Raw genomic sequence first — 72089 nt, forward strand, 5'->3', positions numbered from 1 at the left:
TTATCATTCCCCCGCGGAAGAATTTGGGGGAATAGAGATTCATCACATGAGCTAAAGATAGCTCCTCTCCCGTCTCTTGGCACAAACGCCGGAGACAAGCAATCATCCTCCACACAGAAGGACTTACTTGTGCCAAACACACCTGGTAGCGGAGGCAGAACTCCACAATAACAGAGTCAAGTTCTACACTCAAAGAGAACGCACCCAAAGTAAATAGATACGTGTAAAAATATGTAAAACCCTCCCTGGGTAGGGTTACTCTCTCTGTTTAGATCATGAGCAACAATATCCAAATCATGATAGCGACAATCTTCCTTCACAACAGAAATACTGGAAGGACGGATGGAAGAAGGGTATCTGCCAATGGCCCACATGCGAGGGATAGTCGAAGGAAATTTCTCTTCGAAGTCTTTTGTTGTAACAAAACTTCTAGGGATGATAAAATCCACTGTTGGAGGAGCAGCGTCCTCGGGTTTGGTCTTGCTCTTTAAAGAGCTGGTGTTCTTTGAAGAAGAATCCATTTGGATGAAAGAAAAGCTTTTTCATTTGAAAGGAGTTAAATAAAGGTTGAAGAACAATAAAGAAGATTTTAGAAAGCTTGGAAAGTTATGGAGTATGGCCATGATTACCTCGACAACCGGCAAAAGCTATGCTGAATCGTGGAATGACGCGCATTCGGGCCATTAAATGCAGAGAGACGTGCATCTAATCAACCGTCAGAAGCCTTTCAAAAGGAATAATAGTAATTCCTGCCAAAAGAATATTTCTACCAACTTTCCGGTGACACAAAACTATGTCACCGGAAAGCAGAGGGACTATCTGTATAGGGTAAAATATGCTATGCCATGTGGACGCTTAAGAATGACACGTGAAACCGAAGGCAATTATCCCGTTTGGTACCGGAAGGAATGACACTCATAAAGAGGCAATAAATACCTTACGCCCGGTGGCATTAATGAAGAATATTCCACAACATTGAGTGCACTGCCCATTACAAAGAATTTGTCATTTATGCTCACTATTACACCTTCATCAATGGCCCTCATAATTGACATTAAAGAAGGGCACGATCCTAGGACCTTGTTCCCTAAACGTAGCTATAAATAGCGAGTTCTGTTATCATTGTAAAGGGGATGAATTTTCTGGCAAACCTATACTATAATCTATTCAAAGCTCTATACAATTATATCTTCTTACTTTTTGTTCTTATTACTGTTGCGCCCGGAGGCCTCGCTACATGAATCATTATTTCTGCTATTTCATCTTAATATCAAGGCTAAGTGTTACATATTTCTTCAATTATTTCATTATTTCAGGATCCAATTAATTCACTTGTCTAGAAAACACGTATAAATTTAACTGTACCATTTTACGAGTAAACAATTGTGCCAAACATCTAACTGTATTTTCCAATTGAAACGAAATACTAATAATTAGATTTTCTTGTCATATTGCGTATAACAGGAATTAGACCAATTTGCTACATCTTATAGCAATACGGGTGTAGGGGAAGTCACATTCGGGCCCACCTACAAATGAAAAGGTATTGTCTTTCTAACACTGTTATCACGCTCAACTCTAGTCCTAAAAAGGATAAGTGGTCGCTCCAAATATAATATTGGGTCTAAGAGTTCGGGTCGAATCCCACATAAAACTAAGGCTTAGCTATAACTATTTAATATTACAAAGAAAATAAGTTCAAATAATTTTTGAGTTATGGAGATTAAGATTTTTGTTTTAAACTACTTAACTAAAAAAATGCTAAAGAAATAAGATTATCAACTAAATAGATATATGTGAATTGAAGAGAAAAAAAATCCTAGGATTATGATTTCCTCAATTATCAAGATGAATGCTTAATGTATTCACTATAATCACGCCGAGTTATTCTCTATTGGTCGTGAGTTCTCATGTTACCATAATTATCTCTTGATCAAAAGCAGTAATTTTCTAGAATTATTCTCTCGAACTAACCCTAGTTAGCAATTCAAGCGACTCGCAAAGATCGTACCAAAGTTTCGTCATCTCTAATCCCAATTTTAAATCCAAGTAATCAATCTCTTAATTTACTCAGAAGTGACACTATTCAGCAACAACCTAATCAAGTATTCTTTTTCAAGCAACATATGATAAATAGGCACAGTTAATCAATGGTCATTCAATTAACAACAAACAAAACGTAGTTGAACAAATAGATTATAAAAAGAGCTCAATTATAAATAAGCATGGTCAATAAGTCACCCATTAATTGATTCTATCAAAACCCTAAAAGAAAGGTTTAGCTACTCATACTAATACTAAAAAACATATAAATCATTGTCAAACCAATATCCATAGAAATAAAGATAGAAAAGCAGAGAAAAACACTTCGATTCGTCTTGTGAAATGGACATGAGGATCTTCCGGGCTCAATTTTGCTTCAACAATGGTGTTCCTTGCCTTCTTAGGCCAAGAATGCGGCTGAAATAAGGGTTAGAAGCTTTTATATCACGTCCATGAGCCAAATGACTAAGTTTCCCTTCAAGATAAAACGCATGCGATGATGCTATAATTATGCTTCGCACAGGATCTGGTTGAAATTCGAGATTGTTTTGTGCTTTTCCTGTGCTATGGAAAGTTACTTCACTGTCTGGGGGTCACGATTTTCATGTACTTTTCCTGTGCTATGGGCAGATACTTCATTGCATGGGTCACGATATTCCTTTTATTTCTTCAGAAATTACCTTTTAGCTTCATTATTGCTCAAATCATCTCTATTATTCTCTCTTGGCTTCCTACATAAGAAACTTAAAGCATCAAGCTCAATTGGTCATATTTCAACCTTCAAATCACCTAAAAACTCTCCAAAGTAAGGGTAAAATATGTCAGATTATATGTAAATGTAGCATATTATCACCACCCTACACTTAGACTTTTGCTCGTCATCGAGCAAACACAAAATATCACAGACAAATCACAAAGAAGCAGTCAAGCTCATTCAAACTCCCTCTCAAGCAATTATTCATAGACATCAACCATAATAGAAGAATACCTTTCCTTTGCTCATATTCATATATTGAAGCTCGAAACTTTGCTCCTCACAAATTCTGGTGCACCTCACAATCAAAGAAATTCTCCCAAAACACACATCTATAGTAGCAAATCACAAACACTAGGGCATACAAAACAAAACACTTACACTCATCAAGGACTTTTACATGCAGCACATACAGTACCATAAGCTTTCTCATTCTGTCACTATCCACTAATGTAGGAAACTCAATCCACAGTCAAGTAGGACTTTTCAAAGCTTGCAATGTTGGCATGGGGTAAGGTATGGATACTTTTGGTTATATAGTGACTAAATCTTCCCCTAAACACTTTAAGCACTACTAACTTTTATTTTTTCCACTTTTTTCTTTTGTAAACACTTCTCACGTTATTTTTATTTTTCCACAGCTCAATCACAGAAGTCCCTATATATTATTTTTGTGAAGTATTGTCTTTCTAACACTGTGATCACGCCCAACTCTAGTCCTAAAAAGGATAAGCGGTCGCTCCAAATATAATATCTGGTCTAAGAGCCCGGGTCAAATCTCACAGAGAACTAAGGCTTAGCTATAACTATTTAATATCACTAAGAAAACAAGTTCAAACAATTTTCTAGTTATGAAGATTAAGAATTTTATTTTAAACTACTTAACTAAAAGAAATACTAAAGCAATAAGATTATCAACTAAAGAGAAATATGTGAATTGAAGAGAAAAAAATCCTAGAATTATGATTTCCTCAATTATCAGGATGAATGCTTAACATGTTCACTATAATCGCGCCGAGTTATTCTCCATTGATCGTAAGTTCTCCTGTTACCATAATTATCTCTCGATCAAAAGCAGTAAATTTCCAGAATTATTCTCTCGAACTAACCCTAGTTAGCAATTCAAGCGACTCACAAAGATCATGCTAAAGTTTCGTTATCTCTAATCCCATTTTTAAATCTAAGTAATCAATCTCTTAATTTACTCAGAAGTGCCACTGTTCAGCAACAACCTAATCAAGTATTCTTTTTCAAGAAACACATGATAAATAGGAATAATTAATCAACGGTCATTCAATTAACAACAAACAAAATATAGTTTAACAAATAGATTATAAATATGGCTCAATTATAAATAATTTGTCAATAATTCACCTAATAATTAATTCCATCAAAACCCTAGAAGAAAGGTTTAGATACTCATACTAATACTAAAAACATATAAACCATTGTCAAACCAATATGTATAGAAATAAAGATAGAAAAGTAGAGAAAAACTCTTTAATTCGTCTTGTGGAATGCACTTGAGGATCTTCAGGACTCAATTTTACTTCAAAAATGGTGTTCCTTGCCTTATCAAGCCAAAAGCTTTTATATCACGTCCATGAGCCAAATGACTAAGTTGCCCCTCATGATAAAACGCAGACGAATTTGTACTGGTGCTATAGCTGTGCTTCACACAGGATCTGGTTGAAATTTCAGATTTTTCTGTGCTTTTCCTATGCTATGGGAAGTTACTTCACTACCTGGGGGTCACAATGTTTATGTACCTTTCCAGTACTATGGGCAGTCATTTCATTGCCTGGGTCACGATTTTCCTTTTATTTCTTCAAAAATTGCCTTTTAGCTTCATTATTGCTCAAATCATCTTTATTTTTCTCTCTTGGCTTCCTACATAACAAACTTCAACCATTAAGCTCAATTTGTCATATTTCAACCTTTAAATCACGTAAAAATACATTAAAGTAGGAGCAAAACGTATCAGATTATATGTAAATCTAGCATAATATTACACTACTATCCAGATTAAGGGGAAACGAATAGATGGTGGAATCAAACTTTATACTGATGCATGTAAGGTAGTAACACTATCTTGAACTAACAATCAATTTCTTCTTTGAATTTTCTCAAATACTAATATGTTCTTTCTAAAAACTTTGAATCTTTATCTATAATTTCTTTTCAAGCATGAACAATAAGCAAGTATCCTTACAAACCAGCTAAGATCTCTATGAATGGGAGATGGCCCATTACTTAGTTATTACTTTCGACTTGGTATTAAAGTTTCCAAAGCATAGCTAGCTGACAAGACTTCTTTATTAGTTGATCTACTTGACTGTAACGACCTGACCGGTCATTTTGCCTATTAGATTCTCATTCCCCTAATTAAGACTTTTCGTATGTGCCTTTACTATTTTATGACTTGCGGGTATGGTTGACTTGGGTTTAGAAGGGTTCGGGTTGAAATCGAAACACTTGGTTCCTTAATAGAGGCCTAAGATTTCCAAGTTTGACTTAAGTCAAATATTTTAGTAAACGACATCGGAATCGGGATTTCATGGTTCCAATAGGTTCATATGATGATTTTGGACTAGAGCGTGTGTTCGGATCGGGTTTCGGATGATCCGGAAACGTTTCGGCGCTTAATGTTTAAAATTGGCGCATTGAAGGTTTTCAAGTTCTTTAAATTTGGTTTGGAATAGACTTTGGTGTTATCGAGGTCCATTTGGGATTTCGAGCCTAGGAATAGTTCCTTATGGTGATTTATGACTTGTAGGCAAAATTTGGTGTCATTTCGAGTAGTCTAAGTATGATTCAGCGCGTTCGGAGTAAGTTGAAAAGCTTGAAGTTCATAAGTTGATTCAATTTAGTTTTTGGGTGCGATTCTTAGTGTCAATGTTGTTTTACGTGTTCCGAGGATTTAAGCAAGTCCCTATTATGTTTATGGACTTATTTGTGTAATTGGATGGGGTTGTGAGTGGCTCAGGTGAGTTTCGGACTACCCGGAGCTAAATATAAAAATCTGTTATTGCTGGTTCTGGTTTCCTTCTTCGCGATCGTGAAGGTTGTGTCACTTTCGCGGAGAAGGAATTGGGGGACTGGGTATTTTTTCTTCACGTTCGCGATCCCCAGTCCACGTTTGTGAAGGTCTAGGACCTATGGCCTTCGTGTTCGCGTGAAAGGGCCCGCGTTCGCGTAGGGGAAAGGGGCATGGGAGGGGTCAGCTTTATAACTCTTCGCGTTCGCGAAGGGACCACCGCTTCGCGAAGCTCAGGTGAGTAAAGCCTTCGTGACCACGAGAGAGACCTCGCGTTCGCGATGAAAGATCTCAGGGCCTGGGCCATGTTTTCCTTCGCGATCGCGAGGCTTCTTCCGCGATCGCGAAATAGGTTTAGCTGGGTAGCGACTTGTTTTAAATCGAGGATTGGGTTCATTTTCTCTCATTTCACTTTGGGATAGCCGATTTTGGAGCTCTTGGAGAGGGAATGTTTCATCTATAGTTGTAAGGTAAGTAATTACTACTTAATGTGAGTTTAATACACGAATTGTGGGTAGATTTTAACATATAAATTGTGAAAATTATTGGATTTAGTTGAAAAACCTAGGTTTTGATAAAAATGGGATTAAACCACGAAAATAATTATGGAATTGAGTAAAAATTATATATTTGTGTTCGTGAGGTTATGGGTAACTTTTATTTACAAATTTTGCGGAATCCAGGCACGTGGGCCCAAGGGTAAATTTTAGAAATCTTCCAATTTGGGCTGGAAAATTACTCTAATAGTTAAATTATAAACTTTTGAGCATATATTGATTATTTTATATAATATTTGGCTAGTTTCGTATTGTGTGGCATCGATTTGAGGCTTTAGTGTGAATTGTGGACCGGGAAGAGGACTTGGAAACGAGATAAGTCTCTTGCCTAACCTTGTAAGAGAGAACTTTTCCCGTAGGTGCTATAAATGATTGTTTACTAATAATTGTGGGTGCTACATACGCACGATGTGACGAGAGTCCGCATGTAGCTAAAAATCTTGCTTATGTCTGGGTAGTTTTAGGACTCTACCATGTATTACTTATTTTATTTATATCCAACTTGTTAGTTTAATTACTTAAATTATATTTGAAATAGGATAAAGGATTTGCAAAGACTGAGCTTCACTACTTGAGTTTTGGCGGGTTACATGACTGTTGGTGAAAATTATACCTTCCTTGAGTGTTATTCTTCTGTAGTTGCCGTTAATCAGAGTTCGTAGAGTATTCTCTCTTCCTATGGATCGGGCCGAATGCCTCGGCAGTATAATAGATGCATATATGGTTCGGCAGTATAATAGATGCATATATGGTTCGCGCCGGTCGACTCTCGACAATGTACACACTATTCTGGATCGGGCCGTATGACCTCAACATAAATCGTACGTGATATTGCTCGGAGTCCGATTATACTTGATATTTCTTCCATGACTTGAGAATTTATAATTACTTGATAGCTCTTATTTGTTGAAATTAGTATGTGATAGTTGGAGATTTTTTAATTGATATTTAGTTAAAGATCCACTTACTTATATTTCATTATTTCGTTATTACCGATGTATTCCATGCCTATTTATAATTTTTACACTTTATTTATTGACCCTTAGTAAGTGTCGATGTCGACCCCTCGTCACTACTTCTTTGAGGTTAGACTAGATACTTACTGGGTACATGTTGTTTATGTACTCACGCTACACTTCTGCACTAATCGTGCAGGATCTGGGGCAGGTGCATCTGGCGACCATACAGGCGCGTACCCTCGCTACTCGGAGACTTAGTGGTGAGCTGCTCTCTATGCCTGTTCTGCAGCGCCCAGAGTCAGTCCTAAACGGTCCCGGGCTTCGCGGGCTTCTTGTTGGAACCGGCCCGGGACCGGGACCACGAACTAACGGTCCCAGGTTAAGTGGGCCGGTCCCGGGCCCAACTGATACTTTTTATTTTTTAAATTTTTTTTATACAAGTTAGAGAAAAAAATAGTAATAAAAATATCTAAGGCAATTCCTTGTAAATTATATTATAGAATTGTCACTTAAATTTTTTAATTTAAATTTAAAGATAAAAATATTGTAAAGAGATATTCAAAGCAATGCGTTATTATATATATATATATATATTCGATTTACTATATATACATCTTAATATATATAAGCTATATTCGATTTATATATATATATATATATAGAGTATAGTATAGTATATAATATATTATACTATATATAGAGCTTAAGATATATAAAAAGACAAAAATATTTTAAAGAGATATTCAAAGCAATGCGTTATAATTTTATTATAGCATTAAAACATTATGGCAATATCTTTCTTAGTCTTCCTCCCCCCTATGGAATGAGCACAACAAGGTGCTAATACCACCATTAAGAAGAAAAAGAAACTAATCAAGATGTGCCAAAATATAAGTTGCATATTAATTTACATGGTATCTCTTACAAATTTCATAAATCCTTCAAGGTCCGGAGGAATTTTCGTTGGTGGTGGCGGAAAAGAAACTTGGTCATCACCACTTCCAGGCGAAGCATCATCCTCCGCAAGTTCAGCTAGTATTTCTTCGTAAGCTTCGTCTACCTCTAGTTGTGATTCAGCAAATCCAAAATTTCTTCTTTCCGAACGGATCCAATCTCTGAAAAGTACTGATTTTTCTAAGCTCTCCCTCATAGTCGCTCTATAATCACCGAGTTGAAGTCTTGCTTGACTGAAAGCGCTCTTTGATGCCACTGTTGAAGCTTGAATAGTTAAAATGTCTCGGGCCATCATTGAAAGAATCGGAAAGTATTTTTCTTTGTCCTTCCACCATTCCAAAATATTAAAGGAGCCGTTGGGATTCACTTCCTCAATTCCATGTGACAAATAAACTTCAAGCTCATTTAGTTGTTAAAAATCACTAGTACTAGAACCTTGAGAACCCCTGAACCCTGCCCAAGCACTAAGTGCTCTTACTTCCGTAATTCTTTTAGATGATTGAGAACTAGAAGAAGGAGTTGGAACATTTGGTCTAGCATGATCTAATGCGACTTGATAAGCATTATAAATTGTTTGAACATTTATTTTATTTGAGGCTATTGCGTCCGGAAGTAGACAACTCCTCATTTTCAAGTGCTAAACCATTATAAACAGTTTCATACCAAAATTGAGGACCTCCTAATTTCATAGTAGGATTTAACAATGCAGCAACACCGTAAATAGGGGGAATAGGGAAAAAATATTGTTTAACTTTTTTTTCATAGAATCAATAGCAAGTTGATAAATTTCCCCACCCTCTGAAAAATGATCAAATAAATTTGCAAGTTCTTCAATATAAACTAAACAGTTAGAAATAGTAGGATAATATTGCCCACAAAATTTATTTGTAGCAATATAAAATTTTTCTAAAAAATCTACAAGCATTTTAACATTAGCCCAATCCGCATTTGTAAGGTGCCCATCATCATCACTTACATGAGCATTAAACGTTGAGTTTATGAGGTTTCTATATTCATATGCAATAACTAAATTTTTATACATGTAATTCCATCTAGTCGGACAAGGTTTAGGAACCTTTCTTTCTCTTAGGCCAAATTCATTGCATCTTTTAAAATATTCTCTAAATCTACTTCTACGGTTTGAATAAAAAAGCCAATTAAGAGCCATTTTAACCTTTTCAATTTCAACATTTAAAATTCACATACCATCGCCCACAATTAAATGGTAAATATGACAAATACATCTAACATGAAAAATGTCACTAAATGCAGGACTTAGTGTAGTGGTAAGCAAGGCTACAACATTTGTGTTACTAGTAGCATTATCCATTGAAACTGATATTATTTTATCATTAATGCAAATATATCTACAAATATCTGTAATCGTGCTAGAAATAAACTGCCCTGTGTGACGTGAATTAATTATTCTATAAGCAATAATGCGCTTTTGCATTATCCAATCCTCATCAATCCAATGACTGGTAACAGTAAGGTAATCACAGTCATTACCACCTCTACCAATATCAGTTGTAATAGCAACACGATAATTTATATGAGTAAATAAATAGCGCAAATATTGTTCATATTCATGTTTATATTTATAAATATCGCTCTTTATGGTTGTGCGAGGAAAATCTTTATAAGTAGGATTATAAACTTTTCTAATATAATGCACAAAGTGAGGGTTAGAAGGAAAACTATAGGGTAAGCACATAACAGTAACCATTTTTGCCAATTCTTCCCGATCGTTTTTTGGATCATAATATAAAATACCACCGGTAACAATATTAATTCCCGGTTGAAATTGATTTGACCCGGTACTAAGGTCAGCCTGACTAGGTGCACTTGTCCCCTCGGCCAAAGCTTTCATACGAAAATATCTAGCTTTATCTTGAGGGTGTAGCAATATGTGTTTAGTCAAACTTCCCGTCCTCCCCGACTTTCAACATATTTAAAAACTAACTCTTTTCCATAAATTTTACACTTAGCCCTATTTTTTTCTCTTAGTTGAGTAAAAAATGGCCAAACAAGAGATGTTTCTACTCGTTTAGAAGGTTGTCTAGAAAAAGTAGGGGCAGTAACAGGAGGGTCAGACGAGGCATCATTTAGATTATTATTAGTTGGGTTAACTTCAGGAATCGTCATATGGTTGCGTTTCATCAAAATCTATTTCTTCATCATCATTTTCATCAATAGTTGGATTACCATAAAGAGCATTCATATATTCATGGTTTAATTATTCACCGGATGCAATATTATGGTAAAATTGACTCTCGATAAATTATAATAAACTATTATCGCTATCAAGAATAGGAGGTGTAGGACGAGTAACAGGTTTGGGTCGGGGAGCCGGGGGAAGTGGAGGAGGAATAGATTGGCCACTAGATTCACCACTATTAGATTTTTTCTTATTTTTACTAAATATTTTTTTAATGAATAAGCCATCTTAATTAATCAAGCAAAGTAAATAAAACAAACAAAACTATAATATTAAAACTTAAGAGTTGGAACGAGTTTAACGAATTGACGAACAACTTGTTGAAAATTAATTATCGTTGAAGATTTGAATACTTCAATTCATCAACTTCACAATTTTGCACAAAATGTAACAATTAAGTAAGCAATTATAGAAGAATATTAGAGAGAGATTGATGATTTTGTGAGAAAAATGAAAGAATGAGGGGGTATTTATAGTTGAAAATAGGGAAAAAGTGTAATTATAAAAAGTTTGAGGTTAAAACAAAGTTTGGGGGGTTAAATGGCTATTTTGCAAATAGCCAACGACTATTTTGGCAGATCAAACGGCTAGTTTTTAAATGGCCAAACGGTCAAAAAAATTTAAAATTATCCGTTGGGCCCGGATAGGCCCGTTTAGGACCGCTTGAACCGGCCTACTTCTCAGTCGGTCCTGGTCCCAAACGGTCCCGGTCTCGCGGGCCTCGCCTATAGAACCGGCCCACTACCCAGCCCACCTCCCCACGGTCCCGGTCTTATCCGGTTAGGACCGTTTAGGCCCACCGCCCATTTGGATTTGCGGTCCTCAGCCGGTCCCGATCCTAACCGGCCCACATGCCACCCTTACGCTCATATTTAAACATGCCCCAACTTAGCCTCCTTGTGGCTTGTTCCAAAATGAAAACAATTCCTCCGCGTAATGGCCTGTGGGATTCCAAATCACATGGTTTGCGCTGTGCTACACCTTTCTTTTCGATCATTTTCTATGGAATTTCTAAGATACTATTTACTGCACTTTAAGACGTGATACATACTTGTAACACATGCCATAAAAGAACTATTAAATAAATAATAAATAAAGTAATAGCAAAGGAAGAAAAAAGAGGAAAACAGAAAGTGGGCAAAAGCAAACAACAACAAACACCAATTATAATTTCATTAGTGGGGTCTGGAGAGGGTAGTGTGTACGTAGACCTTACCCCTACCCTGGGGTAGAGAGGTTGTTTACGATAGACCCTCGGCTTCTTCCCTCCAAGAACTCTCCACCTTACTTTCGGGGTGACTCGAACTCACCAACTCTTGGTTGGATGTGGGGTGTTTACCACTAGAGCAACCCACAATTGAGCAAAAGCGTAAATATAATAACAACCGAAAGCGTGATAGACAACTGTTTTTTACGGGAAATCAAACTATGATAAAAGATCTTTCTTGAAAGTTATACGTGATAACCTTAGGAATTCATTTGCTATATGGAGTTAAACTGCACCATAATGCTGTCAGTATATACCTTAAATCTTGTTACATCCATTAATGCTCGAGCTTTGCTCTCTGACCCACCGCCTGGGCTGTTGTGCCGTACTACTATTACATAGTGGGGAAGTCCAAGAAAAAAGCAAACCCCACAAAAGTAAAAGAAAAGAAAGAACATCTTAGCGGTTGTTGGCATTGCTCAGAGGGGGATCCATTATTTAAGAGGACGAAGAAATGGATTTAAAATTTATACTTGACGGGTTTAACTTTAGTATTTTATTATAAATTTACTATACTTTTAAAATTACGGATTCAAAATTATATTCTTTTTAAAATTTTAATAAGTTTTACATATATATCTATAATCCGTACCGAAAATAAAATCGTTTGGAGTGGAATTTGAACTGTCAATATTACTTGTAGAGTTGCACCCAATAATAATTGTATCATAGGAGTCTATGAGTATGAGTGCACACACATATATTTAAATAATTTTAAAGAAATATTACATTGTTATACGTGGTCCAAGAATCATACTCCTTTGACATAGATACGCCATTGCAGTTACACAAACACATACTATATGTACGGTCCCATCTTCTTATATACACTTAAGCTTTTCTTTTCTGTTCCTCAACTACCCATTCTACATTCTCTCTCCCTCAGCAGTTCATGGTCAACATGTCTGCCTGGCATAAGGATATTTCTGGAATTTCATAGTTTACATGCTTTCAAAATATTGTATTTCTCAGCTTTATTGTTTGTACACATTGATAAGTTTTCTGGAATTATGGGGTCCACCTAAACTTTCCATGCCACGTGGCACTGCAGCACTTTAAGACCGCCACTTACAGATTAAGTGGGGCCCTCTTCTGTTGTTTCAATGTCATTTAATTAGAGATAACATTGTAAAACAATCCTTTTTCTTCTCTTCTTATTTTCTTTCTCTTTCATAAAATTAATTTTGAATAATTAAATAATAAATGAGCAATCCTAATTCTACATAAAGGTCAAGTTTTGTAGCTTATTGCCCGTGACCTTTGAATAAGGCAAATGCATTGTACAATTATTATACTTTTTTTGTATAATTAAAATTTTCTAATTAAATTTGAAATATACTAAAATTATTTCATAAATATTACATGTATATTGATTTATATCTTATGTATGTTTTACTTATTCTGTGAATATACTAGGAATATTTTATAAAATAAAATGCATAAATAAATATATACACATATACATTGTATTATTATTCTATTTGTATAATTAAATAATTTAGTTAAATTTTGTAATATACTAGAATTATTTCAGACCAGAATTATATAGAATGATATATTTATGATAATAGAAAATCTAGAGATTGATATAATTAATGGAGTGTTGTATGGAAAAAGGGAGTTTCGGTTGCAATGTGATTGGGATCAATTGGGATTTTATTATGGAATATAAAATATTTGCTACCATGTTTTGTTAATTGATAATTGATGCTAGGGTTATGCTTTTTTTTTTTTAAATATCTTGTACAATTATATTTTTCTCTCTTAATTTGATCCGTATTAACTTAAATTATATAGTTAACATTTGTATAAATAATTAGTTGGACATATGTTCTCTCAAAAGTTCTTTTTTTAAACGTAAATTTCTTCCCATCATTCAAATTTTAAGAGTTTTTGTTTCCTATAAAGTAATAGTAGTATAAATTTTCATAATCAATAATTGAAGCTAAAATCATCTAACTTTATTATATGCATCTCTATAATCTTATAAAAATAACATTAAAATATTTCTTTGAGTAAACAATTTTTCTAAGTAAAATAGAGTCTAATTTGACGTAAAATTGAAAAACAAGAGTCCCTTTCTTCTACTTATTTCACATGTAAATAGTTTAAATTAGGTTATATTCCCTCCCCTAAAAAATAAATGTCAATTTATTTAGCTAAATATATTTGGCCAAAATAAATGTTGCTTTGGAAAATTAAAACGACATTAGTTATATTTTCTAAATCTATTTTCCATCTAATAATTACCCACATAGTATAATGAGTGAGTTGACTATGATATAAAGCATAATTTAAATCAAATAAATCTTATATTTTTTGTTTTATATGATATTTTTAGTGAGCATATAAAAAATTTAAACGATATTTATTTTAGACATAAAATAATATTAAATGTGAATCTAATTATAGTTGCGTTACATAACTTGACATTGCAATAAAAGAAGATTGTCAATGTTTATAACTTAAACATAAATTTTATAACTCCTGCTAATTCGAACAATATGATCATGAAATCAAGCTCCTTAAATTTTAATTTTAAGTAACAGTTGAGACCAATAAAATTGTGATTTTAATGACTTTAGGTGATTTAAGAATAACTTTAGTATCATTTGAAGATGAACTATGTCTAACTCTAGCATACACATCTTTTTTACTTTAATATTTAGGTAATAGTGTTATTGGGCCCCTGCATAGCATGGGTTATCCTTACTAGTATATATATATATATATATATATATATATATATATATATATATATATATATATATATATATATATTTGGGAATAACTATTAACTACCTTTCATTCTGTCTTCTTGGCTTTGCCTTAAACTTCCTCCCCACTTGTGTGAAGATTTCAGCTAACTGTTTTCCAACTCACTAGCCAAGAACACATTTTCTTTCCCTTTGACTCTGTTTTCTTCTTCTATTGTTAAAGATTTTCAATGGAAGCTGCTTGTGTAGAGGATTGTTGTGTCAAAGTGGCAGTTCATGTTAGGCCACTTATTGGAGATAAGAAGCTTCATGGTTGCAAAGATTGTGTCTTTCTAGTCCCTGGAAAACCTCAGTTACCGTTTTTTTTTTTTTTTTTTAACCCATAATGTGATTATTGGCTTAGCATTGTGGACTCTTATGGCTGGAGAATTTAACATATGCTCCTGCTGTGATGTTATTGGGCAAGCTTACTTTTTGCCTTTTATTTTCAAATTGATGATGATATTATGCCTTTATCAAGAAAATTATGGATCACATTATGATTTTAAAGCTTTCAAAGACCATGTTTTCTGGAATCTTCATGTCCCACTTCAAGCAATTATGGTGATGTGATCCGAGTTTTACTCTGATTTTATTAATAGCCTAGTACTACTACTACTATAGTTAGCTTCTATAATAGGGAATATTCAATGTACGCTTCTGCTTAATTGCAGATTACTAATCCAATTTCTTGCACAACAATGATTTCTTCAATTGACTGATTGATTGGTCCGAGTGCGACTCTGATGGGGTTTAACACATGTTCTGAACTTAGTTTGCTTCCTTGAAATATCCAGCTTCATTTAAATTCTTTCTTTCTTGGTTTGTAATTTTCTATTACACGGCAACTCGAGTACAATTCATCTAGTGAAGATTAAGGCCAACAACAGGACCAATCAAGTAGACAACTAGTGCTATTCGACAGTACCAACGTCTCTTTTGCCGGGGGCGCTGCATCTTTAATCGATGCAGGTGATTCTACAGCAGGTGTCATTGATCAGTGATAGCAGTACACTCCTTTCAGCCGATTTGGTGAGCCCCACTTCATTTCGGGGTCATGTATCTTTTGTTTCTCATGTACTTTATGGTTAAGGTATAGCCGGGATCTTGTTGCCGGCATTTTCATATTACTCTTCAGTTGTACTTAGAGGCTCCGTATACAGATTGTGGGTGGTATTTAATGTTGGGAATTGGATTAGAACTGTTGGTATTTGGTAACATATTTTTCATTAAATCTATAAACTCGTACTATTTTAGAAATATTGAATGATGCTGTTAATGGGAATGAAATGGAAGCGGTTAATAAAATCTCTTCAGTATTTGATTAACGGAGTACATCTCCTCTTTTTTCACGAAAGAATTTGGGAAGAAGGAATCTAACAGGCTTGCTCGGCCGGGTTCACTCGGTTGAGCGTCGGTCGCGCTCCTCGGTTTTGGGGCGTGACAAGGTTGATCGGCATAAGGCTCGTCTTGTTACAAAAGGATATACTCAGATTTTTGGGTTTGATTATAGTGATACTTTCTCTCTCGTGACTAAAGTAGCATATGTTCGTCTCTTTTTGTCCATGACTGTTGTACGTCATTGGCCTCTTCTTTATCAGTTAGACATTAAGAATGATTTTCTCCACGGTGATCTTGAGGAGGAAGTTTATATGGAACAACTACCTGATTTTGTTGCTCACTGGGAGTTTAGTGGTTGTGTATGCAAATTGCGAAGGTCACTATATGGTTTGAAACAGTCCCCTCGAGCTTGGTTAGGTAAGTTCAGCACAATTATTCAGGAGTTCGGCATGACTCGTAGTGAGACTGATCACTCTGTATTTTATCAGCATTCTACTCTTAATCTGTGTATTTATCTGGTGGTTTATGTTGATGATATTATTATTACTGGTAATGATCAGGATGGTATTACTAATCTGAAGCAGCATCTCTTTCAGCACTTCCAGACTAAGGATCTGTGCAAATTGAAGTATTTTCTAGGTATTGAGGTCGCTTAGTCTAGCCCAGGTATTGTTATTTCACAGCGGAAGTATGCCTTAGACATTCTTGAGGAGACTGGAATGATGGGTTGCAGACCTATTGACTCTCCTATGGATCCGAATGCTAAGCTTCTGCCTGGACAGGGGAGCCTCTTAGAGACTCTACGAGATATAGGAGGTTGGTTGGCAAATTGAATTACCTCACAGTGACTAGACCTGGCATTTCTTTTCCGGTGAGTGTTATAAGTCAGTTTATGGATTCTCCCTGTGATAGTCACTGGGATGCAGTTGTTCGCATTCTTCGGTATATAAAGTCAGCTCCATGCAAAGGATTACTATTCGAGGATCGAGGCCACGAGCAGATTGTTAGGTACACAGATGCTGATTGGGCAGGATCATCTTCTGATAGACGTTCTACTTCTGGATATTGTATTCTAGTAGGAGGTAATTTGGTCTCGTGGAAGAGCAAGAAACAGAATGTAGTTGCTCGATCTAGCGCCGAAACCGAATATCGGACCATGGCTATGGCAATGTGTGAGTTAGTTTGGGTCAAGCAGTTGCTCAAGGAGTTAAAGTTCGGAGAAATCAGCAAGATGGAACTGGTGTGTGATAACCAAGCTGCTCTTCATATTGCGTCAAATCCGGTGTTCCATGAGAGGACTAAACACATTGAGATCGACTGTCACTTTGTCAGAGAAAAAATACTTTCAGGAGATATTGTTACAAAGTTTGTAAAATCGAATGATTAACTAGCAGATATTTTCATTAAGTCTCTTACTGGTTATCGTATTAGTTACATGTGTAACAAGCTCGGTACATATGATATGTATGCACCGGCTTGAGGGGGAGTGTTAGTTATGTGTAGTCCCACATTGGAATGAGAGTAATATGTACTTTGTAGACTATAGCTATAAATAGGACCTCTTGTATTATATTGAGTACCCAGTATTAATAATATATTTTCTCTCGTGCTTTCTCGCAAGAATTATTTCAAAAAGTTATGCAAGACATTTGAAGTGAAGTTGAAAATTAAACTGAAAGTTGAAGTTTTACAAAAAAATTGTAGGTAGAAATTGATGTCCAAATTCACACCGAAATTAGATGGTTGACCCTTGTTTGGCAAACCCCACCATTCTTTCTGGGACGGAAGAAGTGATAAATAAAATGACAAAATTCTGTTACGAGTCTACTCAGTAAAGAGTGTCATTGAGGCCATGGTTGGTTTTCTGTGTTCATCACATAATCTGTAATGTAACTATCTTTAAGTAATTTAAAGCACTTATTTGTTTCTGCAATGAATTACATTTGCCAATAAAAAAGAGTCTTCTCAGTAAAAAGGAAAGATCAGAAAACCAACACTGCCACACTTAATTGAATTATCAGCAGAAAGTTGTGAACAGACTTTGGCATTATTACATGGTCAACATAGCTTAATTATTTGAGGATTTGTTTAGTCTTCATCTTTTAAAAAACACTTAGATTCTGTTTTTTTCCTTGTTGAGTCATTTCCACTGTGTCTATTGAAGTTATTTGCACACTTCATCCACTACGAGTTTTTGGCAAATGACAGGATTCACTTGGCGGTAACAGTCGTACTTTCATGATAGTTGGTAATTCCTGTTTATCCACCCTTTTTGCATTAGAATGACACCAATAGCATGCTGATGAACAATGATATATCTAACTATAGTGAATTTTCTAAATTTTGTTCTAGCGAAAGCAAATATAGTTGCAATGACCTATCAGTGATAATATGACTGAGATTTATTACTTACTCTGGACCCACGAAGAATGCAGACATATGCATCCCAATGACTATTACAGGGAGAATTTATAAACTGATTCACCACTCACAGGAAAGAAAATATTAGGTCTAGTCACTGTGAGGTAATTTAATTTACCAACCAGCTGCCTATATCTTGGAGGATCGCTAAGAGCCTCCCCATGTGTCATTCCTGTCTCCTCCAGAATGTCTAAGGCATACTTTCGTTGCGAGATTACAATACCTGAGCTAGACTGTGAGACCTCAATACCCAAAAAATACTTTAATCTACCCAGATCCTTTGTCTGAAAGTACTGAAAGAGATGTTGCGTCAACTTAGTAATACCATCCTAATCATTGCCGGTAATAACAATATCATCAACATAAACCACTAGATAAATACAAAGATTTGAAACAGAATGCCGATAGAACACAGAGTGATCAGTTTCACTTCGAGTCATGCCAAACTCCTGAATAACTATGCTGAACTTACCAAACCAGGCTCGAGGAGACTGCTTTAGACCATATAGGGACCGACGCAACCGACATACAGGGCCAATAGATTTCCCCGAGCAACAAAACTAGGTGGTTGCTCCATTTAAACCTCATCCTCAAGATCACTGTAAAGAAAAGCATTCTTAATATCCAACTGATAGAGGGGCCAATGACGAACAACAACCATGGATAGAAAAGGGGGACTAATACTATTTTAGCTACGGGAGAGAAAGTATCACTATAATCGAGCCCAAATATCTAAGTATACCCTTTAGCAATAAGACGAGCCTTAAGTCGATCAACCTTACCATATGGACCAACTTTGACTGCATACACCCAACGACAACCAACAATAAATTTACCCGAAGAAAGAGGAGCAAGCTCCCAAGTACCACTCATATGTAAAGCAGACATCTCGTCAATCATAGCATGTCGCCATCCTGGATAAGACAATGTTTCACCTGTAGACTTAGGGACGGAGACAGAGAACAAAGATGATACAAACGCATAATGGGGTGATGACACATGATGGTAACTTAAACCGACATAATGGGGATTAGGATTAAGTGTGGACCGTATACCTTTCCGAAGTGCAATCGGTTGACTAGAAGGAGATAAGTTCGCAGTAGGAGCAGGGTCAGGTGCAGAATGTGAATCAGCTGGGACTGATGCTAGGCGCGAACGACGATGAAGTCAGGAGTGGTGGAGCTGTAGAAGGTTGAATGGACTCGGTGATGGAACTGGAGCTATAGGTGGTGGAGTTAGAACTGAAGATGTAGGTGGTGGGGCTGGAGCTATAGAGTAAGATGAATGGGAGATAGTGACTGAATCTCCAAAAGATGGAACTGGTAGCACTTCAGAAATATCTAAGTGATTACCTGGACCTGTGAAGTATGATTGGGTTTCAAAGAATGTAACATCAGCAGACATAAGGTACCACTAGAGATCAGGTGAATAACATCGATATTCCTTTTGCGTTCTCGAGTAACCTAAAAATACGCACTTCAGAGCATGGGGAGCTAACTTATTTTTTTCTGGAGTAAGGAACAAAACACGTGCTCTTAGAGACACGGGGTGGAAGAGAGAACAAAGATGAGTGGGAAATAAGACAGAGTGGAACTTGATTCTAGATAATTGAGGATGGCATATGATTAATAAGATAACAAGATGTAAGAACTGCATCCCCCCAAAACGCAACAGAACATGAGATTGTATGTGTAAGGTACGAGCAATTTCAATAAGATGTCTATTCTTCCTTTTAGCTACCCCATTTTATTGAGATGTGCATGGACAAGATGTTTGATGAATAATCCCATGAGAGTTCATAAACTGCTGAAATTGGGAAGACAAATACTCTAGGGCATTATCACTACGAAATGTGCGAATAAAACCACCAAATTATTTTTGAATTTCAGCGTGGAAGGTCTGAAAAATAGAAAATAACTCAAATCGATTTTTCATCAAAAATATCCAAGTGGACCTCGAATAATCATCAATGAAACTTACAAAGGAGTAGAATCCCAAGGTAGAACTGACCCGACTAGGACCCCAAACATCTGAATGGACTAAAGTGAAAGGTGACTCTGCTCGATTATCAGGACGTCGAGGAAAATGGGAGCAAGTATGCTTACCAAGGTGACATGACTCACACTCTAGAGTGGACAAGTGAGATAAACCAGGTACCATTTTCTGAAAGTTTTGACAAACTGGGATGTCCCAACCGTTTATGTAATAAATCTGGTGAATCAGTAACAAGACGAGTTGTTAAAGGAAGATAAGATGTGAGTCCATATGATTCTGCAAGGATAAGTAATAAAGTCCATTTGGTTCACGTCCGGTACCAATAATCCGCCCCGTACTACGTTCCTGTATAAAAAGAAAGTCATTAAGAATAAAACAGAGCATTTAAGTGATTTGGCTAAGCGACTAACGACTATGAGATTAAAGGACTATCATGAACATAAAGAACTGAATCTAAAGGTAAGGAATTGCGAGGAGAACAAATTGACCTGATGAAGTTTTGCCAAAATCTGGCCGGAAACAGCCTCACGCGCTGGCGCGTTGACATCGGAACTTAGCCGGAGAAATTCTTCCGACGGCGCGTGAGGGAGCGTGAGTCCTTTTCTGCCGAATTTATTTTTTAAGGGTTGGTCGCCTAACTCTGATCTACTTCCTGGTAGTGTTGGTTTTTGCACAACACTGACAGATACTATTGTTCTTGCGGACAGACTTGTTTTTCCAGGAAAAGGGGCTTCCAGTTGACTGATTTCTCTTCCCGAAATCGCTGGAATTTATGCACAGCGATAAATTTCTCACGGTTGTTCTGATACCATGTGAGAATGCACGGGAGAAAAATATATTATTGATATTCTATCAAGTCTTTTATAATAGACCTATTTATAACTATACACAATACATATTCTACTCCTATTCATGAAGGACTAGGGTTATTTACATAACTATCTAACACTGCTCACTATTGTTGCTGCTCTTGACAGTCAAGAATTTGATTTTCCCTATTGAGTTGGCTAGCAAAGTTTGATACTGGGTTATGCTTATGTGCTGTGAACAATATCTTGCTCGTTAAAAATAGCAAGTATGGATCTTCTCTCTTCATAATTGTAATCTTCAGCATGCTTTTTGTTTGCTTTTGTTCCTTTAATGATTTATAATTAAAAGTTAGTCGTTACACTAACACTAGGTCTCGTGTTTGTTAGCAGTCCTTTTTTCTGTTTGGAAACTGGTACTTCCAAGTAGGAATAATTGTACGATTTTGAGAACTCATATTTGTGTTAGAAGACATATTATTTAGCATCAGAATGAAATAAACCTGAAGAGAGCAGAATGGAGATAGAGAACTTATACATTCAACCTCAAAAAATTTGCGATTTAGGAAAATTTTGGATTGAGGCATAGTTGATTGATTGAATGATTGTTAGCCCTAACATTGAGCACAATCTTTGAGCTCAATTTAACTTCTAAGCTAAATCATGGTGGTGTGAATATTTTGAATCGTTAGTATGGGCTGATGGGGCACACTGTTAACAAATTTGATTCACTTGAGAGATAAGCCAGTGGCACTTTGCATTATCGAAGCAAATTGGTGGAATTAGCTAACTTTTGCTCCCTTTCCTTTCTCCTTGGCCGGAGGCTAGGTAGGTTCCTATATGGACCCCGATTGAGGAAGTTGAGACCTGTTGTTTGGGAGTCCTCAGTAGGTATATTTATCTGGCATCACTCAGTATCAATTACCTGCTTCCTCTTATTGTTTCGATCTCCAGTGAACATGTCTTTTTTCTACCATTTAAAAAAGAGACCAAGAAAAGAACATTGTTTAAGTAGGATGCTGAAGAAATCTATGACAGTGTTATGTATATTCGTCTTGGATTAATCAAAGTTGTGGTTCTTATTTCTCTGTCTTTGAGATGCTTGCTTATCAAAAAAAAAAAATGTCTTTGAGATGCTTGCATGTCCTGCTGTACCTACAAGCGGACACTTCACCTACTTTTTCTTATCTTTAATTTACATTTTTGCAGCATGCATTAGTCCTGCTGATATAAATGCTGAAGAAACTCTGAACACTCTTAAATATGCAAGCCAGTAGTAAGTTTTGCAACCAAACTTTTCTTACAATGTCTTTCCATCATTCTGGGAAAAAGAAATCTTAAGTACCTCTCTTTGAACATTTTGTAGATTAATAGAGATCCAATGTCGAATGAGATGCTGAAGATGCGCCAACAACTAGAGTATTTGCAGGCAGAACTCTGTGCCCGTAGTGGAGGTGCTTTTTCTGATGAAATACAGGCGGTTTTGTTGTTCTACGGTCGTCCATGACTTAGATCTTCTTTTTACAATTTAAAATGGATCCCTGGATAGTTTTCATACTTCAATAGATGACAATCAACTCATTTGTGATTTCAATTGCAGGTGTTTAAGGATAAGATTGCATGGCTTGAAGCTACTAATGAAGAGCTAAGTAGACTCTAGCACTGAGCAATATGAAACAGAAGTTAAAGTTTAAATTAACTTCCCTACATTAATGAAGTCCAGTTTATGAAAAGAGGATCCTGATTAGTTGCATAACTAATTCTCTCTCTCTCTCTCTCTCTCTCTCTCTCTCTCTCTCTTTTCAGGTTTGTGGTGCCATTCCAGTGAAAAGTGAAGGCCTTAGAAGAGGCTTGCAAAGCATGGATTCATCCGGTTATCCTGTGAAAGAAAATGGTACGCCTCTCTTGACTTTTGATTCACATGTTAGAACTCAACTCTACAAGTGGTTCAGTGCTTTGATTCGGACTCACTGACTGACAGGTGATCCAGGAGATATGGAAGAAGAAGCAGCAAAAGAGTGGGAACACACTCTCCTTCAAGACTCCTTAGACAAAGAATTGAATGAATTAAATAGGCGTTTAAAGCAGAAAGAGGTAAGATGGACTCTTAAACTGCATTTTAAATTAAACATATCATTAGTTGAGTAATATGTTCTTCACACAAGGACACAGTGATGTGATCTAAAGTTGTCTGTTTTTCGCATAACAACCACAGCAAAGTGCTAGTCTGTCACTATTTGGAGTTACTTCTATAATAGAAGGGCTCATTAAAGAAATTCATCAAAAGTCTGAAAAGATTGTCTAGTGCCTAGAACTGGTTTGGAGGTTCTAATTAGTTTAGCCCCCCCCCCCCCCTTCTTGACATGGAACAGGGAGGCTATAACCACCTTCTGCCTTGATTTTACAACTCCAAATTTATGGATTAGCATTCTCAGACCTAGCTAACCTGTATAGTTTTGTCGTTTGCTGTAGATAGCTTAACTGCCACACACCTCCTATTTGTTTATTTTTGAGGCTTTAGAAGTACTAGTTTTGGTATGTCATGTCATGCAATTAATTGTCTGTCACGACCCAATTTCTCCCTCCGTATGACGTCGTGACGGCACCTAGTCTATACGATTAGGTAAGCCTAACATTTGCGGAATAATGAAATGAAAACATAAATTCAACAACTAACTGTAGCAATAACACCATAACTGAATACCATGCCGCTTGGCATGTACAATAACCAACTCCTTAGTATACCACATAGCATTTCCAAAACCCGGAACATCGTGAATCACAAACTACAGAAGGAAAATCTAGTGTCTCTATACATCAGAGTCTATCAAAAGAAAATACATAAGATAATGGACATGGGGAAGAGTAGAAGGGGACTCCGAGGTCTGCGGACGCGGCAGATATACCTTGAAGTCTCCAAAGCTGTCCCGACCCACTGATAGTGCGGCTGATAAGGAGTACCTGGATCTGCACACGAAAAATATGTGCAGAAGAGTAGCATGAGTACACCACAATCGGTACCCAGTAAGTGCCAAGCCTAACCTCGGTCGAGTAGTGACGAGGTCAGGTCAGGACTCTACTGGTATAAATAATAATAAGGCAAGGCAAGAATAAAATATCGCAGTAAAATAAAGACTGAAATTTAACAAGAAATAATTCATAGAAGGTAACAGCTTAGTACACAGAAATACAACAGGGAATCTCCCGAGATACCGTCTCGTAGTCCCAAACGTAAATGTGCAGGGGGAATCTCCCGGAATACCGTTCCATAGTCCCAAAGTAAATATGCAAGACAGGGGGATCTCCCGCAATACCGTTCCGTAGTCCTAAAGTAAATATGCAGTACAGGGGGATCTCCCGGAATATCGTTCCGTAGTCCCAAAGTAAATATGCAGCGAGACAATAGAATTCAATAGTTACGGCACGAAATTCTACAGTTCAGCCTAAGTACCAGTTAAGGAAAAACAGGTAAATTCACTAAACATGCTGCACGTAGTTCAAGTAAACAGTTAATGCAAGTAGGCATGCTATTCTAATCTAGAAGGATACTACACATGCTGATGAAACTCAAATAAGAAAGAAATCACGTTATTACTTAGTAGAAAAATCGGATTTTTACACAATTAGCCCGTGTACGTACTCGTCACCTCACGTACATAGCGCTCATATATCAAAACAGTACAAATCCTACGGGTAGTTTCCCATACAAGGTTGGGCAAGCCACTTACCTTGAGTCAAGCTCAATCAATCCGTAAGAATGCCCTTTCCTCAATTATCCGACTCCGAATGGCCCAAATCTAGCCAAACACAAATGCATATCATGAATACAGCCATAATAGACTCATCTAATTAATGAAATCAATATTTTAACAAAAATTCCGAAATTCGCCCTAAAAAGTCGACTAGGGTCCACGTTTCGGAATCGGGTAAAAGTCACAAAATACGAACACCCATTCACTCACGAGTTCACTCGTACCAAAATTAACTAAATCCGATGCCTAAATCCTAATCAAAACTCAGAAATTCGGTTAGGGAACTTTTCCCTAATTTTTCCAACTTTTCAATCCAAATCCAAAATTAAACGGAGAAAACAACTATAGATTAATGAAATACAACCAAAAACGAGTTAGGAATCGTTACCTCAAAGCTCTCTATGAAATTCCCTCAAAGAATCGCCAATTTCCGAGATCCCAAGTCCAAAAATGGAGAAATGAAATCAAACCCTCGAAACTCTCTCTTTTCTGCCCAGCGAACCCGCTCCTGCGACCTCATCATCGCACCTGCGGTGCCTCTTCTGCGGCTAGGACTCCGCACCTGCGAGTTTTCATTAAAGCTCCAGAGTCTGCACCTGCGCGCCTAAGTCCGCATCTGTGGATGCTCTTTTGCGTCTACTCGTCCGCTTCTGCCGAACCTTGGGTCTTTCTCATCTCCATATCTGCGACTACCCTTCCGCAGATGCGGCTCTGCTCCTGCGGCTCACTCGTCGCATCTGCGACCACTGACTCCCAGGCCTAAAGGCGCACCTGCGATCCCAGCCTCGCTTTTGCGCGGCTGCACCTGCGGACTTCCCACCGCAGGTGCGAAAACACCAGAACCAGCAAAACTTCAGATTATGCTCAAGTCCAAATTTTCAACCGTTAAATACCTGAAACTCACCCGAGGCCCCCGGAACCTCAACCAAACCTACCAACCAATCCTAAAACACCATACGAACTTAGTCGAGCCCTCAACCCACATCAAATAACGCTAAAATCACAATTCATCCTCCGATTCAAACATAAAGAACTTAAAAATTTTCAAATTCGACAACCGATGCCGAAACCTATCAAACTACGTCCGATTGACCCCAAATTTTGCACACAAGTCAAATTCAACATTACGGACCTACTCCAACTTCCGGAATCGGAAACTGACCCCGATATCAAAATTTTCACTACTGGTCCAAATCTTCAAAAATTCGATTTTCGCCATTTCAAGCCTAAATAAGCTACAACCTCCAAAATACAATTCGGACATGCTCCTAAGTCCAAAATCACCTAACGGAGCTAACGGAACTGACGAAACTCCATTCCGGAGTCGTATTCACACAGTTCCGACTACGATCAAAATCCTAAGACTTAAGCTCCCGTTTTAGGGACTAAGTGTCCCAAAACACTCCGAAACAAAAACAAGACCTCCCGGCAAGTCACATAAGCAAAAAAAGATGCGGGGGAAACAGTAAATAGGGGATCGGGACTATTACTTTCAAAACGACCGGCCGGATCGTTACATTGTTCATATGGAGTTGGACACGAGAAATTGTTCTAGATTCGACAATTCTTCTGGATGGTACCTTGTCTTAAAAATGGTTGCTAGCGTTCCTAGCTTTGCTATATCTGATGATCTAATAATAATCATTTGCGTAATACTGTGCAGTCTGAGATGAAACTTTATGGAAGCTTTGACACCATGGCTCTGAAGCAGCACTTTGGTAAGAAGATTATTGAACTTGAAGAGGAGAAAAGAGATGTGCAGGTAATTGAGAAAACAAATTGAAGAAATGTAATTTCTACATTTTTGTTTGGGTTGGAGATTTCCTCATTTGCTGATCCCCTGATGCAGCAAGAAAGAGATCGATTATTAGCTGCGGCTGAAAACCGTGCTGCTAATTCTGATGGACTGTCCCGGAAATTGCAAGATATGCACTCCCAAAAGCTAAAATCACTTGAAGCACAGGTCTGCATTTGTGCCATGTTCTTTAAAATAATCATTTACTTGGGGTTAGAAAAGCAGATAATCTTCCGCTGTGTGCCTATATCTGTAATTTGTTAATTGTGTATTCACCTACCAGATACAAGATCTTAAGAAGAAACAAGAGAACCAGGTTCAGCTTTTAAAGCAAAAACAGGAGAGTGACGAAGCAGCAAAGCGCTTGCAAGATGAAATACAATCAATCAAGGCGCAGAAGGTTGTGTTACCTTTTGATTTCTCCTGTAAAAGTAACGTCCTTCATAGCACTTATGCGCAAATTATGTTCTGTGCTTTTATAGGCACAACTGCAGCAAAAACTTAAACAAGAGGCTGAACAATTTCGTCTATGGAAGGCATCTCGGGAAAAAGAATTGGTGCAGGTAGTTTGCTGCTACTGCTGCTTTTACTCTCTATTCTCCGCCTTGTGTTATGGTTGTCACAGCCATTATGAGAAGGAATGATGTTACTACTGCTTCAGAACTATAAGTGTCTTTCATAATTATCTTCTCCTAAATAAATGCTGTTAATGAGGAAATTGCTAGTTATTGTGTTTGAAATCTTCAGGTTGTTGATAACGCTAGATGCTGTTATCTTTGAATGCAGTTAAGGAAGGAGGGGAGGAGGAATGCGTATGAAAGACATAAATTGGTTGCTCTGAATCAGCGCCAAAAGATGGTGAGCATTTTCCTCTCACTTTATGTTGTGTTTCACTCTTCTGCAGCAGCTTGTTGCAGGGAACTGGAAATTTTGATTGTCTACAGAGGGTCTATGCTTGACCCCTGTGCAACAATTCAACTTCTACTTAACGAAATGGCTAAATAGCTTCCCGCGTTTTAGCCCACCTTATCACACCGCGTGGTTTCAAGTAATTCTCCTACTAGCAACACGCATATCAAACCTACCTTATCTCACCGCAAGTGTTTCAACTCCAAACCTTATACCACCGCATGCGTATCAATATCACAACGTATCACAAATCGCACCTCAAGTGCCCAATATCACAACTTGCCACGAAACCAACAACAATAGTATTTTCACAACAAGTAGCCCATGGCTTAACCACAATATGCACAAGAGTATCAACAATAACAACCGAAAGTGAATAACTCAACGAGAATAGTATTTAACAACTTAACACTTTGCCTCAATGTGAATCACGACCCTTATAACTCAATACCAATTTCAATAACAAGATATTCCAAGAATAACAACTTCAAGTAAAGAATTCAACGGTTAAATAATGAATATAGAGTAAAGGAAGCAAGAACTTCGACTAAACATGTAGAGCAATTAACAAGTAAGAGATAAGACAAGTAGAGCATGTGAAAATAGACTAATGATGATGAATATAACATGACAAGATAACTCAATTAAGGCATGAAAGGAATCTACATAGCTAAAATCGGTAAATTTCCACATTTAGCCCGTGTACGTACTCGCCACCTTGCGTATACGATTTTCACATATCACAATTATCACAAACCAACACCAATCCTAAGAGATAATTCTCCCCCCCTCCCCAGAAAGTTAGGCAAGACGCTTACCTCAAAACACGCTAGCTCAACCCACTAATAGGCCTTTCCCTCGATTATCCGACTCCGAACGGCTCGAATACAGTGTTTTAAAAGTCGCGGGCGTAAGGCGAGGCATTTTACATATCACAATTGTCACAAACCAACACCAATCCTAAGGGGTAATTCCCCCACACAAAGTTAGGCAAGACACTTGCCTCAAAACACGGTAACCCAACCCACTAGTAGGCATTTCCCTCGATTATCTGACTCCGAACGGCTCGAATACAATATTTTAAAAGGCGTGGGCGTAAGGCGAGGTGTTTTACATATGCCTCAGCGAGGCGTAAGCCCCGAGGCACGGGGCATAAGCCCCATAAGCATTTAATTTTTTATATTTTATAAAATAATATAATTACAGTAAATATTTATAAACAGGTAAAATTACATAAAAATTGAAGAAAACTATATATATATGCTCCATCCCCACAAAAAACTAGTCAAATAATTTATTATACGCCAGTGTTATCGAAGGCGAAAAGCGCAAAAAAACTCTAAGGTCTATTGGGGCTTTAAGCGCAAAGCGCAAATAAAGCGTGTGCTTTAACGAGGAAAGGCGCAAATGGAGAAAAACATAAATATGTATGTGTAGTCCAAGATTAATATATATAAGCATGAATACCAAATATATGGACAAAGAAATTGAAAAATATTTACGATAAAGTGAAATATCAATTGTTTAGTGTCGTATCTTTTGGATTACGCTTGTTAGCAAGGAAAAGTATGCATTAAGGCCTTGATGACAACACTGAAGCGCCCGTTAAGCGAGGCGCAGTGCTCAACATGTTTTGAGCCTCGCTTCAGGGTTTAAGCGCGCTTAAAGCGCGCCTTTGATAACATTAATATACGCTACTTACAAACACAACTAACTTGACTCTAAAAGAATAATATTTCTATATGGAGGAATAAAAATGATGACTAACCTGCAATTTGAACTTTGAACTTGCTGCTATGAAGGAGAATGAAGTTCTCTTTGTATTTGTAAAACAATTTGAATATTCATTGCTTTTGGGAGATACTAGCAGACTAGCGGACAAGATAAAGAATTGGAAAAGACCATGAATTAGGGCTTCAATCAATAAAAAAGGTCTTGATTTTATAAATTTAATGCATTTTAGTTCCTTTTTAAAACTTTGAGTAATTACCGAGCTGACTTTTGAGAATTTGGGTATTATATGAAGGGCTTATTCAAGAAATTTTATTTTAATTTGAAAAAGTCTCTGGGCCTTACGCCTCACTAAAAAAAACACGTCTCAAACGCCTGGGCGTATGCCCCGAACGCCCGGGTGTACGCCCCAAACGCCCGGGCGTACGCCCCGAATTGCTGGGCGTACGCCTCTTGAGACTTTTGCCCCACACCATCGCATCGGGGAATTTTTGGTGCGCCTCGCCCCAGGGCTTGCCCCGAAAACGCCTTTTAAAACACTGCTCGAATATAGCTAAAATAACTTCATACCATAAATATAAGCTATAAGAAACTATTTGGAACAATAAAATTACGATCTTTGCAAAGAAATAAAAAAGTCAACTCAAAAAGTCAACTCGGACCCGCATCTCAGAACCCGACCAAAATTACAAAATACGAATACTCATTCGATAATGAGTCCAACCATACAAGAATTACTCAAATCCGACCTCAAATCGCTTTTAAAATCCCCAATTTTAGCCTAAGAAGTTTCACAAAATGTTCCCAAAATTTCCAACTCAAAACACTAATTAAATGATGAAAACAACAATAGATTCATGAAATATAGTCCAATCCGGGTTAGAATCACTTACCCTAACGATTTTCTTGAAAAACTCTCGAAATATCGCCACAAACCGAGCTCTCTAGGTCCAAAATATGAAAATGAAATTCAAACCCTCGAAGACCCCTTTTCTGCCCAGCGATCCTCATTTCAGCGGGCCTGGGTCGCTCTGCGGCACCTGCGGAAAATCCATCGAAGGTGTGGTTCCAACTTAATTCCTTAGGTTCCGCTTCTGCGGAAAATTGCTTGCACCTGCGAGCCCGCTTCTGCAGAGAAACGACCGCATCTGCGGTCCTGCCCAAGGCTGCTCCCCAAATTCCGCTCTTGCGAAGGCGCACTTGTGCCCGAAAGTTCGCACATACGAGTCCTGACCTGGGCTACCTCATTTCGTTTCTGCGCTTCACCACTCGCATTTGCGAGTCCGAACATGCGGCCAATCCCTCCGTAGATGCGATGACACCAGAAAGCTGGAACTTCAGCAATGAGACTAAGTCCAAATTTGTTCCCGATTCGATCTGAATCACACCCGGGCCCCCCAGGATCCCGTCCGAAAATACCAATAAGTTCCAAAACACATAACGGACCTACTCGAGGCCAAAAATCACATCAAACAACATCGATTATACGAATCGCAACCCAATTCAAGCCTATGGAACTATGAACTTCCGAATTCCAAAACTAATGTCGATTCATACCAAAACAACTCCGATTGACTTTAAACTTTGCACACAAGTCATAAATGACATGATGGACCTATTCCAACTTCCATAATCGGAATCCGACCACGATATCAATAAAGTTAACTCCCGGTCAAACTTTCCAACCTTCTAAACCTTCAACTTCTTAGCTTTCGCCAATTCAAGCCGAAACACCTACGGACCTCCAATTCGACATCCGGACACACTTCTAAGTCCAAAATCACCACACGGAGCAATTGGAACCGTTAAAACTCCATTCCGTAGTCGTCTACACAAAAGTGAAACTATGGTCAACTCTTTCAACTTAAAGCTCCAACTTAGGGACTATATGCCCCATTTCACTCCGAAACTCACCCGAAACCAAAACCAAACACCCCCGGCAAATCACATAACCATAATATAACATAGAGGAGGCAATAAATATGGGATCGAGGCTAAAATACTCAAAACAATCGGCCGGGTCATTACATCCTCCTCCTCTTAAAACAAACATTCGTACTAGAACGAGTATAGAGACATACTTGAAGTGGTGAAAAGATGAGGATAACGGCTACACATATCATGCTCTTTCTCCCAAGTCGCCTCCTCGACTGGTTGACCTCTCCACTGAACCTTCACTAAAGCAATGTTCTTTGATCTCAACTTTCGGACCTGCTCATCCAAAATGGACACCGGCTCCTCAACATAAGACAAATCCTTGTCCAACTGGACTGAGCTGAAATCCAACACATAAGACGGATCACCGTGATACTTCCGAAGCATAGAGACATAGAATACTGGATGAACTACAGCTAGACTAGGTGGCAGTGCAAGCTTGTAGGCCACCTCTCTAATCCTCTCAAGAATCTCAAAATGTCCGATATACCTAGGGCTCAACTTGTCCTTCTTCCCGAACCTCATAACACCCTTCATGGGCGAAACCCGAGGTAAGATCCGCTCCCCAACCATGAATGCAATGTCGCGAACTTTCCGATCCGCATAACTTTTCTGTCTAGATTGGGTTGTGAGAAGCCGATCTTGAATCAATTTAACCTTTTTCCAAAGCATCCTGAACCAAGTCTGTACCCAATATCCTAGCCTCACCCGGCTCGAACCAACCCACCGGAGACCGACACCGCCTCCCATACAAGGCCTCATATGGAGCCTTCTGAATGCTCGACTGGTAGTTGTTGTTGTAGGCAAACTCCGCAAGGGCAAGAACTAATCCCAAGAACCCCCAAACTACATCACACATGCACAAAGCATATCCTCCAATAACTGAATAGTGCGCTCGGACTGTCCGTCTGTCTGAGGGTGGAATGTTGTACTCAACTCAACCCGAGTGCCCAACTCTCACTGTACAGTCTTCCAGAATCGCGATGTAAACTGCGTACCCCGGTCAGAGATGGTGGATACCGGCACGTCATGAAGTCGGACGATCTCGCGAATATAAACCTGAGCCAGCTGCTCTGAAGAATAAGTAGTCACCCCTGGAATGAAATGAGCCGACTTAGTCAACCTAGCCACAATCACCCATACTGCATCGAACTTCTTCTGAGTCCGTGGGAGCCCAACAACAAAATCCATAGTAACCCGCGCCTATTTTCATTCTGGAATATCTAGCTTTTGAAGCAATCCACCTGGCTGCTGATGCTCATACTTTACCTGCTGACAATTTAGGCACCGGGCTACATATTCCACTATGTATTTCTTCATCCTCCTCTACCAATAGTGTTGCCTCAAGTCCTGATACATCTTAGCGGCACCTGGATGAATGGAGTACCGCGAACTGTGAGCCTCCTGGAGAATCAACTCACGCAACCCATCTATTTTGGGCACACATAGCCTGCCCTGCATCCGTAACACACCGTCATCCTCGATAGTAACCTCGTTGGTATCGCCGTGCTGAACCGTGTCCTTGAGGACAAGCAAATGGGGGTCGTCATACTGACGCTCTCTGATACGATCATATAGGGAAGACCGATAAACCACACAAGCCAACACTCGACTCGGCTTCGCAACATCTAATCTAACAAACTGGTTGGCCAAGACCTGAACATCCAATGCTAATGGCCTCTCTGCTACCGGTAGATATGCTAAATTGCCCAAGCTCTCCGCCTTTCGACTCAATGCATCGGCCACTACATTGGCTTTCCCGGGATGATATAGAATAGTGATATCATAGTCCTTAAGCAACTCTAACCATCTTCGCTGACGCAAGTTAAGATCCTTCTGTTTGAACAGATGCTATAGACTCTGGTGGTCGGTATAGACCTCACAAGGGACACCTTACAAAATCTGTAGTTTCGATGGATGAGAATTTAGCATACTCATCCATCGAAGCTAGAATTAGTTTATTTCAGTCATAATTTTATTCTACTAATAGTACAGTTAATATAAAAACAATTAAAGAAAGCAACAAACCCCACACAAATAAGTGCTCCTTAACAGATTTGAGGCCCCCAAATATGAGTTCCAACAACTCTTGCAACAGAGAACCTGTTTGACAAAAAGAAAAGGAATCACGCTCGAATACAACCAGTCAATAACTCAGAGAACTAATCAGACCCAAAAATATGCTCCAACAAATCAGAGAAGTAGTCTGATCCAAAAGGAAACTCTCCAAACAACAGCACTTACCAAATCAGAGAACTAGTCAAAGAAAGGAAGCAGAAAGGAATGGTCTAATCAGGTTTGACCAACGAAATCAGCTGGACAGAAAATTTGACTCCACGTGCTTGCCGACGAAATTCTGCCAGAAAATTATCAGTGGCGCGTGAACTTCAAAAACTTAGAATCCGGTGGGTTTCTTCAGATCGGAGGGAGGCGATTCCCCCTAGATAGGCTGTGACTGTTACTTCAAAAGTTGGCAGAAATTTCGGTGTGGCAGTGAACAATCCCGGCAAGGCAGCAGACAAACTCCGGCTAGGCAGCGGACAAATTTCGGTGAGCTACAAGCTCGGCTCTGATACCATGTTAAATTCAAAGGAAGTGGAGCAATCTCCTTATAGTATTATTCCAAGAATGAGAGCTATTTGTAGGTTTACAAGTAATTCAAAGGGAGTATTTTGTTTTAAGTGTTACATCAAGGATGTGGATTTTTCGAGGACTTATATCTGATCTTGAATTTTAAAGATCGGTCATTATTCATCAGCGGCATCTTGTGAATACATGTTGAGGCTACATACACGCGCGTGAGTGATCACAAAACAATATTTAGAGGAGCCTGTGCAGATATCCTGAGTTTTTGTATCATTTATGACAAATTTATGTAAATGTAGTATATCTTATGTAGTACAATGTTGATTTTGTTTACAGTTTTGAACACAAAGAATTTTTTAAAGCAGAAAACTTAGTTTCTTATCGTCCACTTTTTCATTTTACCCTTAGGTGTTGTAGGTAATATCATTTGATATGATGTACAGCTGGTTCAAGAATACTTACTATTTTAGGAGAGTGAATTTGTTCTACTCTCTCTCTCTCTCTGTACGCTACTGGTTCATATAGTCTAGAAGTTTTCGACAGCTTACCATCAACAAGTGATTAATTTCTTGGAAATTTGGTTTGGGTTTAAAGTTTAAACAATATTACAGTTTAAAGGTTAAGACCGTTACAAGTGGTGATTATATTTGCACACAGTATTTGTTGAACTATTACTCATTCATTATGTATCTTTCAGAAACAAAACATACAAATTCACAAGCTAACATTGGTACACGCATCAATTATATTAGATGACATCTCAAACAGCAAATGGGGGCACAACATTCGGCGGAGAATTGAATGCATTTCTGTTTACTCGTAAAACGGTACAGTTAAATTTGTTACGTGGTTTATAGACAAACGAACTGATTTGATCCAAAAATAATAAATAAATTAAATTATAAATAAGACTTAGCGATTAAAATCAAAGAAAATGACAAGCCTGATTCCGAGAGCAGTGCCTCCGGGGACATAAATGAGAATAATATAAAGAGCAAGTAAAGTTATTTGATTTAGCTTGAGAATAGAATGTTGCATAAGTTTTGCCAAGAATTTCGTGTCTTACAATGACTGTTGAGTCTACCATTTATAGCTATACCTACGGAAACAAGATTCTAGGATCAAGCCCCTCTTAAATGACAATAAAGAGGGCCATTGATGAATATGTAACGGCAGACCATGAATGTAAATATTCTCTACAACTGCTGCCAATTTAATGCCAAGGAATATTTGTCATTGAATGTTATCCGATGGCAAGCATTTGATTCTTCTCACGTTGATCATATTCCCTTCGGGGTCAGCCCGATGTCAATTGCACACGTTGTTTCCGGCGCTGGTTAGTATATAATTTACTTTCTACCGTCTTCAATTTCACGTGTCATGTTGCCATTTGATCATTTAATGTAAATCAATTTTACCCTATACAGATAGTCCCCTTGCTTTCCGGTGGCATATCTTTGTGTCACCGGAAAGTTGTTAAAGATTCCTTTCTTGGTGAAAAATCTTCTGAAAACCTTTTGAACAGTTTTTGACGCTTAAAAGGACGCACGTCTTTTTGCATTTAGTACCCCAAACACGTATTACCCCACAGTTTAGTAATATTTTCGCCGATTCTCGAGGTAATCATGACCACGATTTTTTCCGTCTATATGTATACTTATACTCATCATCTTACCTCTTTTACTTCCAAAATTTTCATAAGTTTCTTACCTTCTTTGCATTTAACCTTCTTCTGCTTTCATCTCTTCTGCTTTTCTTTAAAAAACACCATAATCTTCTTACTATTATGGCTTCTTTTACTGATTCCTTTGAGAACTCTGGTTTTCTCTTCGGCGGAGGCCCAAAGAGAAGCAAAGAGAAAGAGGTTGATATCGATGCTGATCCTTCCAGTTAAGCACCATCATACCCAAATACTTGAGCACCGTTAATGACTTCCAAGAGAAGTTACCCTCTGTGCATCCACGGACTTGGGCTGTTAGCAGGTATCATTCCTCTATTTTCCCTTTCAGTATTCCTACTGTAAAGGAGGACTGTAACTACATAGATCTTAACATCATCTCTCCTGACCTGATAGAGCGGGTCACCTTTACCAAAGGAGGTTTTACGTTTGTTTATACGTACCCATTCACCTTGGGCCCGTTTTTTTGAGCGGGGGAGTTGACCCCGTGATCGTGGAGTTATGCCATCGGTACCAGGTCTACTTGGCACAAGTAGGCCCTTCTGTGTGGCGAACGGTGGCTTGCTTACGCCGGTTGTATGCGGAGACCGGGAAACCCTAACCCTGGCACATATGATGAATCTCCACTCCCCCAAAAACTTTCGTGGGGGAGTAATAAATTTCAGTAAACGTGGTCACCACGTCCTACTTACCAGCGTGGATGATGACAATGACCGTGGGTGGATGGAGAGGTTTTTCATCATTGCTACCAGGGATATCATCCCGCCCACAACTCTATCCTTTCCTAAATCATGGAGTCGTTCACGTAAGTTTGTAATTTCTTAATCTCTTTCCTCAGTAGAAAGGCCGCTTATCGTCATTGTTGACTCTTTTATCTTCGTTATTTCAGCTATTTGGTGGACACCACCAAGGGTTGAAGGTCTGGACTAATGTGGTCAGAAGATTTTGAATATATTACAATGCTAGAAACCAATCGGTGGAAGGAGATGGCCCCCAAATATGGGAGGAAGGCCAAGAACCACGGTAAATTGAGTCCTTCTACTTTATTCCTCTATATATACATAAGTAAACTTGCTAACCATATCTTTTTGTTTGATTCAGGGTTCCCGCTGGGCTCTGTCATCTGCCCCGAGGTCGGGGTTTTGACCGATCCCGCGGAGGCTGCGAGATTGTTACAAAGTGCCCTCGCTCAAAGTGGTGCCCTCGGGTCTGCTTCCGGTGGGAGCACTTCCTCTCGGAGTCCCCAGCCAGAGAACAAGCGACCAAAAAGGTAACGTTCTTCCTCGGCTGGGCATAAAAAGAAAAAAATAAAGAAGGCCAAAACTAAGCCAGTCGTGTCCGCAGTGGTCATTGAAGATGACGGGAAAGCTAGTGATATAGAGGCTTCCCTTCAATGGAGACAACGATCTTCATCAGTTCAACTGAATGCTCAACCGGGATGGCTTTTAGAACCGACCGACGAAGAGGCCCAAGCACTGTGGGGCGAGTTGGATCTGGTAGATAATGCCAACTCTCATTGTCCTGTCCATGTTGTTGTTTTTGGTCCAAGGAGTTCGGACCAAAAACAATTAGTGTTGCTCCCATTGTAGCTGATTCTCATCTTACAACACCAACAACTTCACGTCTCTCTAGACTAGCTGCACCTTCGCTATCAATACCCGTTGCATCTCTTCTGCCGGCCATAGACGCCCGAGAGGAGGGTGCTTCTCCTCCCCAGTCCCCTGACCACGGGAGATTGGGGCACAATTACTCACCCCCTTCTCCAGATCCCCGAGGGAGGAGGAATGTCACTTTCTCGGTTTCAAAGGGGTACCATATGCTATCCAGGCCGGTGGAGCTTGCAAACTACCTGAAGCCGTTGGTAGAGAAAGATAATAAGAAGATGCACTCCCTTTTAGGGGAGTGTATTTTGAATAACGCCATGCACAATTACGCAGCGGTACTATATTTGTTCCCTTACTGCTTGTTCTTTACTTATATGTTAGAACATGGTTTCTGACTTTGTATATGTTTTGTAGGCCAACTTTCTTGCTTCCGAGGGCCTTCAAAGATTGATCCTTGATAAAGAGAGACTTATGTCCGAACAGGATCAACTGTTAACCGAAAGGAATCAACTTGTTGTGCACCTCCCGGTGCTAGAGGCAAAGGCCGCTAAAGCGGCCGAGCTTGAGGCTCGGTTGCAGTAGAGTGAGCAGGAAGTGAAGGCCCATAGCCAAGAAGCCAGTTAGCTAACTGCACAAGTTCAAGATGCTAAGGCTAGGTGGGTCGAGCTTTAGGATGCTGTTCTTGGTACTGCCGAGCGCGAGTCTGCCTTCGTTGAACGGGTGAATAATTTGGAGGTAGCCTTGAGCTCCAAAATCAAGGAGGCTAATGCTACCGAGGAGAAGCGGGCCTAGATGGAGGAGATATTCAAGAAAATCATGGATCAAAACCAACTTTTCCATAATCCGTGATCTTGATTCTAGCCTCATTGCCACGAGATCCGAGAGGGACAGTCTTTTGGCCAAGGTTGACAGACTTAAGGCAAAGCTCCAACACTAAGGGGATTCCCTCGTCTTTGAAATGACATATGCTATGTATCATATGAGGAGAAAAACCTTGGAGGAGGCCAAAGAGGGCATCATTGATATTGATGATGAAAACGCCAAGGCCCGAGCATTGGAGTTAACTACTCGAGAACGTCTCCCGGCTAAGCATGACGTGACTGACTCTTCGAGTACCGGTTCCGAGTATTCAAAAACTGAGGAGGAACTTGAAGAGTATGATGACGAAGGCCCAGGTCCCTAATCGATGGCTGATCCGCCGACTTCTTCGGGGGAGGGGGGGCATAGATGCCTCTCTCCCCCCGAGTTTCGGTGGCGACAATGTTTAGATTTTTCCTTTTTTTCTTTTGTTGTTTTCCCTTTGTACTTTTGTACTTATGATGTTTGGCATGTTGATAAATAAAGAAGACTTTTTCTTAAGTATTGCGCAAAGTTTATTCTTTTTGCATCGAATTAGATAAGGCTTCAGGTATATTTTCGTCCTATAGCTTTATGTTCCAGGCATAAACTCTTCCGGAACTAGTCCTTTACTATGAGGGTTTCATAAGAGAGGGCCCTCTTTATGTTTATAGTGCTCTTGAAGAGGACGTCTCCTGTTCATTCTGGCACAAGCATTTGATGTTTTCTGTTAACTTTCAAATGATAAAATTAACTCATCGTTTGGACAAGAAACAAGATAAAAATAAAAGGAATTTATTTTATTCCTTCCATCTTTAAAAGTATATAAGCATTCGATTGCTACATAAAAAAATTGCCAATACATGTGGCTAACTCGTACAACCTGTTTCTACAGGGCTGGCCATGTAGTCCCCGGTCCCGATGAGACATTGTTGTTCCCGGGACTCGTAGACCCGATTTTCATGGCTTCCTTGATGTCGTATCCTATACTATTCCCCCTAGTGTTCGAATGCTAAATATGTGAATTGGAACACTGGAGATCTTGCTACGTTGGTTAAGCATTTGTGAATGGTTGGATAGCCTTTGGTTCGATGGCAAGTTTTGTTTCCCATTATGAATTTGCCATTGAACCAAAGACTATCTAACCATCCCATAGTGGTTTATGATCTCAATTCCTTGTTATTTGAAGGTCTTAACTAGGCAATTTGACTCCATCTTGATTCTCCATCTCGTATGATCCTTTACTGGTGACAGTTGAAACTCGGTAAGGGCCTTTCCACGCCCGACCCAGATTCCCAGCATTGATTTCCCGAGTGTTCTGAGTCACTTTCCTCAAAACCAAGTCTCCTACTTTAAAGTAGCGGAGATTGGCCCCCCGGTTATAGTATCTTTCCATCCTTTTATTCTGAGCCACCATCCTCATGTGTGCCAAATCCCTGCGTTCACCGAGCAATTCAGCTTTACCAGCAATGCCTCATTATTTTCTTCTTCATCTATTTGGGAGAACTGTAAGGTTGGTTCTCCTACTGCCACCGAGATTAGAGCTTCTACGCCGTATACAATAGAGAAAGTGTCTCTCCCGTGCTTGATTTTGTCGTCATCAGGTATGCCCATAGCACACATAGTAACTCTTCAGGCCATTTGCTTTATTCGCTTCTAATCTCTTTCTGAGATTTTGAATAATCACTTTCTTGGTTGATTGTGCCTGCCCATTAGCGCTCGGATGGTATGGTGAAGATGTAATCCTTTTAATTTTAAGGTCTTCAAGAAATTTTGTAACTTTGGAGCCTATGAACTATGGTCTGTTATCATAGGCAATCTCCTTCAGTATCCCGAACCAAAAAATTATATGTTCCTATAGGAAGTCGATCACTTTGTGCTCACTGATCTTTTGGTAAGGACATGCTTCAACCCATTTAGTGAAGTAGTTGGTTAAAATTAAAAGAAATCTTACCTTTCTAGGACCCGATGGCAATGAACCAACTATAGCCATCCCTCATGAATGGCCATGGGGATAGTACCGAATGCAAGAGTTCCACCAGTTGGTGCACCAACTGTGCATGGCGCTGACACTTGTCGCATTTCTGAAGATCGGGCCAACAAGCCTTGGAATGATCTCCTATATAATTGTCCACCCAAGAGGCTTTAGCGAGCTGCTTTGGTGCGTAGTCCCCGGGAGGCCTTCGGGTCTTCAGGCAACTTGTCGTGCCGAAGATACTCGATGAACTCCTTCCTCTAGTCCCAGACCAGGTTGGTTGTATTTAATTTGCAATAGCCGTCCACATCTAGTACCTAATGATGAAGTTGAACGATAGTACTTGAGTCGGTCCTTTCATCTCCGTAGATGATCCCAAATTAGACAACGCATCTGCTTCCACATTATCTTCACTCAGAATGTGTGTGATTGACCGTTCCCTCAATCATGCAAGCAATGCCTAGACTTTGTTCACGTACTGCTGCATGCGTTCCTTCTTTTTGTCGAAAATCCCATACACTTGGTTTACTACCAGCTGGAAATCACATTTGATATCTATGACCTCGAAGCCAAGTCCTCGGGTCAATTTGAGTCCTGTAACTAAAGCCTCATACTCGGCTTCGTTGTTAGTTAACAAAATAATTTTTATGGCCTGCCTCAGGGTTTCCCCCGAGGGCATGATTAGGACCACCCTGAGCCCGGACCCTTTCACATTGGAAGCTCCATCTGTGAACAAGGTCCAAACTCCTGATGTCGTTTCCGACACCAGCACCACTGCTTTAGCAGCCAGGGGCAATAACCCGGGACTGAAATCAGCCGCAAAGTCGGCCAAAACTTGTGATTTGATTGCAGTCCTAGGATTGTGTTCAATATCGAACTCACTAATTTCGACTTACCATTTGGCCAACCGGCCTGACAACTCAAGCTTGTGAAGAACATTCCGCAAGGGGAAGGTTGTCACAACGATTATCGGGTGGCACTGAAAATAAGGCCTAAGCTTTCGAGAGGTGACTACGAGATCTAAGGCCAGTTTCTCGAGGTGCGGATAATGAGTCTCTGCTCGATAAAATATTTCTAATATAATAGACAAGAAATTGCGTACCTTCATCCTCCCGGACTAGAACGACACTTACCGCTACCTCCGAGGTCGCTAGGTATATTAGCAATTGTTTACCTTCCCCCAGCATTGATAGCAGCGGGGGGCTCAATAAATAATGTTTCAAGTCTTTCAAGGCCTGCTGACATTCTGGGGTCCATTTGAAATTGTTTTTCTTCTTCAGAAGTGATGACATTTTTTTCGAGGATCGAGAGATGAACCTGTTTAATGTGGGCAAACTTCCGGTTAGCCTATGTACTTCTTTTATGCTTGTTAGCTGGTCCAGAATGTCCTCGATGTCTTTGTTCTTATCGGGTTTTACCTCGATCCCTCTTTGGGAAACCAAGAAACCCAAGAACTTACCGGAGCCAATCTCGAACGCACATTCTTTCGGGTTGAGCTTCATGTTGTGCTTCCTCAAGATAACGAAGGTTTGTTGGAGGTGCTTTAAATGATCTCCTGCATTCAAAGACTCTTCCTTAACGAACCTATTTCTAACCTCGGCTATCGAGCGTTTCTTTTGCCTTATCAGAGGGACGCTCGAGTCCAGGCTTAGTTTGTGCATGGCCACCTCTAGTGGGATACCTGTCATATTCGAGTGTATGTGCGCGCGTGTGTGTGTGTGTATATATATATATATATATATATATATACACACACCCATACCTGTGAGCCATCTTGTTTGAAGTGTCAATAGCAAGAGTCCGGGCTCTTTCCCCGGCTTGAGAAACGGCTGTTGCCACAGGAAACACACTGACATGTGCCATATTCTCCATCAAGCCAACCATGCGTACTAAGGTGTCCTGAAGCAGTGGGTAGCAATGAACCCCTTTGGGACATGAGCTGGTCCTGCTGGCTCGGTCGTAATAGGGATATCATTATCCTGCTCTATCTGAGGCTCAACAACAGGTGTCGTTGCACGTGCTCTAGGCTAAGCTCTACCTCTACCTCTGGCTCTACCTCGCCCCCGGTCCCTACCCCTAATAGTGGCTGCAAACTGGGGCTGCAGATCCTAATCAGCTACAGATGTCGTACGTGTCATTGCCATCGATGAGAGAATAAGAGAAGAATGATTCAAACTCAGAGATAGAACAAAGTCTCACGATAGAGAAAGAAAGAAAGTGAAATTTCCTAAACGCTTATAGCCTCTAGAAGATACGTACAAACGTCTCGGTATTGATCCTCAAGACTCTACTAAGCCTGCTCATGATTCGTGAGATCTATGCAACTTAGAGCTCTAATACTTACTTGTCACGACCCAAAATTCCAACCACGGGGTTGTGATGACTCCGAACATCCACTTTCTAGAAAAACCAACATTAGCTAACAATTAATCAATTTAACAATTTCAAAGCAACATTTTAAGAAAAATATGACTGAAATACTCTGAAATATATAATAAATCCATACACAACGGTGTCTAGACTAATCCCATAAACTGGTGTCACAAGTACATGAGCTTCTAGATTACTACAAACAGTATCCGAAATGAAATACAACTGTCTAAAACAAAATAAATAGTAATATAGATAGGAAGGGGACTTCAGGATCTGCGAACGTTGTGCAGCTCTACCTCAAGTCTCCTGGATGGACGGGTCCGAGCAATCTCAGCTACGCGCCACTGGGACCAACACCAGGATCTACATAAGAAGTGCAGAAGTGTAGTATGATTACAAGCAAACCCATGCACTCTGTAAGTGCCGAGCCTAATGTTGATGAAGTATTGACGAGGCTATGACATGATACTAAACATGTGCGAGTATAAATAGAAAAACAATAACGAAGTAGAGAAATAACTAATTAACATGAAAATCGAAATGAGAGTCAAAGATAGAGGTCCCCAGAATATCATCACTTCTCAGTCTCACATCACAACATGGTAAGGAAACCAACAACCAAGAATAACCAATATATAACCTCTATGTTGCAGTGCGCAACTTGATGCACACATATAATACTAATACCATTGCGGCGTGCAACCAATCCACATATATGTATATATAATATTGTTGCAACATGCAACCAGACATACATATATATAATACTATTGCGGCGTGCAACCCAATCCACATATATACAATACTGTTACATCGTGCAACCCAACCCACATATATATAATATTGTTACGGTGTGCAATCCGATCCACAAATATATAATACTGTTGCGGCGTGCAACCCGATCCACACATATATATAATACTACTACAACCAACTATGGCATATCTCACAACGTACATGAAAAGGAACCAAAACGTATTAATTATCCAAGACAATACAATATAACATAGTAAAGTGAAATGGAAAGCAAGTAAGGCGAATAAACAAGTAATGGCATGAGACAAGTAAGAGCATCTATTTATTAACAAGTAAGATCTTAGGATGAGTAAAGGTGAACAATAAATAAGGCATGGATACATGGAAACATATAGCAAATAGAAGCGTGTAACATAAGAAGGCATATATTTAACAAGTAATGACATGTAGCAGATAAAGCATGTAATGAGTAAAAACATGGAATAAATGAAGACATGATATAATTGAAGACAAGAAATTAAGTAGTCCACCCCGCATGCTTGTACCTATGAAAACTCTTATACACTCGCCACCTTGCATATATGTCGTTCCCACAAATAAATCACATAGCAAATAGAACAAACAAGTCCTAATTCTTTCAAGTCAAGGCTATCCACGACACTTACCTCTTTCCGTATATATGTCATCAGCCAACACGGCTTTTCCTTTAGAACAAGCCTTCAAACTAACCGAATCTAGTCAAATATTGTTCAAACACATCAAAACAAGCTTTAAAAACTACCTCTGCACGATAAACATTCAATCTTGATCATAACTGAAAAAAGTCAACAAAAAGTCAACCCGAGTCCATATGGTCAAAATCTAAGATAAGAAAAAATCCCGAATACTGATTTACCTCCGAGCTCGGATATGTGATTTGTTTCGAAATCTGACCTCAATTTGAGGTCTAAATCTCAATTTTATAAAGTCCCTGAATTCTACCAAAAACTCCCAATTTCTACTTTGAAATTCATAGATTTGATGATAAAATTCATGAAAAAAGTAATTAAAATTGATTGAAAACAAGTTAAAGCTGCTTACCAATGAATTTGGAAAGAAATTGCTCTTGACAAATCGCCTCTATGGAGTTTAGAGTTCAAAAATGGTGTAAAATGAGCTAAGTCCCAAAATTCCCAACCTTTACTCAGCTGCAGATGTCGCAATTATGAACTCTTGTTCACAATTGCAACCATCGCAAAAGCAAACCATTGATCGCAAATGCGATCAGTGTCTCAACCACACAGTTATCGCAAATGCGGCATTTCCTTCACATTTGAGAAGGCCCTCTAGATCGCAAATGCGGACCCAGGCTTCGCAAAAGGAAGTAGTGCACAACCTTCCTATGTTGAAATACGACTGTCCCGACCCAAACTCCTACCTGAGCCATGATGAACCATTTCACAATAACAATAAACTCAATTAACAGAAGTTTGATAATCTCAACAATGCAATAATCAAAAATAGCAAAAAATAGCAATAGTATCGCAACTACAACTATCCCAATGATCTGGTGTCAACGAGTACATGAGCACTACAGAATCTCAAAATACATGGCCAAATCCTCAATACAAACGGCCAGAATGATAGAATAGTGATATCAGAAATAAACAAAAGAGAACTTTAAAGTCTGCGATAATAGCTACCTCATAGTCTCCACAAGCTGGTACCGGTGTGAACTCTAGCAATCACCACGCCCAGAACTCTAGCAATCACCATGCCTGGAATAAGTGCCCCTCACCATCACACACACAACCAGACACTAGAAGGGCGGATCCTAGCCCAAGCACTAATCAATAATCAATATAACCATTGCGGTTTGTAGCTCGATCCAAATATCAATCAATTGCGGCGTGCAATCCGATCCACTATAAATCACAATACAGCTCTACGGCCCATCTCAGCCATTAACCACTTAAGTCTCAATGACGCACATCTTAGTGAACTTAGCCCAAATAATACCACATATAGAAGGCATCAACAACATGTGATATGACATATAAATAATGTAAAGAGACAGATATAACATACAAATGCAGAATTATGACTGAGAATATGACTGCAATCAAGGTAAACAGCTCAAAATAGCAAGAATAACTTTGTCATGTCTCAAACAATTAAGCATAATTTCTAACATAAATCATAGCTCAAATTATCATTCAAGTATAGAAAACACGGATATAACGAGGCATGAAAGCAAACTAGTCTCATAGTAGCCTAAAGTCTATCGAGATCATGAATATCCCCGTGTATGCACACATTCCTGTCACCTAGCACGTGCGTCACCCCTAAAACATCTCAAGTATCATAGTTCGCAGGGATAATTACCCTCAAACAAATTTAGATATGTTACTTACTTCAAAACACGTGAATCAATACTCTTAAAATCCCTTCCCATGTGAATCGACCTCCAAACTTCTCGAATCTAGCCAAAATAACTTAATATCATCAATAAAAGCCACAGGAAAAAGCCCATACAATTAAGCTATGATATTGAATCAAATATGAAAGTCAACCCAAAAAGTCAACCCCTAGGCCCGCACCTCGGAACCCGTCAAAACTTATAAATCCCAAATACTCATTCCAATACTAGTCCAAATATATGTGTTTTACCCAAATCCAACCTCAAATCATCAATTTTCACTCTCCAAAACCATAGTAAAAAATCCCCAAATTTAACCTTTAATTCACATAAACTAGGTTTAATAATCCATGGGTAATTAATATCTAACACCAAAATCAAGTAAAGATAACTTACCCCTTTAATTTTCGTAAAATCCTCTCCAAATATTGCCTCTAGCCGAGCTCCACGACTCAAAATAATGAAAAATGACCAAACCTTTCGAAATATAAAGTTTGCCCAGCGTTTCCGCAATTGTGGTCCAAAATGTCGCATCTGGGGTGCCGCATATGCGGAATATCCATCACAGATGCAGAAGTCACTAATCGTCCGATCATCTGCTTCTGATGACCCTCCCTTAGTACATGCGAGTCCGCTTCTGCGAAAACCTATCGCTCCTGCGCAAGTGCATCTGCGCTATAATGTCGCATCTGCGGACTTCCTTTACCAGGCCCAAATCTTGCATTAGTGCATCCCAGGTCGCATCTACGGCAAAACTTTCGCATATGCAAACACACCAGAACTCAAAAATCCCAGCAATGCCAACATAGTTCAAAATGATCCGAAATCAATCTGAAACATGCCTGGGTACCACACAATGTACTAGATATCATGTTCATCTTGTTCAAAACTTTGAAAAATTAGACATGCTTTCCATGTATAATAGTCAAGCCTAATATTTGACCGAAATTTCTGAAATGTGAGTTTATTAAGGAATCTGTGATTTTCCAAACTTTGAACAATAAATTAGACATTTGTTTTACCACCCAGCATGAGCAAAATATATCTCTATGTCTATATGTCAAATATAATGTAAAGTCAATAACATCAATGTGAAATCATCGAGTAAACTCACTCTGAGCACTCTCACGGTGCCTGGAACAAGTGCCCCTCACCATCACACACACAACCATACTCACCACTGTACGGGTGCCTGGCACAGATGCCTCTCAACAAAGCACATATATAACTCTGTGCCTGCGCTCACTGTAATACCAGACTCAAGAGGGAAGGATCCTTGCTCAAGCACTAATAAGTAATCAACATAACCATTGCGGCATGCAACCCGATCCAAATGTCAATCCATTGCGGCGTAACAACCCGATCCACTATAAATCACAATACGACTCTATGTCCCACCTCAGTCATCAACCGCTCAAGTCTCAATGGATCACATCTCATAGAACTCAGCCCAAATAGTACCACATATATAAGGCATCAACAACATGTGATATGACATACAAATAATATACAAAGACTGAGATATAACATACAGATGAATATTTATGACTACAATCAAGGAAAATAGCTCAAAACAACAAGAATAGCTCTATCATGTCTCAAACAATTAAGCACATAGCCGATACATGATTTCTAACATAAATCATAGCTCAAATTATCATTCAAGTAGAGAAAGCATGGATATAACGAGGCATGAAAGAAAATTAGTCTCATAGTAGCCTAAAGTCTAACCTGGATCATGAATATCCCGATGTTGTCACCTAGCACGTGCGTCACCCCTAAAACATCTCAAGTATCATAGTTCACAAGGATAATTGCCCTCAAACTAAGTTTAGATATGTTACTTACCTCAAAATGCGTGAATAAATATTTCTAAAATCCCTTCCCACACGAATCAACCTGCGAACAACTCGACAACTCAATATCATCAATAAAAGCCATATGAAACAAGCCCAAACAATAAAGCTGTTATACCCCATGTTTTCATACGTAAAAATATGTCGTAAGTCAATTGATATAAGCTCGAAAATGAGATCCTCTTTGAAAGTATATAAAGTAAGTTAATCATGTAACCTTGAAGGTTACAAATATTTAAGATCATGAACATCAAGTACCAAGAGGGTTGGAAGGTTTAGAAGTTAAACTAATCAAAGAAAATAAGTTTCGTTGAAAGTCGATAAGTTGGGAATGTTTAACTTGTACTTTTGGGATGAGACTAGGGTGCTTAAAATAATAAGATGGTGATTTTATGAGGTATTTTAGTCGTATGATATTCGTGTGTTAAGTTTTGAAGTCGAGCGAGTTATGAAACAAAAGTCGACGAAAGTCGTCACAAGTTACGTTAATAAATTGTGATGAAATCTGGGTCTAATATCATCGATTTTTTCTACCAATATACTTGGAGTTATGGGGTGATCCACCCACCAAATTGAATTTTTACGAGTCTAGTTGCCAAGTCACTAAAGACTTTGTAGATACGATGTCATAGGAGAGAGATATTTGCGTTTTTAGAAGTCTGCATAGACTGGTAGGTGTCAAGTAGGTGTGTCACCTACTTGTTTAAATGAAGGGACCAAATAAATCCCCAAAAGGGATGGCCAAGGGGACTTTTAAAGGATGAATTAAATCATTTCTTTCTCTCATTTTCCAGACTAAGAAATTCATATTGAAACCCTGCAACTCCCCCCAAAATCCCACACAAACCTTAGGTGATTTCGGATGATACGAAGTGATTTTAGTGTCGAAAACCCTGGACAACTTGCTAATTTCTCTTTCTCTTTCTTGTGGCTGCATTGGTGGACTGGTTTTGGATGAAGTGGGACTAGGTTTCATGGGTTCTACTTATTCCAAGGTAATTTTGTGCTTCTCTTTCCCTTATCTATGCTTCTACGAGTTGTAGCTCGATCGTAAAGACTAAAACTTGCGAGTTTCGAAAGAGTAGTATGTTGTTTGTTATGTCGTCACTGTTGGCTGGTTGCGAACTTAATTTTAATTTGAATTCATGGCTGTTTTATATGATAAGATGCTTAATTATGTACTGTTGGTTGTGTTTCTCGATTTGAAAGAAAAGACAAGTCGGAAACATATTTTAGTAATCTGTAAAATATGTTTTGAGTTACTGAAATTGTGGGAATGTTATGGGGTCATTTTAATGTTGTATTGTGGCCAAATATTAGTAGGGATAATTGAATATGTGGCGGCTAATGTTGTTGATATATTTTGGAAGGAAGAAAGGGTTTAAAACTATAGTTGTTTAGTCACAAACTGAGCTTGCCGCTCATTGGGAATGTTAAACTGTTTTGAACGACTTATTATGAGTATTGTTGATGGTGTTTGGGATGTTGTTGGCTGTTGTAACTTGTGGGAAGTCATATAAATAGGGGATGCCATTTTATCATAGAATAAAGTGTGTCGTTCAAATGCGATAAGTTATGGCATTCGTATTGTGACGAAAGTATTGTTCATTGCTTGTAGACACAACAGCTGAAAGTTAAGTTAGCTTGAGGATTGGACTGAATATTATGAGATATGTAAGGTCTTCTTTTCTTTTATTTGGAACGATTCCATAAGTTACGTTGCCTTTATAAGGAATTCAAGGGGGAGAGTCCTTGTATATGTACTATTCCGACGACTAAGGTCCGTTCACGAGTCTAAAAATAGTCATATGAATGTTGAAATGGATTGTTTTAGTCGCCGTCTCATGTATTCTTAAGGAGTAAATAGATCCTTCCAAAAGAACCTTGTCTTCTATATGTAACAAGACGTGTAGACGTGAATTAAAAATTACGTACGAATGGTTTAACAAATCAGAAGCAATATAGTGTATGTATATTGAGGGATATTTATACACGATTAGTTCAACAAGGTAGCATAATGTACAGTTCAATGAATGATAAGAATGATTCGACCTAAGGAATGCCACGACTTCCAACACTTACACGTTTGTGTTCATAAAACTGATAAAGACCCACGAAGATAGTTACATAGCTCTCAAGTTAAATAAGGTTGATTATATATGAGGCATTGATTGCATGACTCGAATTGGCCCAGGGACTTGGCTCCGAGGTCATAGAAATCAAATGTGATTCGCAGCTGGTGGTAAACAAATTTTATGGGATCTTTGACATAAAAGAGGAAAGTATGCAATAGTACGTGATTACAGTTCAAACTTTACTCACACGGTGTTGATGACCAATTTTGACCCTCCCTTTTAAAATTAATTTATTTATACTTAATAATTTACAATGAATATTTTCAATCAATGACACCTATTCTTATAAGATTAATAATTTTGAAATTGATAAATCAATGTTATAATTATAATTATACGATGCTTACTATATTTAGATTATTAAAATAGTTTTTATATACATCACATAGGCTTTATAATTAATTTAATAAATTATTCCTTAATTTCTAATTAATTAGATTACTATGCTAATAATTCGAAACTAGTGTTACAATTTAGAAAAATAAAGTATTTTATAAATAATTAATTATAATAATTAGTAGTATATTTGATAATTATAATTTTGACTATGTTTTATTGAACATAATTAAGTTTGTTTAATTTACTTTCAAAAGGGATTAAAAGGCTAAAGGCTATAATTGCAATTCTTTAATTAATCAATTCTAGCCAAAAAGTCAAGCCCAATCAGGACCCGACCCTGTCCAAACACCCCTTCCTTTTCACTTTGGCTATTCATGCCATTCCCTTTAAACCAATAGTGGTGCGCCATGTCACCCATCCCAATCACTCACACAACAAACACAGTGAATCCAGACCGTCCATCTCATAGATCAATGGCTCCAAATTTATCTCCATTTTCTCTTTAATTTCAATATCCCATCAGACGTAATCGTGGCCGTTGAAAATAAGAGATCCAACATCCCTCACATTTTCTCCTTAAAAACTCTTAAACCCGAAATTATCAGGGCCGTTGATCTAAAGAATCAACGGCCCAGATCCCTTCTCTTAACATTATCCCTAGAGACGGACTACCCAACCCCAAAACCCTAAATAATTTCACCAAAGACCCCGTGCCCCCCTTTCCTTTTCCTCTCTTTATTCTCTCAGACTCCATGACCGAATCGGTTACAAACCTTGCACAAATTTGTGCAAGGTCACACATCTTGTACGCAAATCATTCTTTCTCCTTCCCTATCCGCGATTCTCGCCGGTATCTCCCCATTTTGTCATATGAATGTGAAATCTCGAGGTTTCTGACTTAGACTCAAATATGAAACTTCATGTCTACAAATCTTCTGGTGCTGCAAAATTAGAGCATGCATGAGCATCTCATGATGTTTATTCGAAATCAGAAGTCAAACACAACGACCTCTAGAATTTCGGTCTTTGTCCGATGGTTTTCTCTCCTGTGATGACTTTCACTCACTCAGGTAAGACTCTTACTTATTTTTCCCTTTGCTCATTCTGATTTCACTCGATTGTGCTTGCATAACCACTCCTCCGTCACTCTTCACTATCGATTTGAATATGTGAAACCCTAGGGCTTCAACAACCACTATAAATTGGGGCTTTTAATATTTTCACCGAACTCACAGCAAGATATACACATCAATTACATCTAGCATATGAGAATTTAATACACACAATGCTCTAGGCACAACATAGTTAACCTGCGCCGGTGTGGATAGCCATGGCAGAAGGGCGAGGACAAGGTCGCGGAAGGGGACGGGGTGGAAGGACAAAGAAAGTTCCCATAGTTACCTTTGGAAGCTCTGTTGGAGCGCGCATGCAACCGGAATCTACAAATGAGGAAACTGTGTTAATTACACAAATTCAGCTAAGTGAATTGAGGAACCCTAACGAGACTGGGTCGTCTTCGAAACCAACTGGAGCTGCTAAGAAACTTCAATTGAGTCTAGATCTGGTAATTGAGAAGCGAAATGAGGTTGAGGAGAAAGCAATTGCACACGACAACACATCGGATGAAGAAGTGGTACAGGAACCCAAAGGAATAGAACTGAATGCTACAGTACAACAACCAGCTCAGCAATGGGTGAATCTGTTTGCGAAGAACAGAACAATGGAAAATGGTATGGATCTTTCCTATATCGCACTTCAATTAGTTAATGGAAAATGGTATGGATCTTTCCTATATCGCACCTCAATTAGTTAATGGAAAAATAGTAATTCAGCTGGAAAAGGAGGAAGTGGAACGAGAGACGGAAAAATAGAGGGGTGCCCTAATTGCCTATGTAATTGGGGATTGCCCAGGGTATAATGCTATGCGGCGTTATATTGATCAGAAATGTAACAACATTGCAAGTCCAGATTTATTCATGCATGATGAAGGATATTATATCCTCAAATTCCAAAACACAAATGACATGCACGAAATCCTGTATTCTGGCCCTTATACTATCAATAATCGACCTATCATTTTGAAGCCTTGGACAACAGATTTCGATTTTGATAAGGAATTCCCAACTGAAATCCCTTTATGGGTGAAATTCCCAAAATTACCAATGAATTGTTGGGGGAATAACTCCTTGATCAAGATTGCTAGTGCTATGTATGCGAATGAATGCACGCTAAGCAAAAACGAGTTTCCTTTGCATGAATGCTAATAGAGGTCAGTGTGACAAAACCTCTGCCAGATGAAATAGAAGTTATGGACCCAAATGGGAGAACTTTTCAGCAAGCAGTGGCATATGATTGGAAGCCATTGTTCTGCAACAAGTGCCAAGTAATTGGTCATGTTTGTCCAACTGAGCAGAGAAGAAATGAAACACAACAAGTGGATCAGGCAAAAAAGCAAGGTGGACCAAAGAAAACCATCCAGATATGGGTAACCAAAGAACAAGCAACAGGGCAACAAAGAGACTCAAATAAAGATGCTGAGCAGAATGTAGAACAAGAGGTATCCCAACTCAAAGAAATAAATAACAAGCATACAAAGGGTGATGAACAATTACAGAAGGAAAACACAGTGATACATGAGCAACAGTCCATCACCATGCCATCATCCAGTGGGGGTAAGAAATGTAGATATTATGCTTAACAAAGGGAAAGCAGTAAACAATGTTCCAGAACTAAACTTGCAGGATTTTCCTATCTTATGCTTAGTATCAACCAAGAATGATTTTGAAGTGTTAAATAGAGGCTATGGTGGTTCACACTCAGCACCTCCTGACAAAGGAGGTAGGATTAACCTTACTCTATGAATTGGCTTTTCTAGAATATAAGGGGTGAAAATAAGAGGTATAAACAGAAGGATTTGAGGAAGTATCTAAGGGCCAAACACATTACTCTAGCAGGCCTGACTGAAACTAAAGTGAAAGAACATAATTCTCATACTATTACTAACGCTATGGCTCCAAACTGGGGATTTCAAAACAACTATCAGAGTGCTAATAATGGAAGAATTTGATTGCTTTGTGATAATAGCATATACACTGTTGATAAAATGAGAGAGGAGGCACAACTACTACATTTCCAGATTACTATAAAAGTAACTAGTATGCCATGTGTACTATCTGTCATTTATGGGTATAACACTTGTGAACAAAGGAGGAACTTATGGGATACACTAAAGGAACTAGCACAAGGTATAAATATGCCATGGTTGATCTATGGTGATTTTACTGTTGTATTATACCCACAGGACAGACTTTTTGGGAATCCTGCCCAATATGCAGAAATAAGAGGCTTTACTGATTGTATACATGACCTGTTACTAAATGAAGTTAACTAGAAAGGTGAATACTACACATGGACAAACAAACAACAGAGCAATGACAGAATATGTAGCAGCCTAGATAGAGCCTTTGGCAACCATGAATGGATGATGCAATGGGGCCATGTAGTGATGGAGTATGATGTGCCTCTAATCTCAGACTATGCCCCTATGCTATTTTCTCTGGAAACAAACCGAAACAAAGTCAAAGTTCCTTTTAGATTTTTCAATACCTGGGCTGAACATGACAACTTCCTACCCATAGTTGAAAGAATTTGGCGGCAAAGATTCACTGACTGGAAGATGAGGAACATATAGATGAAATTGAAAGCCCTTAAACCATTACTCAGGCAATTGAATAATGAGGAGTTCAAATCTATTTCACAAAGAGTAGACAAAGCAAGGAGTGTCTTAGTGGAAATCCAAAAACAGCTAAATTATCACTGGTCTGATAACCTGGTGGAGCAGGAAAGAGTTACTTTACATAATTTGGAGAAATGGTCGTTGATTGAAGAAAGTATCATGAGACAGAAATAAAGGGTCAAATAGATTCAATTGGGATACTCGAACACTAAATGTTTCTCTGCTGTGGTCAAGGAAAGAAATCAGAAAAAGCACATCAGAGAGATCACATCCTTAGATGGAGTGAAACTTACTGAACCAAAAGACATTCAGGAAGAGATTGTGAATTTCTATAAGTCATTGATGAGGTCAGCAGCTAAGAGACTACCAGCAATTAACAAACTCAACATGAAGAGAGGGCCAACTTTGTCTCAACAACAGACTTGATCTAATTGCAGCAGTAACTGAAGAGGAGATACAAGAAGGGCTGGACTCTATAGGCGAGGACAAGGCACCAGGGATTGATGGATATAATGCCATTTTTTTCAAAAAAGCATGGGTCATCATTAAAGAGGAAGTGATAGGAGTAGTACATGATTTCTTTACTAATGGGAAAATGTACAGAGCTATCAACTGTACAACTATAACTCTGTTGCCAAAGAGTGATAATCCTACAATAGTTAAAGAATATAGGCCAATAGCCTAATGCACAATCCTGTATAAATTGATATCTAAGGTCATAGCAGCAAGAATCCAGAAGGTTATTGTATCCATTATCAGTGAAGCACAAGCAGGATTTATCCCTGGGAGAAAGATTTGGGATAATATCATATTATCACATGAACTGGTGAAGGCCTACATAAGAAAGCATGTGTCTCCAAGATGCATGATTAAGATAGATTTACAGAAAGCTTATGATTCAGTGAAGTAGATATACTTGGAGCAGATCATGGTGGAACTAGGATTTCCTGCTCAATTCATCACATGGTTCCTAGAGTGTATGCAAACAGTCAATTATACTATATTGATTAATGGTGAACCATTAGAACCTTTCAATGCCGCAAAAGGACTCAGACAAGGAGATCCCATGTCCCCTTTCCTATTTTCCATTACAATGGAATACTTGAGTAGGAGCCAGAAAGGAATGACAGAGATGGCAGAATTTTATTACCATCCAAGATGCTCATAGCTAGCAACACACTTGTGTTTTGTAGATGATATTTTTCTCTTTGCCAGAGGTGACATCTCATCAGTGACTGCACTACACAATTTCTTTAATCAATTTTCTGAAGCCTCAGGTCTAAAAGAAAACTTAGGGAAAAGTTCAATATACTTTGGTGGAGTGAATAGAGATGACAGAGAAAGAATCCAACATGAACTGGGGTTCTCTAATGGTGAATAACCATTTAAATACCTTGGGATTCCATTGTCGACCAAGAAGCTTTCCCTAATGCAATGGCAACCTTTTATAGAGAAGATAGTGGCAAAGATCTCATCATGGACTGCAAAGAAACTGTCCTATGCAGGAAGAATTCAACTTGTCCAAACTGTTCTTTTTGGTGTGCAAGCCTACTGGGCTCAACTGTTTGTGCTCCCTTCTAAAGTCTTAAAAACTATTGAGGCCTACTGTAGAAGCTACATATGCTCAGGCTATAATACCATCACCAAGAAGGCTCTGGTTTCCTGCGATAAAGTATGTGCTCCAAAGTGTATTGGTGGTCTTAACTTGACAACTTTATACCTTTGGAATAAAGCGACTATAGCAAAGACCTACTGGGATCTAACACATAAGCAGGATAAACTTTGAATCAAATGGATTCACACATACTACATCAAGGGGCAGTCAATAAACTCTGTGGCTATACCTCAACAGGCATGCTGGATGATTAGGAAGATTATGGAAGCAAGGTCTACTCTGGAGGAAATGCAATACAATTTCAGAGCTGGAAAGAGTATCACAAGACAAATATACATACAACTGATAGGAGATGAAGCTAGAATGCCATGGAAATGCATGATGTTCGCCAATGCTGCTCGACCAAAAGCTATGTTTACTCTATGGTTGCAGCAGCAAGGTAGACTACTGACTGCTGACAGATTAACCAAATGGGGAATAAAGATAAATACTCAATGTGTGATGTGCCAAAGCTCTGAGGAAACTAATGTGCACCTCTTCCTGGAATGTGACTTTTCTAAAGGAGTGTGGTATAGAGTACTTCAATGGGCACAAAGGAGACCAATGAATATAGTGGGATAGCAACAACAACAACAAGATATTATTAGTAGATCAAAGAGAAAATCTCAAGCTGCACAAATTTTCAAGATGATATATACAGAATATGTCCATAGCATTTGGATCGAAAGAAATATGAGAATCTTTGAGAAAGTGTATAGAAATAGTTAGTCATTAGCTAGAGATATTGCTTGTGTTTGTAGTGTGAGAGCTCCAATTAGAATTAGAAAGGAAGTACTTACGTATAGATTCTGAAATACTCTCTTAGATCATGTAGTAGTGGGATAGATACTTGGTTAGCTAAATGTGTTAGTTAGCTACGATTTTGTACAGTTCTTTGGTGATAAATAAAAAAATATTTAGTTACCAAAAAAAAAGAATTTAATACACAATATAGTTTTTTTTAGGAAATTTCTATAAAAGTCTAAGTTCTTGATCAATTTCTGCTCTTCCTTTTCTTTCTGGTCTTGAATTTGTTACTGATTGAGAGCTTTACCTCTTGGCTTCCTAAAGGCTAATTTGAACACTCATTTGGTTTGCTGCCCCAAAGGAGGTCAATAAAACTTCGACCTTGTTCTTCTTTATTCGTTCAAGTTGCTGAACATGAACTGCTGAATGATGTTATTAACAATGTGTTCATTTGTTTACTATTTTGTGTGTTTATTAATGACTGTAAGTAGATTCTGCGATTATGAATTTCTTTAGATCATTGAAATTAGAATTATGTGTCGATCTTGATGTGCATCTGATGATTCATGTTCACTGTTAACTTTGAAACTACTAAAGAACTTCTTAATGTTCCTAATATCTAGTGTCAAACCTCTGTAATGTTCTATTAGCACTGTTATGACTGTTTTGTTAATCTGCATTGAATGTTATTTTGTATTTCACTCAATAACCTAGACTTAAACAAAGTATGAATTTATTCAGTGTGAAAACTAGACTATTACCTTAGTTTAGACACACTAGCTCATGACCTTTAAACATGTTCTTATCTCTGACATGCCTCTGTGATTCTGTTAATTACCTGATCGAATTCATGACTGTTCATGTAAGCATGCCCTAAGCTATCTAGGTTTCTATGTACACTCTGAGATTGCTCTATACTTAGTTTAAACTATGAAGTATGGATAAGATTTATTTGAATTATGATAACATATTTGTTGAGCTAAAGTACTGTTACTAAATCCCACTATATCTAAAGTCCCATACAAGACTCACTTGACAAGTTTTCCCCAATGAGGTGATACCCTTGCCTTTTTCCTGAAGCTCATATGGTGATACTGTTAGTAATACGTTCATAATATGACCCCTACTAAGTGTCCTTTGTGTGTGTTCTTGTGATCCTACACTCATTTTTGTTCTTCAATGCCTCTGTTTGTCCTTCATGATCCCACACAGGCCCACACATGCCCACACTGTCTTGAAACGTCACTAAGCTTTCTTAAATGGATTAAACTCAGCTTGTGAACTCTAAAAAGAATCTCTTGTTGCTACTGCTTGGATATAACATCATGCTTTGTTCTCAATGAGATTAGTGTGAAGTTAAAACTCTTAGAAAGAAGTGATTATGTAATTGATTTTAAAGTTAAGCAAGACTGACATTTGAGGATTCTGTTAGTACTCTTAGGAACTCTAATTGAGTTTGTGAACTTGTGACCTTGTTAATATCTTTAGAAGTTCTAATTTTAGCCTGCTAATTTGTAATCCTGTTAATACTCCTAGAAGTTCTAATATAGGTTGTGAACCTGTAACCCTGTTAATACTTTTAAAAACTCTGATTGTAGTTTGGTATCTCTGATAATACCTGTAGAAGTCCTAACCGTGTATTGCTATTTTGAATATTTGTCAATACCCTTTGGATGTTCTAATTAAAGTCATTAACATGTGCCTCTTAATTGAAGTTACTGAATTGTATCTCTAGTTGAAGTTGTTAATCTATGTCTACATTAACAACCTTTAGGAAGTACCAGTTGTAGTGGTTAACCTATAATGCTGCTTGGAAGTTAACTGTAATTGTCAATCTTCCTTCTCCTAATCCCCCTTAGAAATCTAATTGAAGTTATTGGTCTATATCTTTGTTAATACTTTTTTTAGGAGTTTCAACTAGGACTGTTAAACTATGTATGTGCTAAAAGACAAGACCTACGTTAAAATCAATCTTTGATTAGTGAAATTGAAGGCTTTAAAGACAGATGTATATGTGCTCATAAACTGTTGCAGACTTGAACTATATACTCTTTTTATCCTTAAAATATATGATTGCAGGTGTTTGGTTCTTTAACAATAATATGATAATGTCCCTGCCTCTATGTATGCTTGAAGTTGATTTCTTTTGAACCTGCTTAACATGTTACTCATAGTGAATCATTCTTTTAGCTTTAAAATATGGTTATAACAATGTCAATAGGTTGTCTTGTAGTCCTATAATGTTCTGCTTTAGCTATCATGGGAATGGTATATATACTTCTGTGGTATGGTATCACTGTGATGTTGGGATTTACATTGAAAGTACCTCATTGGCACTTAAATCTGTAGGGAAGAATGAGTGTGAGTGGTTAGGGGTATTTGGGAGTAGAGTTTAGCTCTTGGTTGGGCTATTCTCCCTGACACAAGAACTGCCCTAGGCCTTGAGACCCTTGAGAACTTTGAAGTGTCAGGGATCCAAAGAGATCCTTGGCCTTGAATGGAACTCTACCCTTAGCCCCTAATCTATTGACATTCATTACTCCTTTTAGGTTTAGGGTTTACGCAAACTAAATTTTTTTAATATAAATTACTTTACCATATGTGACCCCACATTAGTATAACTTTCATAATTCAAATTACTATTGGTTGTTATAATTTGTTAAAGTCATTTACCTATATATTTCATGTATGTATAGAGTATTATATCTAATGACCTTCTTTCTCTTTCTGAACATGTATAACCATTGGGCCTGCCTGGCCCAAATCTTGTACATGTGCACTTGGGAGTCTGAAGCCCACAGCTGTCCATTCCTGCTATTTGCTGGGCCTACCTTTTTTTGGCCCAAACCAGAGTCCTTCCTTTCTCCTTACTACTTTATTATGTTTTGTTATTCATGTTTCTCACATGTATATGACACTAGACTAATCATATCTGATTAAATACTTTACTTTACCTCTTGAATCATGTAAGCAACTTAGGCAAGCCCTAAAAGACATATGATTAAAACAAGCATTAGGCTCAATAGTAATTAATTTTAATCTGTTAATCATATGCTGCTAATCTCTTATGCTTCTCACTAACATTTCATGAAGGCTTTGAAGCCAAAATAGCTTAGCAATGGACGACAATCTCTCTTTTCAAAAATCAAAAATGAAATCCAAAACCGGCCTTATAAAAGAAATCGAGTCTTTCTAAACAAAGTGTTGCCGCCCATCAAAGGATTTTTAACAAGTGTAAGAATTGAGATTTTGAAATACAAAGGTACATCTTATGCTCATTTTCTTACAACATCTTTATTTTATAAGAGTTACATGAATAGACACATTCTTTAAATACAAAGCGTTTTATAACTTAGCCCTTTCTCACATGTTTCATAAATACAAATACCATGCACATATTTTAAACTCTTTCAATTATATAGATTATTTTATAAACTTCTATCCTTTGAAAGCTACACATCCTCTTTGTAAATATCGTGTTTTAAATTAATATAGTATATCATACCTCTTTGACACTAGTTAAGCAGAATATAAACAACTAATCCTATAAATCTAATCTAAGTCCTATGGATCTATTTCAAGTAGATTTTAAGGAGTGTCTAACACCCTACCCTTAAAAGAACAAGAACCCTTACCGACAATCTCACCGGTTAGCAGACTAATAAAGAAATGACCTTTAGTAATTAAATAGGTACCCTAGTATACCTTAAAATATTAGGTGGCGACTCTCTTTTATCATCAACAGGGAAACCACAAGTTGAATCTTGTTTTGACTCGTGCAAAATAGGGTGCAACAATATGGCAACTCTGCTGGGGATTTCACACTTAGGTTCTGACCTTAGCAGACTTAGACTAGACCTAGAACTTACGATTGTTTGTACACTGCTTTAACTGTGTTTAATTTGTAATTATATGCTTACCTGCCTTACTTGCTCATTATTATGTATGTATGCTTATCTTAACCTGTTATTGCTACATCACTATCTGTTACCGCTTTCTATATATTGTCATCACACTTCTTCCTATCGAGTCTTGGCCGTACACTATCATACACAATGGCACGCGAGGGTTGTTTTTTATATCCCTCCAAACCTTCTTTCAAAATTGTTTAGTTTCAGAGAATGGCTTTGTCAGGTCAACTGCATAACTTCTCGTAGTCTTCAGTCCAATTCAAAAGTAGGAAACACTCTACTCTAGCAAACATAGGTCATATTGCATGAACCTTAGGTGAGTCGGTCCTTGGCATCGACACATGATTAGGAAAGCCATCCTAATGTCAACGGGTCATGTACCCAACGACATAACTTCTGTGGAAAGACGAACCAACCATAACGAGACACATAAGATCCAAAGCAAACACTTATCAAACCCTTTTCTTTACCAACTTCATAAATGGAAATCAACCAAAACATCCCCGAGATCAATATGGTGATGGGAGCACCATACAAGCTAAAGCAATGGTGAAGAATATCCGTCGAGAACATGGAGACAAAATCAGGACACATCTAGGAGTATTGACTGCCTTGCTAAACATCTGAGCTGACAAGGTGCTTACTCGCCTGCTGATAGAGTTTTGGGACCCGACCAAGGTGGTGTTCAAGTTTGCTGATTGTGAGTTAGTACCAACGTTGGAAGAAGTTACCCGTTTCACGAAACTGCCATTTATAGGGAGGAAACCGATACTACCAGTAACCATGCTCGGCTACAGGTTTCTTGATGCTTTGGGTTTGGAAAACAATCGGGGTTTGAGAAACATCGAGGATGGATGGGTAAGCCTAGACTAATTGTTCGACATCTTCAAATATTGTGAAAGCTATGAATGGTATCTGGGAGAATTTCAGTGTGAGTAGGCAACATGGGAGAGTCTCCAACCCATAACCGTCTCCTTGGCACTATTGGGACTGCTGGTTTTCCCGAAAAGAAGAGGACGGGTCAATATCAACTTTCTACTCGTGGTTCTAGCGACATTCCGAGGCACCCTCCAAGTGTCACACCCCAAAACCAAGGGGCTTGACCGGCGCTCAACCGAGTGAACCCGACCGAGCAAGCCTGTTAAATTTCATTCTACCTAAACTCATCCATGAATAGAGATAATATATATTATTATTAATTAGACGAAAATGTGTTCATGTCTACAATACCAATTCATCTCCAATAGTTTCATCATTTTTAAAGTCTCAAATGGACAAGTAATACATCCACAACATAACATAGTTTATCTTTCCCCAGCACCAATACACAACCCACACTATGTCTACAGAGCCTCTATAGATAAAGAAGAGTACAATGATAATGCCAGCAATAAGGCCCCGACTATGCCTCAAACCGAATACACAAAGTATAAAAAATACATGACCCCGGGATGAAGTGGGGCTCACCAAGTCAGCTGGGAAGGAAGTGCACTGCTATCACCCATCAATATCTCCTGCTGTGGAACAACCTGCATCTATTGAAAGATGCAGCGCCCCCGAAAAAAGGGATGTTAGTACCGTCGAATAGCACTAGTATGTATAACTAAACATCCTCTCAATAGAATGACAAATAATACAAACAAGATTATCATAATATCAATGAAAGCCTTAATCAACATCAAACCTCAATTTAGGATCAAGACATTGTTCAAATTAATTTCCATATCTCACATTGGGAGATTTTTAATATCGATATACCATTGTCCACAATACCAGTACCATTATTCACCATACCAATACCACTATTCACAAATACCATTATTCACAAAACCAGTACCATTATTCAACATACCAATACCACTATTCATAATACCATTATTCACAAAACCAGTACTACCGTACTCTTAGCACGGAGTTCGATCACGACCCGATCAGCTAGGCTATCTCAGTAGATATATCAACCATAATTTCTCTCAATATCAATACCACCGTCTTTAACACGGAGTCCGATCACGACCCGATCGGCTAGTCTATCCATTAGGGACCTCGACCACAATCATAATTTCAATTGCAATTTCCAGCACAATCACCACCATGTGTGCGGCATGGTGTCCGATCACGACCCGACCGGCTAGGCTGTCTTATTTGAGACATCAACCTTTTTATATCAATCATCACATTTCATATTACTTTCACATCTTTTCATTTCATTGGCACTAATGGCCATAATTATAAGATCATTCTTGGCACGTTGGCCATATTCAGTATTTCATGCTCACCTTATCAATTTTAAATATCATTATCATCATCAACAACAAATACAACTCAAATCAAGGTGTGTAGTAGACATGTGAGCAATTTAGAGTCTAAGGCACCTAGAGATATTTCACAAAATTTGGCATAATAGCCTTTATTTGAACTTGACTTAATATCGAAACATTATTAATGCACAACCCGTATTTTAACACATCCTCAATTGGTAACATAACATGAATAAAGCATTTAGGATTCTTGTTGAATATATATCTTTCAACCCAATCTTATTCGGAATGGCCAGTCTCATAATGAATCACTCGGGACTTACATAATTTACATGAATATCGTGGGATTCAATTCTAAGAGAAGAGTTTAGCCAACATACCTCACTTGAACTTCCTTACACTCTAAATGTTCCGGAATTCTTAGCAACTTCAATCTATTGTAGAAATATAACAAATTGAATCAAAATTAGGAAGATGATCATGGTTCGAGCTCATTTGAGCATTTTATCAAACACTAGGTGTGCACAAGGTTTCAAGGTCCTTTTATGGAGGATTCCATCATCCCACAACCCAATCTTTACCATGCTTAGTTCAACAATATTCCTACACCCCTTGATATCACATGCATGTAAAATAATCAACTCTCACGCCCAAATATTATCTTACTAATTACCCATTTTTAGATGATTTCAAAATTAGGGTTTAGGGTGTAGAATTTTACCTCTAGGATGAAGACCTAGTGAGCTTGCCTTCTTAATCTTCCAAAACTTGAGCAAGAATTGAAGAACAATTATTGAAGAACACCTTGTCACTCTAGGGCACTCTCTCTCACTCTAAAATGTCACATTATATCTCAAAAATGGCCCAAAACGTGTATTTAATGAAATAGGGTCGGGTTTTAAAAACCCAAAAATGGAGCTCCGGACAAGTTATGCGATCGCATAACCGATATGCGGACCGCATATCGGTCGCATAATTGGTTACAAAATAGCCAAAAGAACTATCTGTGTATGCGGTCACTATGCGGTCTGCATAACTGTTATGCGGTCGCATAATGCACCACATAATAGTTATGTGGTCGCATAGTCGACCACATAGTTGCTTCCAACTGACCCAATTGACTGCCTCACTCTACGGCCATTATGTGGTCCGCAGAGTGGTTTTGCGGTTGCATAATGGACCTCAGAAATGCACTTTTCTACCAAATATTTTCGTTTACTTTCCGGTGCATTGTTCAACCCAAAAAGTCCGAGCCTACAATACTCAAACATGTAAGCCTAGTCTGGCACCATGAAATATTATTTTCTTTGCAAATTTTACCGGGCTTTGCACTTAAGTACTTGAAAATTTTCTGGGGTGTTACACCAAGCTACTCTGGTACCTATGGTGTTAGCAGAGATTCGCAGAGCTTTATCCGTATGTTCCTGGGGATATGATTTCTTCAAGAGTTGTAACATGCTTCTTCAAATCTAGGCCACAGAGCATTTCTTTCAGAGAGACGCCACCGTTGTCTATATTGTGGGCGTCAGCAACAGGAAGAGTGGAGAGAGATACTGACTAACTTAAGCGGAGAATGGGTAAATTGGAAGCTGTCATGGCTAGGCGAAAGAGCAATCCTAAGGACTCCTCAGAAATATTTCATCGAGCTGATAAGACTTGAGGGCATCCAGCCATACTCACCCCTGCAAGTTCTCATACAGTTTGGATTGATTAAGGATATACCTCTCGGGACGAGGACAACACTATATGAGGACGAGTACAATGAGCAGATCCCAATACCAAGGAAAATTAGGCTTCAGGAATAGTGGAATGATCTGGTCACAATGCCAATGGGTCAAAACTCGTGGTGTACTCCGGAATATTAAGTCTGGATCAACGAAGAAGATGAGCTAGCCCGACCAAGTAGGGAAGGAATAGCCTGGCTGGAGGACGCAGTGGCGGCTTTGCAAATCTATCATGAGATGTTGCCACACTACCTTGTGACAACCTTCATGCATCGCCAATTGGTCCCGAGATCAATTGATCACTTGCTTCCACCCACTGAGGATGATGATCGAGTAGAGGAGTGTATCCAGATAGAGCCCGAGACAAAACCAGAGGAAGAACCAGAGGAAAAATCTGAGTTTAATGATGATGGAGAGGAATTGGAAGAAGATCCGGACGAAGAACCAGAAGAAAAGGAGATGGGGAATAATTTCGAGGATGGTTACTAGGAGTTGGTGGATTTCCCCACATTCTTCCCATTTTGTATCTTTATCCCAAAATTTCTCATTTCCCTAAGGGAAAGTTTTCTTTAGCCCATGTAATTCTGTGAACGTTGGAAACAATGATGTAACCTCTGCTCCCGCTTATTACAATCCAAACACAATCAATGAAAAAAAAATTTGCTTCGGATCTGAATATGTCAAATCTAATTGTTTGTCAAATATTCGTGACTTAGGCCTACCTCCGGCAAAGAAAGGTCCCAAGAATTTTAGGAGAATGCGCTTGCCTGAATACATGAACTAATTGCTCTGTGTGCCTATTACTAGTGCAAATGCTAAAACTGACTTCTTTTCTTTTTCATTTTTCTTTCTTATTTTTTCTTACTTTATTATTATTCCCCAAAGAAAGGTTGGTTTGTGTTGACCCAAAACTGGCTGAACCACCATACAACCTAAGATCGAAAGGCAAGATGTATGCGATAGATAACTCGACCGAACACACTTTGGTAATAGTCGATAGCCCAGGGCGATCAAGAGAGAAGGACAATATGAGGAATGACGAACATGTGGCTAGGATGGCCCAGGAGATATAATCTTTGAGGGAGGAAGTGCAACATATCCAAAAATTGGCACATCTGGCCGTGACGCTCCCACAACCACTCTATTTCCTTCTCTAGATTCAATCCCCGTCCACTTTACTTCTACTACTCGCCAAGCCAACAATACCCCGAATGCAGTCCCTACCACTCAGATCATACCTCCAATAAACCTGCAAACCCACCAAATCCTCCCATACATACTCATTACGTACCAAATTGCGTCCAAACACCACAAAACCCACCAGTTACCACCAACATAGTTCACACCCCTCCTCGTGATGGAGTCACCTTTGCCACTAACTAAATCCAGCACATACCCGCGGCATATATCGCTGCACCTGAGTGTTATGTTCCTCCCGTATATGCCGTTTCAGAACCCACCTTCACAACACCTGTCACAGTCAGGATGCCTTATGGAATTGACCAATATGCCAAAATGGAGAGGGAAGCTAGGTATAAGGAAGAGGAATCAGTGTTTGAGAAATTATGAGCATTTAGAAAACAAATGAAGAACCTTCGGGTCACTCGAGGAAGCTAAAGTCTAGACTATGAGGATCTGTGTATCCATCCTGATGTGGATATGCCAGCAGGATACAAGCCTCCAAAGTTTGATATCTTTGGTGGGGACAGGTGATCCCCATGCACACTTGAGAGCCTACTATGATAAGCTAGTTGGAGTAGGAAGAAATGAGAAGATGAGAATGAAGATGTTCATAAGGAGCTTCACAGGGGAAGAACTTACTTAGTATAGTCGACAAGATTCGCGAAACTGGAGGGAATGGCAAGACATGGCGGAAGATTTCATGAATCACTTCCAATTCAACACAGAAATTACTTCCGATAGGTTCGCACTAGTAAACTTGCAGAAGAAGCCGTCCGAATCATTCCAAGAATATGCACGTCGATGGAAATTAGAGGATGCCAAGGCACGACCTCTGTTGGACGATAGTGAGCTGACTATGTATATCATCAGGGCTCAAGAAGGGATTTACTTTGAGAAAAAGATGGTCATGATGGGGTGGAAATTCCCCGAACTGGTCAAAATAGGATATTTCTTAAAAGAAAGTATAAAGTTCGATAAAGTACAATCCATGGACGCATTGCAAGAAGCTAGCAAAGCAATCCAATCAGGATCAATAGGCAGCGGATAGAAGAAAAAGGAAGAGGTATTAGCAATCATTCCCTATTACTGGTCCAATCCACATCATGAAAACACCTCTTATTCTCCAAACAGCCATTCCCAACACCCACCTGCTTATGCTCCAGTCTACAACACACAACCATATTACAACCCTCAACCTCAATATAACTGGCCTCGATCCCATACAAATCCAAACCCACCACGACCATACGCTCCAGTTCAAACTACCACTCATCAAAACTGACCCATATATGCACCCTGACCTCGCACAAATTTTGAATAGAGAAGTCCTAGAAACTACACCCCGATTGCTGAACCTCTGGCCCAACTGTTTGAAGGATTGAGGAGAGCATGTTTGATACATCCGATAGAAGGAAGGGTTCCTGAGTATCCCTAAAAATACTTTGATGCAACCAAACGGTGCTTGTACCACTCAAACGTACCTGAGCATGATACTGAGGATTGTTTAAGACTGAAAAATAAAATTAAGTCATTAATTAAAAGTGGATCCATTCAGTGTAACTCAGCTCTACCTAATGTGAATCGCAACCCACTGCCAAATCACCAGAATAAAGGAGCTAATTTGATCACCCTGGATGAAGAGTATGACTTGAAAGGAACCATTGTCCCAATATGGAACACTGGAGCTGCAAGGGTGCCACCTCAAAGGACTCCGATAATCACAGTACAGTTGAAACCTATGGTGATGGTCCAGACTTACCAGTAACAGCCACAGCTACTACCAGGGATGAAGAGGATTGAGAATACAAGACAGTCCCATGGACATATCAACTTAAAGGGAAAACCAAGATGACGGATTCCGCAGAAGCTCATGGTATGAACAGGCTAGGGAGGTGTTATGCTCCTGATGATGTAAATAGGGGGAGTCTATGAAGGGAGCAAATTCAAAGAATAAATATAACAGATCCAGAGGCCTCAAAATTTAGGAAGAAGACGTCAACCAAAGAATACTCTGTGGAGGAACAAATGAAGAAAATCCCGATGTAAATATCTATCATGGATTTACGGATGAGTTCTGACAGTCATAAAGACGCCCTAATGAATGTGTTAAGTGGGGTGAGCATGACGAGAAACACAAACAGTGAGGCATTGACAGTAACCATTGGTAAAACGGGTGAGCAAATATGATCACTTTCTGAAGAGATGAACTTCCTATTGAAGGCGTGGGTCACAACAAAGCTTTACACATCACTGTCAAATGTGGAGATAAGGTGGTGTCCCGAGTACTGGTTTATGAAGGAGCAGGAGTCAATATCTACTTGCTCTCTACTTTACGAGAGTTGGGTATCCATATAAGAGAAGTCAAGAAAAGTTATGTGAGGGTAAGAGCATTTGATGGGTCACAGAACGACGCCATCGGAGAAATTTATTTGGCACTGCAAATTGGACCGGTTGAGTTTCCCATACTATTCCAAGTGATGGATATGTCATCTTCATAAAACATACTGCTAGGAATACCTTGGATACACATGGCAGGGGCAGTCCCATCTACCCTACACCAATGCATGAAGTTCGAATAGGGTTGTCAAAAGATTGTAATCCACGACGAATGGAGCCAATCAACTTATTTGGAACATGCAGTCCAATTCATAGAAGGATTAGGCAGAGTCGCCTTCCATGCAGTTGAGATCATGCATACCACAGAAATAGAAGAGGCCAAGAAAAACCTAGGAATGCAGTCGCCGTATAGATCAAAGATGGCCATGAGGGAAATGAAAAAGTACGAATACAGACCAGGAACCGCACTGGGAGCCCGATCAAATGGGATAACAAAGCTGATCGAACAAAATAGGCAGAAAGGTAGAGCCGGCATAGCGTATCAACCTCTGACTGGGAGGACTTGTACCGGTAGCTTCGGTAAGAACCTTCTTTTCGCGATTATGAAATGTAACGAAACCCTCGAGCAAAGAAGTCCAGATTATGAGGAATACAATGAAATAATGATGCCAGATAATCTCCCATAATAAATCAAATAACTGGAAAGCTAGAAAAATCCTATCCTTGAAGAGACATAATCGGTCAACCTGGGAAGCGAAGAAGATGTAAAAGAAACCCGAATCAGCATCCATCTAGAAGTAGAGTAGAAGGAAGAATTGGTCGAGCTCCTACGACAATACATTGATGTGTTCGCATGGTCATATGATGACATGCCTGGGTTAAGCACTGATATCGGTTTGCATCGATTGCCTACCTATCCTGCTAAACCACCTGTTAAACAAAAATCCAAAAAGTTCAATCTTGACTTGAGTTTAAGGATAAAAGAAGAAGTAACCAAGAAAATAGAGGTGAGTAGTTATGGTCACCAATTATCCCACATGGTTGGCAAATATAGTCCTAGTGCCCAAGAAGGATGGGAAGATCAGGATATGTGTGGATTATCGAGATCTCAACAAAGCCAGCCTGAAGGACGATTTCCCTTTATTGAATATTCATATTCTCATAGAAAACTGCACGAAGCATGAACTGTAGTCATTTGTGGATTGTTTCGCTGGGTACCACAAGATCCTGATGCACGAAGAAGATGCAGAAAAGACAGCGTTCACTACACCTTGGGCAGTTTACTACAGAGTCATGTTGTTCGGTCTCAAAAAACTGGTGTGACTTATATGAGGGCCATGACAACCCTCTTTCATGACATGATTCACAAAGAGATCGAGGTATATGTGGATGATGTCATCGTCAAAAAGTTCAGAACATTTGGACGACTTGAGGAAGCTTTTCGAACATTTGTGATAAGTGTGGATTTTGACCATTTATTAGTACCTTCTTGCTTTAGTTTTAGTCCGAAAGTGTTGATTTATGTTTCCAAAACTAATGAAAGTGTGAAAATTGCAGGATTGTTGGAGATTTGGACTCTAATAAAGAAATCCAACTCAAAAAGGAGTGTACCGACTCACAAGGCAAGTAGGGGCGCAACAGTCCAGAAGTGTGGTCCGCAGAAAAAAGTGCAGATGCAGATCTGATGTAAAAGCCCAAAAGTGATAGAAGAGAAATGCGGACCGCACATAATTTATGTGGCCGCAGAACATGGTCGCACTGACAAAAATTCAAAAAGTTTAGAAAGTGTGCAAAATGACCAAGACTGAAGCCTAGCCAGAAGTGCGGAACGCACATGAATTGTATGGCTGCAGAAGTTGAAATGCAGCAGCAAATCAAATTGTGCGGCTAAAGAGTCTTTCAACCTGAATATTCAAGCAATGTGATGACCACACATGGAATTGTGCGGCCGCAGAAACTCCCGAAGGGCATTTTTGTCAGTAAATGTTGGGCCACTATAAATAGATGGGAATCACTTTTTAGGTCAAGTTTTGAAGTTTTTTTAGCTGTAGCCGTTGTAGTTTACCATTTTGGGTAATTTGTGATCATTTTGGGATAAAAACATCATAGTTTATCATTTTAATTTTATATTATGGCTTTAATTAGTGTTTCTTCTTTGTTTTCTTCATTTTCTACTATGAGTAGCTAGACATTTACTAGGATTGTAACCCAACCCTAGTGTGTAAACCTTATGGGTATTTAATTTAATGCTTGTTTATGATTAGGTGTTTGATATTTAGCCTTGTTCATGCTTTAATTTTAGAATTAATGGTTGCAAATATTGATTCATGCCTTTTGACTTGGTCTTTACTTGAGAAAGAGGGACCTAGTCTTAGAAAGCTTGGCTAACCAGAAATTGAGCTAGTTAAGGATTTGACTAGCCTAATTAAAGGGTTTGAACTAGAGATAGAAAAAATCCAACTTGAGCTCATATCCACTATTTAGGCTATTTCTTCTTCACGCATCAAGTATACACTCTAACACCCTAACTTAGCTCCATAAGGAAATCGACCCCGACTCATAGTTGGGCACTATTCTTCCAACGACCTCTTCCACTCATTGTTTAGTGTGGACTGGAAGTTGATCAATATTTGGTGCCATTGCCAGGGAGCTAAAACGGTGTTAGTTATATATTTGAGTGTGTTTTTGGAATATCTTCTTTCCCTTTCGTGATAATAACATGTTTAAGAAATCTTAGGTACAATTATGGCAAATAATGATCCTGGAAATTTGCCTCTGGGGGACTTGGACGGCGAGGAGGAACAACTCAATGAGGTACCTCAAGTGCCACAAGCTAATCGAAGAGGCCGGGGACCATAAGACAACATGCTCGTTCCACCCCCACCTCTACCACATCCACCACAAGCGCCTCCACACCGGATATTGCCCAATGAAGGTTATGTTAGTGCAATAGTCCCTCCCCGTATTAAGGCAGGAAACTTTCAAATCACCAATGTGATGCTCACTTTTCTTAAGCAACAAGGATTCTTTACAGGTGCTCCAACTCAAAAGGCTTACAAACATTTGAAGGGCTTTGTTGATACATGTTGGGGGAGCAAGAAAACTAATATTTTCGAGGATACATTGAGGATAAGGCTTTTTCCCTTCTCTCTATGGGGGAAAACTTTAAATTGGTTGGAACATGTGTCAAACCATTCAATTCACACTTGGGATGAGTTGGCGACCAAGTTCATTGCTAAGTTTTTCTCTCCTGGGCACATGGCTACACTTCGAGATGAGATATTGGCATTCAAACAAGAGCCGAATGAACCACTACATGAAATTTGGGAGCGCTATAGAACAATGGTTAAGGAATGTCTCAACAAAAATATGACGGAGAACATGTTGCAACGAACCTTTTATCTTGGGATTAACACAACCAACCAATGTGTAGTGATTTAACTAGCCAGTGGGATCTTTATGACTATGCCTTATGCGGAGGCGTGTGACATTCTAGATGAGATGGTGGAGACGTCATCAGCTTGGAAATCCAGGTACAATGTCCCACAAGGTGATTCAAATATGATCCACCTCCACAAAGAATTGCAAGACCATGGGCAAGCCATTTCCGAATTCACCACTACCATGACTCAACTAGAAAAGGCCCAACTAAATAAAGTGCAAGACCCTAAGCAAGTTCATGCTTTGGAGGGAATGAATGTTGTGGTGAACAAGAAGAGGACTAAGGGTCCACCAATGCAAACTTGAGTGGAGGACTATGTGCAAGATGATGGCGGTTTTGATCAAGATGATTCTTATAATGAGCAAGAGGAAGAAGTGCAATACGTGAATAATTTCCAAGGGCAACGAAACATCTTCCAAGGCCCAAACCAACAACATTGGTGACCACAAAATAACCATTGCAATTGGAGCTCTAACAATCAAGGGAATTGGCATAACAATAATAATCAAGGAAATTGGAGTGGAAACAAGCAAGGAAATTGGGGGGAAACCACCAAGGTAGTTGGGGTAACAATCAAGGCAACCGGGGGTCGGGTTTTCAAAGGTCCCCAATGTATCAACAATCGAGCAACCCACCTCCTTATCCTTCCCATGGTCTATGTTCTTCAAACAATAAGATGGGACGTATTGAAAATATGTTCAAGCAAATAATGGAAAAGAATTCCGATTCGGATGCCCAACTTGCCTCACACAACACATCAATTCGAAATCTAGAAGTTCAAATGGGGCAAATCTCTCACGCTCTAAATTCTCGTCCTAAGGGTGCACTACCAAGTGACACGGTGTTAAACCCAAAGGGTGGTAACAATATGGGGCATGCTATGGTGGTTATCACAAGAAGTGGAAGACGGGGGAATGCACCCACCTAAAGTTAAAGGCGACTTGTTGATGATGACCAAATAATGCAAGAAGAAGAAATCCCAAACAATGTTGTTCAAGCAAATGAGAAAGTTCAGATTGATATTGATGATAGTGTGGAAGAGACTCAAGAGGAGGTGAACCTATCTAGGGAACACATCATTGACATACTAGAGACGATCTTGAAAAAGGTAAAGGCACCATTGCCTAAGCCTCCACCTCCATACCCTTAAAGACTTGCCAAGAAAAATGGCGAAAATCAATACAAGAAGTTCATTCAAATGATGAAGAGTCTTTCAATCAATGTGCCATTGGTAGAAGCTTTGGAACAAATGCCCGGTTATGCAAAGTTTATGAAAGATCTTGTGACAAAGAAGCGGTTGATGAATTTTGAGACTATCAAAGTCACTC

General features: G+C 38.8%; 2 protein-coding genes and 2 long non-coding RNA genes across 6 annotated transcripts; 3 read left to right on the forward strand and 1 right to left on the reverse strand.

The window, feature by feature from the left end:
- Positions 1–21157: 21157 nt before the first annotated feature.
- LOC108945990 (uncharacterized) lies at positions 21158–22595 on the forward strand. The gene is made up of 3 exons (XR_001970213.2): positions 21158–21999; positions 22318–22384; positions 22475–22595. It is a non-coding gene; the product is annotated as an uncharacterized lncRNA (long non-coding RNA).
- A 140-nt stretch (positions 22596–22735) lies between these two features.
- Positions 22736–34197, forward strand: LOC104101212 (kinesin-like protein KIN-4A). Of its 2 annotated transcripts, XM_033657401.2 has the most exons (9): positions 22737–22796; positions 22915–23002; positions 23090–23202; positions 26524–26622; positions 26710–26823; positions 26939–27055; positions 27138–27218; positions 27442–27513; positions 33286–34197. In XM_033657401.2, the coding sequence occupies exons 2-9, from the start codon at positions 22969–22971 to the stop codon at positions 33289–33291; spliced, it is 636 nt and encodes a 211-aa protein (XP_033513292.1). In that variant the 5' UTR covers positions 22737–22796; positions 22915–22968; the 3' UTR covers positions 33292–34197. The 2 variants fall into 2 exon arrangements, with proteins under 2 accessions (XP_009606949.1, XP_033513292.1); XM_009608654.4 differs by lacking the exon at positions 33286–34197 and having other exon boundaries at positions 22736–22796; positions 27442–33249.
- On the reverse strand, positions 23773–33563 carry LOC104101213 (uncharacterized). 2 transcript variants are annotated; one of them, XR_687404.4, is made up of 3 exons: positions 33475–33563; positions 33259–33333; positions 23773–24075 (listed from the first exon to the last, which is right to left on the reverse strand). It is a non-coding gene; the product is annotated as an uncharacterized lncRNA (long non-coding RNA). The 2 variants fall into 2 exon arrangements; XR_011412140.1 differs by having other exon boundaries at positions 23773–24905.
- Positions 34198–65667: 31470 nt separating the features above from the next.
- LOC138901500 (uncharacterized) lies at positions 65668–66030 on the forward strand. Its single transcript, XM_070189272.1, has one exon. The coding sequence runs from the start codon at positions 65668–65670 to the stop codon at positions 66028–66030; it is 363 nt and encodes a 120-aa protein (XP_070045373.1).
- Positions 66031–72089: the final 6059 nt, after the last annotated feature.

This window comes from Nicotiana tomentosiformis, chromosome 11 (assembly GCF_000390325.3).
Source record: "Nicotiana tomentosiformis chromosome 11, ASM39032v3, whole genome shotgun sequence".
In the NCBI taxonomy this organism is placed as follows: Eukaryota; Viridiplantae; Streptophyta; class Magnoliopsida; order Solanales; family Solanaceae; genus Nicotiana; species Nicotiana tomentosiformis.

What these genes read in the sequence shown, in the direction of transcription:
- LOC138901500 (XM_070189272.1), top strand. Translation starts at nt 65,668, where the DNA reads ATGGCGGAAGATTTCATGAATCACTTCCAATTCAACACAGAAATTACT.
- LOC104101212 (XM_009608654.4), top strand. Translation starts at nt 22,969, where the DNA reads ATGGATTCATCCGGTTATCCTGTGAAAGAAAATG. An exon ending in AGGAGAAAAGAGATGTGCAG is followed by an intron (nt 26,623 to 26,709) that starts GTAATTGAGAAA and finishes CCCCTGATGCAG; the next exon opens with CAAGAAAGAGATCGATTATT. An exon ending in TAAAATCACTTGAAGCACAG is followed by an intron (nt 26,824 to 26,938) that starts GTCTGCATTTGT and finishes TTCACCTACCAG; the next exon opens with ATACAAGATCTTAAGAAGAA.